General features: G+C 37.3%; 3 long non-coding RNA genes across 3 annotated transcripts; 2 read left to right on the top strand and 1 right to left on the bottom strand.

Annotated features, from left to right (window-relative positions):
• Positions 1 to 5259: 5259 nt before the first annotated feature.
• LOC137476969 (uncharacterized) lies at positions 5260 to 6162 on the bottom strand. Its single transcript, XR_011000756.1, has 2 exons — positions 5729 to 6162; positions 5260 to 5384 (listed from the first exon to the last, which is right to left on the bottom strand). It is a non-coding gene; the product is annotated as an uncharacterized lncRNA (long non-coding RNA).
• An 8187-nt stretch (positions 6163 to 14349) lies between these two features.
• Positions 14350 to 50391, top strand: LOC137476967 (uncharacterized). The gene is made up of 3 exons (XR_011000754.1): positions 14350 to 14449; positions 45984 to 46071; positions 47753 to 50391. It is a non-coding gene; the product is annotated as an uncharacterized lncRNA (long non-coding RNA).
• A 5767-nt stretch (positions 50392 to 56158) lies between these two features.
• On the top strand, positions 56159 to 59963 carry LOC137476968 (uncharacterized). The gene is made up of 2 exons (XR_011000755.1): positions 56159 to 56585; positions 59059 to 59963. It is a non-coding gene; the product is annotated as an uncharacterized lncRNA (long non-coding RNA).
• The last annotated feature ends 12126 nt before the right edge of the window (positions 59964 to 72089 follow it).

The raw sequence follows: 72089 nt of genomic DNA, 5'->3' as shown, positions 1-72089 counted from the left end.
GAAGTAATTGCATCTTAGTCTGGCCTGGGTGCAATGCTCACAGGTTCCTGGAAATGGTAGTTTACAGTAGGTTTGCTATTATTACGGGGTGGCAGCATGTCCTCTTCTATAGTGAATTTGGCATCTCACGGTAACAAGAGAAGTGAATGTGATGGGATTTCATCTGCCAGCCTGGCAGATGAATTCAATTAATCCTATTTCACTACAACTGATGCACTTGTAACTCAGAGATGAGGAACTGTTATCATCAGAAAATGAACAGCAGAAAATAGTGGGACACATTATAAGCAACATTAAATAAGGAATAGTAGTCTAGTCCTTTTTCAACAAAATTCTTAATTGTGCACATCACTGTAAGCATGTGAACAGTCCTGTTGATATCAGTGAAGTCAATCCTGCTCCTCATCTCACTGTTTTGTTCAATGGGATCCAAAAGGATAGCAGGCAACAAAGCTTGGTTTATGATATTTTGGAAGATAACAGTGGCTCTAAACCTTGCAATAATTAGCATTAACAACAGATTTCTCTTTCCATTGCAAAGATTGTTCCTAATCCAGCAAGGGATTAAAAATATCATTATTTTGCTGTCACATTTTTGCTAGGTCCTTTTCCATCTAGTTGACAACGGAGATAACAGACAAGGAGACTATCCATCTGGTTATATACAGTTTTCCTTTCCTTTAGAATCATCTGTGACAGCTTCCACTTGTGACAGGCAGGTTGGGTTAAAGCAGCCTTTGCTTCTCAAGTTCAGCCTCAGAATAGGAATGGTTCTATTTTCTTGACCTGCATTATTTTAGAGAACACTTGTAAGACTTAGGAGAAAATAAAAACTCAGCTCACCTTCCAGACTATAAAGGACACACAAGCAGAGTTCATACAGGACAGAAACTACTGAGAAGCAGCAGGCAGAGAAGCAAAAAAACAAACAAACAAAACCTCAAGTCAAAGAAGAAGCAGCCTCAGCAGGTCACTAAGAGGGGATGTTTTGCTTGCTTGAAGTAGTCAAGTCCTAGAGCAGTTCTCACTGTCCCAATTAATCTGCAGACAGCTGGTTACATCCCTGAGAAGTGAGAGGAGGCAGTTGCTGTAAAAGCAGCAGAGAAGCAGAATTTGAAGCACAAAAGTGGCAGTGTGCTCATTCAGGGATCACCTGCATGGTGGGCAGAAGACACAGGAAAACTTCCACAAAAGATTTATTCTATTTTGACAAGGGTGGTCCAACAATGATGTTTCTGAATATTTAATGGGTATGGGAGAAAATATTCCTGGAAGGGATTGTTAAAGAGGTTGTAGCGTTACGCGTTCCTAATTCCACTTTAACAAAATCTACTCTTTGTTTTGGCTGCTCAAGGTCAGCACATCCCTCCTCTGTGATGGAAAGGGCTGCACAGACTCCACGTGTACAATTGCACTTGTTTGGAGCCAAGGGACAACAGGTACAACTAAAGGTATCTCTTGCTTCAGAGTGCACTCTGCTGGGCCCTGGCCTCTTGTGCTTTGAGTCCTAGCATGAGTTCATTTTTCATGGGGAGCTGCTAACACAAAGTAGCCAGTATAAATGACCCAGAGTTTCACAATGTTCCTTACAGTTTATTTGTCTCAGATTTAAGAACAAAGAGTGGGGCTTGATTTCATTCTTCTGCATGGAGTTTTAGTTTATGGCTCTAATTTTTCTGACTTAAGAGTCTCTGTAGTGGAAGACTATTACCCTTAACACCTGTAGAATCAGTGAGGAGAAACCAAAGGCCATTTTCCCATCTAAAATTTGTATTTCTTTCAAAAGAGCACTGTCTTTTCCAAAAGGCCTACACAGGTTATGTTTTCATTCTGTACCTACTCTACTGAGTATATTTTTTTTTATTTACTGACAGTGCAGATGACGGAAGTTTTTGCACTAGTGTTTGTATACCAGGTAGGCTACAAAAAAGATTCTCACGGAGGTAGATCTAGTCTTCTAAACTCTAAAAGTTAATCTGTGGAGCTCAGAGTCAAATACAGAGCATGACCACCTAAAGGACTGCATGGGGTCATCCCAGTGTATTGAAGGTGGAGTTGAAAGTAATAATTACTCTCTTAGAACCTTAAGAAAGTTTAAAAAGTACAAACTAAGAGGACTGTACCTCTCAATTACCCACACACCACTCTCAAGAATGAGTTTGTAATATTCATGAGGTTTGAGTAAAGAAGATTTGAAGTAGATGCCTAAACTTATGCTGCTCAGCAGACAGCCTGAATTATTTGGCTATCACGGATGTGGGCAAGCTCTCCTCATCTTGCATCTTGCATATGTTTTAGTTTACCTCAGTAATTAAACATTCATTGGACAAGAAAGAGGTTAGGGGAGTCAAGTATGTGAGAAGAAAGTCAGATTATTGCTCCAGTGGTTTTTTAATTAGTTAAAACAAAGTTGGACAGTTTTAAAGGACACAGCTGAGGAGATCTAATAAGCTTGTTGACTCAGATATTCTACAGAAGACCCAGAAAGCTTGTGTTGAAATCTCCTGTCCATATTGAGCAGCCTGAGGACAGAGAATGGATTCTTTGCAAATGGATATCCTAAATCACTGTTACTTATGGAGACACAACTTGGGAGAAGCAGATTTCACTGGATTTGTAAAATCAAATCTAGTTGTAAAGCTTGTTGGGAAATGAGAAGTGTGTCCCATGCAGTTGCCAAATGCATCCTTTTGGCAGGCTGAGATCTTCACGTGGATGTAAATGGAGACTATCAGCAGTGCTTCCCTTCCTGTGCCCGTTTGTAAATCATATTGAAATTCAACACAGGTGTTGTTTGGAGTGTGTTGATAAAATGCCTTGGGAAGCCTGTACAGGAGTATTCTGATGAGGATTGTATTAAAAAGGGAAGGAAAGGACATCTTGATGCTCTTTATAGCACATAATACTGGGTATTTTTATGGATTTAAAACCTTCTAATGGCTTTTTCCTCTAAGGGATTCATCACCTGTTCAATCATTTACACTCTGGTTAACAGTGCTTCAGTATCATCTAAATGCTATAAAAATTGCTCTAGTTTAGTAAAGTATCTCACACTTTGATTTATCTTTGCAAGTCTCTTCTCACATATTTTTCCAGCCTACCAAGAAGGCATGCACTGAGGTTCCCAGAGTTGTTTCGAAGCACTAAATCTCCAGCACTGGATATTCTGAGAGAATAGGTAAAAAATCTGTCACATTTAGATTGCGGGATATGTGTGTTCATGAAAAAGAATGACATACAGAAGTGAGAAATGTGATTTTCTGCTGATGCAAAGATGAGGCATGAGAGCATAAGAGGAAACGGGACTGCTGTTACTGTAGGGGTAGTAACCTCAAAAAAGCCTAGTTATATTTTACCCACTGTAAAAGAGAAAATAGTTTAAAGTAAGTGACCCATTGCTACAGAAATGTCTTAGACTCCCATCACCCAGAACATTGTATTTCTTTAGCAATCAGCAGTTTTTATTATAAGATTTTTCCTGACTACTTTGCTCTTAAATATCTGTCAGACTCTGGAGGATGCAGGAAACTGAATGACCAAAGTGATGAGAGCACAAAGCAGTGAAGGAGGGCTGAAAAATAGTAATGGCCTTGTGAGTTTTTTTCTTCTAGATCATTGATTTTGTTGTAACTTGGAAGAGATAAAAATTGTTACTGAACACTTAGTTGCATTGACAAGATACCTTGAGCATTTTCAGTCTATTTCCATATATCAGAAATGAGATGCTCCTTTGTCAAAACCAACATTTCAGCTTGCACCATCTGCAGAAACTCTGATGGATCAGAACTGGATTCCCATCCTTGGAGGTAAGGCTTTGATGAGATGGGGTAAACAAGACTAAAAAAGCTGTGGGGCATCTATTCTGTTAAAATGGACAGTCCAATTCTATGCTTTATCTGGGAACTGTCATAAGAAAAGTAAAAATCAAATGCATCTTTAAAGATGATGTAAAACAAATTATCATTATTTGCTTAAAATCATCATGAAGATCTAAGGGGTGGTTTGAATTATTCAGCTTTATTCTTCACACATTTCTGTTTCTTAATGTGCTTGCTTAAGGATAACATTTTTTTTTTAATGAGACCACTTGGGACAAAAGGTGGTTGACACAGGGGAGCACATACCGTGACAGAGAAAATTCCTCATATATAATGCAGGGTATGAGTTCTTGAAGTAAAGACCAAAGTGATGAATATGAACACTTATTCTGTGTGGCTGAAATAGGATATTTCTACCAGCCATTTCAGAGCATTAGACAAGTAGAAAAGTGCTTTTTGACTGAAGTAATTCTGGACAAGGAATTTTCATTCTGTGGGGTTTGCATCTTCACCTCCACCATCGCACATTAATGCATAAATATGTATGGCCTGTGAGACTGCTGCTGGATATGTCTGATCCCATTGCATCCTGCTGTTTGACAGCACAAACCTGTGCCCTCTGCCCTGAGCTGCCTCCAGCCATTGTGAGCTGCTGGCAGCTCCTCGGGCTCTGCGGGGGCTCTGCTGGGAAGCCCCTGCGGCAGCGAAAGCCTGAGCGCCGGACCGAGGCTTTGAGGAAACACTGCCACAAATGGCTGAGCTTGTCCTCGTTCCAGAGAGGTCACTACACATTTTAATGGTCATCTCCCCAACACTGTTGCTTCCATCTGCTGATTCGTTCATGCTTCTCTACCCTTGGAAATCCATCTATTTTTAAAATTAACTGTTTTTCCTTACTTCACTGTTCACCCAGCTGACTTATCTCCTATGTTCCTTATTCTTCATTAAATGGCTATTTGTTTTCTTTTTCCCCAAGTTTCCCATTTCTCAGGTTCACCTATGAATTTAGCTGTCAGGCTTTCTTAAAATAATGCATATCCTTATGGATTTGTCATCAGGATCATTATTATTGCTATTATTACTGCTGTAGGTCAGATAATTTTGACCATTTTTGGTAAGAAATAACAACAAGGCTCATGCTTTTCCAGTCCCCTTTGTTTTGCTTGAAGGAAAAAAATCTATACCTGATATTTATTATTTCTCTACATAGCAGATACAACTGTAGAGTATTTTATTTTTCTTCTCACTTTTTTTCCTGAGATGAAAACTTAGCAAAGTCAGCATCTGTGAACTGTGTTTCAGTCTTTGAAAGGCCTTTAGGACCAGGTACCCCTAGGAAATAGAAGAAATCCTGCAGTTTAGGTCTGTTTTAAAATGCCTTCATCTCCATGTGATACTCCCTTCCTGAGTCCAGAGAAAGGAATCTATTTATTACTACACCTTGCTAATAGGAATACAAATATACTTGGAAAGGATTTAAGGCCCACTTTTGTCTTTCATAATTTTCTGGAGATGACTGCAACAATTATGTCAGAGGTGAAATTCAGCTGGACTCCTTTTGCAGTCCTGAGGAGGAGAGGGAGATCCTGGTCAGTATTGAGCTTGAGCACCTCATCAGCTCACAGCCCCCTCTGACCCAGCCACACTCTGATAAAATCATAGGTTCCACAGAGTTTGGGATGGGGTGTGTAGGAGAACCCATGGTGCATCACAGAGTTAAGGAGCTCTGCTATACTGTGGAGGAGTTGTGTTTAAGTATGGTCTTTGATTCTGAGCAGATTCTAGAGATATTTTCTGTAGCTTGGGACAGAGTTTCTCCCTTGTAAAGCCTGGGCAATCACATGCAGAAAAGACTTGATTGAAGGTCTTTCTCTGAACCTGGGAAAACACAAGTCTACTATCCCACACACCTGTAAATGCTTTGGTGGGTTACTCTGCTGCAAACCTTGCAGGTAGAGGAAAGCCAAAATTTTCTGCCTGCACAAAGTAAGAAAAAAACCCCTAAAAACTCTTACTTCAAACTTTAGCTGAATTTTGAGTTAATTTAGGGATTTGCATTATTAGACAAAGAAAGGACATTTTCCAGCCAGCACTAAGATTACTTTGCAAGTTTTGGCTTCTAGCACATTTAATTCAGTAACTCAGTCTTCAACTGTGTTATGAAAACTCAGAATTTCTTAAGAAAAAGAAATTAGGGAGGGATGACACTGCTGCTGAAAAGATGGGAGGACACCAGGGATTTGGCTTCAGGCACAATAAAAGCTAGATAGTGGGAAAGCTGTGAAATGTACCCAATTAACTGATATGTAAGAAAGCCTTTTCTCTTGCCTTTTACAGGTGAAGTAATTGCTTCTGAAGCAAGAAAATTTCCCCTTAATGTGGGTGTGGCTTTTAAATTCTCCTCCCATGATTTATTTCCCTTAACTTTGGGTAATGCTTCTGAAGAAAACTTTGTGACTCCTATTACTTAAAAATAAGGGCAAAAAAAAATCAAGAAACAACAGCTTCTTCTTTCCTCTAAGTGCTATTTACAGAAAAAGCTATGTTATCACAGCTGGTTTAGCTACTTGCTTAACTGTCCCAAGAAGAAATAGAGCATTCAGGTGAAATAAGAATGGGAAAGAGTTTTGTTCCATGCAAGGTAATGGTATAGGGTTTTGGAAAAGTTAAGACTTATCAAGTGAAAATGGGTGGAAAAGTAAAGAAGCTGAATAGTGAGGAAGAAGGTGGTAAATAGACTTTTGGATGTGGTAGTTGATATAAAAATGGCTTGTGACATGTGAAAACTTCATACTTTCAAAATCTTTAAATCCTTCTATGCAACATTATCATGAAGCCTTGAAGCTTAAAGGAAAGGAGAAGGAACAGATCCTAGAAGCACAAAAAGTCATCCTGAGGAGCCATAAGAGTAGAAAATAAATTTTAACTTTTCAAAAAGAACATCTAGGAAATATTACCCTGAGAGCAAAAAAAAATTAAAATGAAATCTACATTCATAAACTCCTAACTATTATCCTGTAAATGTAAAGATGAGTCTCAGCTGAGTTCCTATTGCAAACTCCCCAAAGCTTTTGTGCCTTGTTAATTACCTTGGCATCTTTGTATGCATTTGGAATACAGCACTTAATGAGCAGATCATATGAGCAGCTGCCTTTTATTTAAGGCATGTGGTTGCAGATCAGATCTTAATTATGTTTCTGTATGAAAGAAAAAACTACAAACAAGGTTATGCTTAAATAGCTTCTGTGGAGGACAAAAATGGGGGGTGGGAGTGGCATTCTGCAGCCTTTCTCAATGGAATTTCAGGTGATGTTGCTAACTCTTTTTGTTACTGTTTTCAGAACATGTGCGTGTTTTCCTAAGGCTCAAGATCCTGGAGTCAGGTGGGAGTATTCACTATTTCCATTTCTAAGTGTAGAATGGGGATCATGCTAGACTTGAGTTGGCAGGTGTGGTTCCTGTTTGCTGGGAAAGATTGGTCTTCTTTTTATTACATTTCCGAAGTGAAAGTTTAAACTTAATTGGTTTCTAGGAGTTTGATAAAATATATAGGAGCTCTTTGGATATGAGTAGAATGTGTTGAATAATTATAATCAGGCTCTTTATTGTCAACAATTTATACCAGCTGATGAAATATGAATTCTTCAGCTCCTCTCACTAATCAGTGACTTAGGCAAAAGTGCAACCATTTTAATGGTTATTTGTTTTTTAATAATTGATGTGTGTTTTTCAGTAACTTTCTAGAGTTGACATTTAGGAATAAAAAGATTGAGAGGGCAGGATCAACAAAGGAGAGATAAATGGATGAGTGAAAATCAGTCAGCAGAGGATTATTCCCCACCTCCAGGGAATATGTGATCTATATTAAAGTCTTTGACTCTCAAATACAGAGTAACAATTACATTTCAGTAAATAAACCCAAGCTAACTAAGAATGATTGAAATTCTCTCTTTCATAAAATTTAATGCTCCTCAGGCATTTTGCAGTTGTCATTCAAATCAAGTGACAGACAATGTGGCTTTTACTGAGTATTTAACTCTCAGGCTGTATCACTGCAGATAGTTGGTTTGGAATTTTTTAGTTAGTTTTCTTTTTTTTTCCACCTCTACTATTTTCATTTTGTGCTGCCTGTTGAGATGTTATGTTTTTAGTACAAAAATTACTATGATAGGTACAGGAAGAACCCCTATAGAGGAAATAAACTGAAACTGGAATGTAAAGGTTTAGTAGGTCCTGTGGCAACTTCGCTTGCTAGTTTAGAAAAATGGTTCTTTGTCGCACTCAAAAATGCACTTTTCTTTAGTATCTGCCTTTCTGGGAGGCAGATCACAGCTGTTCTCTTTAAACTGGGAGGTCTTTGCCAAATTTCATCAGCTGAGGATCTGGCTGATATTCTATCAGTACCTTTGTTGAGAAAAGACACCCTTATGCTGTCTCTGTGAGGTGGGAGGTGTTGCTGAAACCAGATCTCAGTGGTGCAATGTCAAATTCTCAAAATGTCAGATTTATTTCTGCATGTGATGGTATAATTTGGCTTCCTGCTGTGCAAATGAGAGGATTAATTTCCACAATATAGAAATTAACAGTGCAGTTGATATTTTTCTATTTCTCAGTACAAATTACAGCTGGGGATGACAGCAGCCAGCTTAGCCTCCTTTTCATCCTCCTTCCAAAGAGTCATTGGTCAAGACACTTGCCCCAATTAAATAACAGTGAATGCCAAATTGGTGTTATCTCCTCCTGCTCCATTTCAGTCTTTGGTTGTCTGGCTCTGAGGCTTCCATTGCTTTCAACAAGTTGTGACTCTGACTGCCCTTACCTGAGCAAAAGTAGAGAGGGTGCAGGGCTGCTCCACCTGAGGCTCTGAATCCTGTGTGTGATACACAGGACACTGAAGCCAGTGGGGGACATGGCTCCCTCTGCAAACTCTGCTGTGGGGATGATATTTGGGGTCAGTCACATTTTAAGCTATCTGGAAAAATACTGCAAAGCACTTGCCTTTGTTAGAGTCTTTGCAATTATTTTGGTAGATTTACCGGTGATTCAGCAATATAACGTGGAAAACATAAAAAATGCTTTGAGCTCCCATGGGCTGTGGGGTAAAATCTTCTTTTTATTGTGCAATGTGTCCTCAAATCATATCTGGAAGATCTTGCGCCATTCCACTACTGGGTCTTTTAGAAAATCCTGAAGTGAATATATAAGAATATATAGTTCAGTTTAGAAATTCAAACACTTCAAGAGGGCTGTGGAAAGAAAGGAGACTTGTGCTCTCCCACTTCTGTTCCTTCAGTCATATCAGCCCTGGAATTTGACTCAACTGAAAGTAGCAGTTTCTGCTGACATTAATTTTGACTCGCATGAGGCAGATTACAGGATCTGGATTATATGTTTTAGACTAGGAAAGTACATAAATGGATTACAAAAACCTGTATGTGACAGTAATTCTTCAAGGATACAGATAATCAACAACGTCTTTCTAGAACATAAGGGTATATTGAGGCATAATCTCAACACACTGGGGTGAGCTTGGGCTTCTCTACTGAACTAGAGGCATTTTTGCCAGGAGTTTCACGAAGTGCAAAACCCATCTGAATTTGACTTTTTAGCTCTTAATTTTTCCATGAAACTTCATAAGCTCTGCATTACACCTGTCTATAAACAATCAAACCCAAAAGAGGCGTGAGAATTAAAGTACTAATATAAGTTAGCATCCCACACCCTGATAGTGAAACCACCTGGGATTCAATCCTGTTTGATTAAATAATAACTGAATGCACCAGATGAAAGAAAATGTCCTTGTGTTTTGATTTCTTCCCTGGCTAAGTGTATCTATGATGATATATAAATAAAAAGGAGAGTGTGAATTTAAGCTCAGCTAGGAAATAGGACAGCAATTACAGGTAAGCTTTTACACTGATCTGTCAGACTATTTTTTTCTTTTCCAAGTAGGAGCTAAGTGAGGTAGTATAAACCTGTTAGACAGAGGAAGACAGTGGTTCTTAGGGATGACAAAGATCCCAGACACTTCTAATTTCCTAGCTCAGTTGGAGCAGGAACATGGACACTCAAGCTTTTGCAGATTCTCTCTTACTCCAAATTGTGACTCTCAGTTTCCAGACTTTCTGTATTTTTGTGAGAAGAAAGGTATTTCCTGGTAGGAGATGAGACCTTAAGCTGTCTTTTAACATTATTTCCAAGGGCCTCTTGACAGTTCCTATGCAGCCGCTGGTGCTGGGCATTGTGAAAAGCGGCAGGGCTGTGATGGCCTTGGGTCAGTCTGGGGTGGGAGGTGGCAGTTCCTCGGAAATCACAGCGTTTAGCAGGGTTACCAGGGACTAATTGCTACCAATATCAGACTCAATGCAGCTGGGAGTGGTAGTGAGTGACACTACACACTTGGAACTCAGAGTTCCCTGTTTGCTCCTGTTGGACTCACTGAATGTGTGAGAAAAGGGCAAAACAAGGATGAGTGTAAAAGTGATGGTAATATGTGTGTGATGTGTGTAGGTTTTTCAGTCTCTAACAATATAACACCCCCATCCAGGAATGCTATTTTTTTCAGTACATGCTTTCCCACTCAGTGCTTTCCATGGGCTGTTATAACTCATATGACTGAAGGACATCACGAGTTTGGTTTTTCTAGATGACTTTTAAAAATAAACAAATGTTAAAAACAATTTTTAACTACAGAAAATGTCAAATTTTCATGCTTGATATAATGACCTTGCATGCAATTTTCATCTTTTTGTGGAATCATTATGGACTTGTTGCAAGGAATAAAAACAGATATGCTTATATCTGACTTAATATATGTATATGGTATTTACACAGTAAAGTGTTCAGGAGTTACAGCCTTGAAAAGTGCCACCATGCTCAGGATTGCTATTACTGAATTCCTTCCTGTATGGTGATTATTAATGGGTGTAACCTGTGGAATGATTCAGAAATACTTTTGTGAATGAAGGAGATACATTTACTGTTAATAGAGTGGGGTCATATTGATCATTGGACAGTATCTAGGCAAACACCAATTTTTTAGTGAAAATATGTTCACTTTGAGAAGATAAGTTCATAAAACAGTTATGCTGAAGTTCTGATATTTGCTAATAATGATTTTTTAAAAATACAGTTGTTTTAAATGCATGGATCATCTGAACAAGAACTATCTTAAGCCAACAAACAGTTATTCAGTCTAAATTGTCATACCAGTCTTCATCTGCCATTGGTGGACAGAAGGAAACAGAGTGAGTCCATCCTAAGGTATGTCTTTGTCATGAATCAGTCTCCAGAGATGCCACTCTTTGTCACTGATTGTGAATTACTAAACTGCTGCACTTTCTCTGAACAGCTGAACTCAACTGAGACACATCTGCTGGTGAAGGAGCAGAAGTACTAATTAGTGCCATTGGTAGGGTGGGAAAAAATGAGCATCTCTATTAATTATTATTATTCAAAAGCAAAGTGACTTGGTTACAAAGAGCCAGTTGCATGAAAATAGTGCATCAGACTAAGGTGGGAAGCACTTTTGAATGAGGAGTTACTGAACCCAGGATGCCACGTACCCCAAAGTCAGTTCATACACAATGTATACCCATGGCTGTGCCCACTGAGAGCCCTGCAGAGTGATTACTGTGTGCATTGTCACTCTGAGTTACTGTCTGGTCATGACTTGTGCAATAACAGGGAAATGCTGCATGTAGCTTGGAAAGAGCATAACCACATTAGCAAGGGAGCCAAGGCAGTTCTGCTGTATAAATATTAATGATTCAGTGTCTCTGCACAGGTCTGTGCTGCAAAGAGCTCTTCTGTCTACACTTCTGGGTGATTTGGGATGGAGCATATTCTGTCTACACTTCTGGGTGATTTGGGATGGAGCATATTCTGACTTTTCCTTTCTAATTCAAGTAAGATATTAAGGAAAGTAAATAATTTTCTGGTAGAACTGTTTCAACTAGCTCTTTGTTCCTCTGGCTTCGTCACAGCAGTGTAGACAAGGCTCCAAGAAACACTTCTATTCTCTTTGGAGGCACTAGTGACTTGTGGCAGCATTAATGACACTGAAGGAAAAACTAGGATGCTCAACAAATACAGGCATTTGTCCTTGCCGTAAAAGAAAAATACAGTTCAGGTAGATGTATAAATGGCTTTACCACCTGAGGAACGTGACAAGCATATATAAAATGATGGGATGACATGGAGCTGCTTAGTGTGCCACTAAGAATTAACTGGCTCTTGCCCACCTCCTCCACCCTCCCTAACAAGTACATGAGATTAGAATTATTTCTGGGGATCCTACGGCAAGCTGAATTAAATTTGGATTGGTTGTTGAAGAGTTTTTTGGGTGCTTTTTTTAGTGGTGTTTCTTTTTCTTAATTGAGAGTTTTTCTACATAACTTGCTCCCCTCATCATTCAGCTCAACTACGTGTGCAGATTCAACCAACAACCTTGAGTGAAAAAGAGAGGAGAAACCTGAATTTGATGAAGTAGAACATCTTTCTGCTCCTTAAGTATATTTCTTCCTCCCCATCCAGCCAGCTTTACACTTCCCTAGCCAGTCGGTGTGCAAGCTCCCTTAGCTTTATGCTAAGCTCCTGCTTGTACCATATAAAGTTCAGATACCCCAGAGTATCCTTTTGCTTCTCTGTCATAAATAAACAGTGATTTAGCACAGCTCTCATTTTTAAGACTGTTTTGCCATATGTTCTGCTTCAGAGGGCAGGGTAGGCTTTCACACTGACTGTTATATATTTGTTTCTGAACCTGACACAATATGAAAAACCAGCCCTTTGAGGCATTACACCTTCTTCCAGAGTGAGGCCTTTCACTTCTTAAGGAAAATCAGAGCTACACAACTGGATTTTTCCACTCACATAGTCACAGAGCTGAGCAGGACTTCCTTCTGCAACTTTATTAATTTCATGGGAAACACACTTACCAGAATTCCTGCCCCTTTCTTTCTTAAGTCACAGCTCTGTAATATTTGCACCAAATGAAATATCTTCTAGCAGTCAGTAGGAATAGATCTCTTCCTTTTAAAGGGGTTACCCTCGTAGGCACACTGACTACATCATAAAAAGCCAGCAGAGAAAAAGTGAGAGACCCCACTAAGCAGGCAAAACCAGACGTTGTTTAGCTCATCTCAGTATAGGTATTTATGCAGTGATCTTTTACGGCAATGATTTACCATTTTCATACCAGTGTTCTCTGAAAAATGATCTAATTGGTAAAAGGTGTTTGAGATTCTATTTTTTTTCTTATCTCAGATGATTTTTGTAGTCAAAAACCTTTATACTAATGTTTTCTGCAAATCTCTAAGAGTTTTGATAGCACTTGAAGGTATTTTTCTTTCCTATTATAAACTGGGAAAAAATTTTGTTTGAATTGAAGAAAATATTTTATAAACCTAGCTTTTATTCAAGTGCATTTTACTTTTATTATACTTATTTTAGGAAATGCTTATAAGTAAGATTTTTTGGTTTGCTTTAGCAAGGCTTTTTATAATTGTTGATAAGAATATGACATCATTACTTATCAGCAGGATGAGGACTCTCACTAGCAGAACCTCTAGGAAATGGAGTCTCAAATATATATATACACATATATATGTCAATGTGAGCACATCAAAAATTTTTTGCCAAAAACCTAGAATTTTACAATATACTGTAGAGAATTAGGTCTGTCTCTTTGAAAAGATCTGTGAAGGCTCTGGAAAACTTTTAATTTAAAATATGGTGTGAGAGGCAAGACATCTAGCATGGTTCCTCTCTTAGTCTGAAAGGCATGAGAAATGCTTTTATTACATCTGTAGGATAACAGTGCTCTACTTTTCAATCATCAATAGTCTCTGGTGCCAGTATCAAAAATCAATTTCCTCTGGAGGACCAACTTGGGCAGTCCTGGAAGCAATGCTTTAAGCAGGGGGGGAGGTTTCATATATTTGCTTCTCAGCTTTGCATTTTGAATGTCATCTGCATTTTTATGCTCCCTTCCTAGAAAAGGAAGAATGAGTTTTGAAAGGAGTGATGCTTTTTTAATGAATATAGTAATTTAAAGTTAGAATTTATTTAGGTAAGTGTTCAACAATCCCCTGTGGGATGTATGCGGTTCCCACTATAAAGCAAAATAAATTCTGTGGGCAGGGTGGGCACTACATTTCTATTTATACATGTTTTAGTTTGAAATGCAATCTACAGGTTAAAGCAAATAAAGGCTAACAGAGTGTAGGATGTACTGTATGAGAACTGTGCTGCTAATGTTACAGATTAGGCCTTTAGTTTGTATAACACCTCTGCTCCTCTCTTTCTCATAAGAAGCAGCTTTAAACTTGGCAATACCATGTTGAGAATCACCAGGTGGAGTTATTGCACACATTTGAGAGATTAGTTTTCTGACTACATAAGCATTGTTAAAGACATGGTTACATCAGTTTTCATTTTGTGAATTAATTTCTGACTTTAGGGTGCATCATAAATCACAGCGGATGTTATTATCCTTTCTTATGCTCTCTGTTTAGAATCTTTTCTCCTAGTCCTTGGGGAGTAAACTGCTATATCTGGTCCTACTGTCTTAAGACAACTGTCTGCATGTTGTTCAGCTTCTCTGTTTTAGGATTGTGTATACAAGGCAAGTAAACACTTTGCACCAGATGTAAACATGAGCTGTGCATCAGACAAGTTTGTAAATGTGAGGAAATAACGTGAGTAAAGGTTGAGGTGTGTTACTGTTGGGTAAGCCTGAGTCATTCCTGTTGAGTGTGGAAAAGGGATGAATAGGGATGGCAGAAGTTGCTGTTTAGATGCTGCAGGAGATGAGACAAACAGAATCATGCAGGGACAAGGAAACAGAAAAAAGGCATGATGGTTGTGTGTAATGCAGGTGAGAAACATGCTGAGGACCTTGGGGTGTCGGGCAGACAGGCAGGGACAAAACACATTTACAGGGAGAGTTCTGACCTGGGTAGGGCTCATTCTGACCACAGTGGCAGCAGTGCAGGGTGGGTGGGAATGGCAGGTGTCTGTCACCATCAGGGGAGATGCAGGAGCTGCACGGATCCCAATTTAATGAGGGCGTATTGATTAATTTGGAATCTGTATGCACAGTTATAGCTATTTGGTCTTAATGTCAGTGAGATGATGTGAATACTTATCTTAAATGTTAAAATATTCTTTAGATTGTAATCACATGTTTCCTTTGCTCTTTGGAGTCAGTCCACTGAGATCTCTGACTCAGAGTGATCTTTCAAAGTCAAGTTGGCCTTTGAATGGCACTTAATATTTGCCCCTAAAAATCTAGACTAAATATTGATTAAATGGAGGCACTCAACATTGCACTCTAAACTGGGGTAACAGCTATAAAAACTTAAGTAATCATTTAAGAATTAGGGAGCAATTAAGAGGAATTAACTGATTGCCTTCTGAGGTATTGTGGGGTAATTAGGATGTCAGTCCACCTTGTAAATAAGAGCAATAACAAATAAATGAAGTCAAATCAAGAAGATCAAAGTATAAGTAATTTTCATTGAAGAGCTTAGCACTGGATATGCTACCTCTAAAGTTCAGGTGTGCTTTGCTTTACACCAGACAGACTGTCTCAGTGAAATAAAATGAGAGATGCTCATTTTCCCTATATCACACTGAGTTAGAGACATCTTGGGTGTTGCTGTTGAAATACAAGCTCATTACTGAACCTAGAACTTCAGTACCTAAGAGAGAATTCCGTATGGCACTTGACCTACCGGGTTGATGGACGCAAAAAAAAAAAAAAAAAAAAAAAAAAAAAAAGGAGAAAATGCCCTAAGAACCACTTGAGGACGTATTCCCACTCTGCTTTTTTATCATTCATGTTTGTTCATCTTTCTCCCCTTCTCTTTGTGCTTTTTCTCAGATGATGTTTTATTGTCCTTCTGTTATTAAAATGATATTGCAAGAGATTATCTATTGTGAAGCTGGAGAAAGAAATATTGCCACGGGCTTCTGTCAACTTTCTTAGGAGTTAAGGTTTTTGAAATAAAGATTAAGGACAGGGGGAGAAGAGGGTAATGGGGTAGAGGAAAAGCTAACTGGGAAAGATGACAGCCCTCTGTCTAGAAAGATTATCTGAGAATCCAGGGGAGATGCTAATCAAAAAAGTGATTATTGTCCCATTTGTAACATTAGTGTCTGTATATAATTAGGTGTGCAAGCTGGTAAATCTCTTAGAAGGGATGCTGTAGGATCTGAATCCTCACTGATGGTCTTTCCCATTATTGGTATAAAAGCAAGAAATGCTAATACCCCTGCCTGCTTACCTTTCAATAGATGTACATTTTCTAGCTGCAACTTGTTGCAAAAGTATGTGGAAAGGAGAAGAAACTTCTGATAATTCTGCTGAACAATTCACGGATGTAATTTTACCAGGAAATCCTTTGATTTCTTGCTTGGATGTGGAAGTGCAATAGAATGCCTATGGTCTCTCTGCACTTTATTAGAGGTTTTTCCTATAGTTATTTATCGCTTCTAAGGGAGAAAAAGGTTGCACTACACCATTTTCCATGTAGCTAACCTACATGCCTATATTCTCCTATTTTTCTCTGAAATTCCCTGGGAGTGAGAGGTGCTTTGCTAAATAGTGAAGAGGGACATGTGATGTATGAAGAGTGCTAAGAAATATGAATACTTGGCACTGTTTTCTACCTGGGACCCAATAGCTTGTTTTAGGTGTTTCTATATGTAACAAACCAAGTTAAACCTGTTGCTATTGAAGTTAAATTAGCAATGTAATAGTCTGCACAGAACCTGTAAATTGAAAAATGTTCAAAACTACTTCAATCTAGTAAACAACTATTGGTGAGATCCATACCTGGCTTTTGTGATCACACAGAAATTACTCCTAGTTTTCCTGAACAGTGTAAGGAGGCTTTCTTTTGTTGTCTTTTTATAACTGTACAGTGAAACAACCTTGAGAAACTGAAGGGGAATATCAAAAGATAATGAAGTGCCTTTACTTCTGTGCTGTACTCTCATGTCTTAAAAAAGTAGGCAGTCTCTGCTGAAAAAAAAAAAAAATATCAGTAGATCATTAAACTCAAGGCCAAAATGAGTAATCAGTGAATTTGGGTTGCCATTTCACATACATTAGGATGTTAATAGAGAGCAAAGAATATCAGCCTTGAGCCTTGAATTGTATGGAAGGGAATCTTTCCATTTTTCAGAGGGTTGACAGGATAGTACAAAAGGCAATAACAGTGAAAACTGACTTTTAGGCTTTCCCTCATCAGAAGGAAAAATTTTTGTTCTTCTGAAGAGGAAAGATTTGTACCTTAACTAAATGTGAATGACCAAAAATGGCCCTAGTCTTAGGGTAAAAATTGCATAATGAAAGGGAGCTCTTTGTAATATCCAGAAGTAGGTACCTGAGTAATGTTTAGAGAGCAATAAGATAGTTTTAGGAATCAGAATGCAATAAGATAAAACAGAATCATTCTGCTCTCTTCTGCTAAGAAAGAAAATTCTTTGTCTGGTCACTCCAATATGAAGAAAGGTTGGCATTCCTATCTTCAGTGGGGTGGGAATTGGAGCAGCTATAGGAGTACTCCATAGAGTGTAGAACTTCTCTACAACCCTTTCTATAAACTGTGTCTTCTTTTCTCCACTTAAAAGTTCTTCTTCTCTTCTTCTGTAAAAGTTCACTTGTCCTGTAAAAGCCTCCTTTTACAAGGCATCTGAAGCATCTTGAATCATCTGACGGAAACCAAATATCCCCAGTCTGAATTGGGACTCCAGCTCATGAGAGTGATCTCTGTCCTCATACTGGCAGGAATGTATTGCCCAGAATGACAGTGACATTCAGTCTGTGCTATGTATGAGGCACTTGTCAATACAAGCAGTGCAGAGTTTGTTCTGAGATGCCTGTGACTGATGTCGTGCAAACAATTATGTGAGTTTACATGCTTGAGTGGTCCATTAGTTCAATGAATACTCTGTTTACTTAAGAATCTGCAGGGTCTAGCCTATGAACAGTGAATTCTGATTTAGGATGTCCTCTGTATCACCTTACACAACCTGATTGACTCTCGACACGTGGTGAGATTATGTCCCTCTGGACAGGGAAAATGATACACCACTCATTTGAGCCCCATTCTTATAACACAGATGTATCTGATGTGGGTCCCTTGGCTCTGAACTCAGTCCTGAATGACTGAAGTTGGTCATAGTAGAGGGGAAGTACACCAGCAAGAATTATAAGGGCAATGAAAATATGCTCAAGAGAAAGCTTAAATGTCTGCCTTCTAAATTAATGTTTTGTCACTAAATAAACAACAAATGCCAAACCAGCTGGACCCATTTAAGAGCATCCCTCCCCAGCTAGAATCAGTAAAGGCATATGGTTGACAGACAGCCAAGCTAATTGTCTCTGGTGCTGTTCATATTCAGTTTCTGGCATGTCCTCTTCATGTAGTGCTTGCCTCAAGCTATTTATCCCTGGGCAAAATCACCCTAGACCCATCTGATTAATCTGCTGATTGATCTGGACCTTGTAGTGGACTCAAGGTTCATAGGGTTGGAGGTGTCTGTGTGACACATCATTGCATGATGTAGATGGATATCTGCACTGTGGTCCATTCCTTTCACCCTCTGTTATCCAGTCGAGCAGCCCTGCTGGTGAGGCTGGGGCTCTGGGGACAGCTGTTCATGGATGCAGTGGCAATGGCCTCAGCATGCAAGCTGTATTGCAAAGACATTAGAAATTATGTGGCCTCCAAAAGCCACTGTCCAAAACCCTGATGGGAACTGAATAAATGCTCCCTGCAGATTTATTCCATTAGTTACTAGGTGAAGACAAAGTTGTCAACAATGATATCTCCTTCCCAATTAAACTCACTATTACAGTTCATAAATCACAGCATGCCTTCCCTGTGGGGAAAGAAAACTTGCAGTTTCTGAAAATGCTCTTAAACACAGTGTGTAGGAAATAGTTATGCTTTTTTAACCAAGAACATTCCATCATATTTCCTTAATACCAAATCATGACCAAGGCTGTTAAAGAGACCAGGCACTTGTGTTACACTTTAATGCCAGGTGAAGGTCTGCTAAAATGTTTTTCTCTCACAGAAGACTGCTGATCATTTTGATTAGTATTGTCTTCTAGCCCTTTCCCACCAAATCACAGAGAACAGGACTACAGGGACATCTATTCCCTTGTTTCAGTGCAGAATCAACTCCACTTGTGTCTGTCTTTGTAAAGGCTTCCAGTGGCAGGGCTGCCTACACCTTTCCCTGGGAATTTATTCCAGTGCTGTGCTACTGTAATTCAGGAAGTTTGTATTTTTGACTGTGTTGATTCCTCCATGCTGCAGTATGAGCTTACTGCTTCTTATCTCAGACTCTTTCAGTCAGACTCGGAATTCATCATGGAAGATTGCAGCTTTTCAGTGTTTGCTTGAAATTTTTTTTCTTTGTTTTTCTTGTAAGAAAATGACATGAGTACTGTGGGCCTGCTTCCTTTACACGTTGGTACATGACAGGATGGTGCAGTTTTAAGGCAAGAGGAAGCACCCCTGGACTGGGTATGGGATGGATGGAATCCAGATTTGCTTTGCTGTGTCCCTGAAAAGGGAAGAGGACTGCCATAGTAATTAACAGCTGGTGATTGCTTCCCAGAATCTAGCAGTAGAAAATAAGTAACATTTTTGTCTGTAGGAATGATCTTATGAGGTCTGTTTCCCTTTCAAGCTGTTTAAGCACAAATGAGAGAGTAGGATCTGTAGTGAACTCTTGAAATCCTGTGTAGGCGGCAGAAGAGTGGATAGAGCACATTGGCATTACTGACAAGGACTTGATATATTAACTGAGTCAAAGAAGAACAAAGATATTCTTACTTGAAACACAAGTCTGTCTACAAATGACCCCACAATACTCTTTAAAAGAAAGAATCCTTTATGAAGCAGTCATTGTTCAGGGAACCAACGCTCCAAGATCAGAGCTGCCAACCTCTAGAAATGCCCTCTAAAGGATTAAATTGGAGACTGTTAGGGTAGGATTTTATCTTCTGATCTATGTGTGTGGTAAATTGTTTTGCTAAGGTACCTAAGCTTTAAAAATCTAATTAAATGCTACAGTCATCAAAGACTTGGGACAAGGATAGATGTTGACCCTTCTTTAAAAGAGATGTTAAGACAGGGATTGTTTACTACTGGGGAGTATCAAAGACAACAAATCAACATCTTTGTATTAACCTCACAGTCTGGCATTTTTCATGGAGGCAGGTCTGAAATCTGATGTAAGAGCTGAGATTGCTTTTCAGAAAATTGTTTTACCTTTTGTGTATAAGTACTGGTTTTCTAACATATTCTATTGTTCTTTATTTTTAAAATATTTAGTCTTTTGAAAATTAATTTTGAGCTCCAGCTATACAAATAGCCAGATACATTTGAGAGGGCTGTGACGAACAAGCAAATCTGGTTGAAGGTAGGAATGATGAGCTAAATCTGTTGCAATAAAGCTCTGATTAGTGAATGTGAATCTATTGAGGACATGCTTTAGGAATCATCAATATTTAAGTTTGAATGTATTCAACCAGTGCTTTCAGGTTTGAGGTGAACCTGTATTAGAGAGATATTGCTTGTTTTGGCCACATTTTCCTACTCTTCTCTCTACTTACTCTTCTTCCTTTCAGTGGTAGATAGGCTTGTGTACGTTTTGTTTGCCAGCTCCAAACCATGCTGTTTGTAGCTTGACTCCCTCCCTTCCAGTGTTTTTAGATGGTGTTTTCCAGCAGGAGCTCCAGGATTTTCTCTTGACTGTTTTCTGCTGTTATTTCTTCTCTTCCAGTACTGTGGCAGCATTTGCGTTGTCCAGACTGTTGGGACCATGCTGTGCTGGGCACTGTACTGCAAGCAGAGCAGGCAGGAGAGGAATCCTGCCTTGGGTAGCTCAAATAAAATACTGAAGGAAAGCCTGGCAAAGAGCATAGTGGCATAAATTTCAACAGTTGTACTCAGTACAACACTGGGACAACATTGTGATGAGTAGTAGAGATAGTGAGAATGTCAGTAGATTTGGAGCTGTCCTCATGGATCATGACCTTGTTGTGATTTCTTTGTAAAGCTGGTGAGTTCCATGTTTCACTGCCTATTTGCTAGCAGCCCTAATCCAGCTCTGTATCAATCCCAGCCGACTCATGGGTACCTGAAAGCTACTAATTGCTACAGTTTGGATTACCTGAGGATCTTAAAGGAGTTGTGTGCTCCTGAAGATGATTTAAAACCAACAAAATAAAATGCTAACCAAATTAAATTCAACAAAGATAAAAACAGTAATGGAGAGAGAGGCTGCTCAGTAGGGCATCTTGATTTGTATGTGCGTTATCAGTGTGTGCCTAATTACTTATGCCCTTAACTTTGTCCTTGAGAAAGTTACAAGAGCTGCCAGAAGACTGCTAGCTGGAAAAAAAGTTCACATTTCAGTCTGAGTCTCTGCAAAATGTTGCTTTTGAAAGGAGAGGGAAGAGAAAAAAAGCCCAACATATTTTAGGCAAAAAGGGTGAGAGCAGGTTCTCTTTCCAGCTGTAAAAGTATGTGTGCATATATATATATATATATGTGTGTGTGTGTGCATAGCTATAATTTGCAGCTCCTAAATAGTTCTGAGGAGAACATACAATAAATTTTAGCAGAATGCTAGGCACTCTGCAATGGCTTATACAGCAAATCCCTGACTGGTGCTGCACTAAGGATAATGACACACATTTGCATGCGTGAAAGTTGATTTTTTTACGTCCATAGCAGATTGCTTATGAGGGTAAAAGTAATTTTTGGGGGCAAAGTAAGATAATAGGGGAGAGGATGGAGCAGAAGACAGGGAACTTAGCCTTCTCAGTGAAGGATTACTTAGCCACTTGGCTTTACTCTCAGAGGTCAAAAGAACATTCCTTTTCAAACTTTAATAAAAGAAGTATAGTTTGATGTTTTCCTCATTCTGAGACTGCAAATGAATGTGACTTTTTCTACTGAAAATACCTTGAGGTGCTGAAATGTGTTCTATCAAGTGTTGTTTTGTGTCTGGTAATACTCACCAGAAGAGGATCTGAATTTCAATGCAATTTTAGAGGACTTGATCAATTTGCTTTAACATTGCCTCTAGAATTTGATGATAGATCAGTACAAATATGGGCTGGAGGATGCTATGGCAGATGCAACTGGAGATGAGTAGACTTGTAATTTTTGTAATTTTGAATATGGTCTTTAGTAGCATTCATAAGCGAGGACATAAGCTTCTGAAAAATATTTTAGGTAATATTAAGAAGATTTTCTTCTGTGGCCCTAAGAAAATTATTGGAGAGGGAGGAAATTTTTTGCCATCTTTAATATTGAGTAAAAGGGTAAACTAATTAAATTTAATAAGTGCCTTGAGGAATACAGCTTCTTTTTGTAAGAGTTGATTGCTTTTCTGTTTGTTGGGGTTTTTTGTTTTGGTGTTTGTTTGTTTGTTTTAAAGCAACAAATTCTGCCTAGTTTCCACCACTAAAGGAATTTCAGTTGAGTGGTTCTGATCTCCTGAGAAGAAAAAAAGGAGCCTTAAGAACAGGATAAACAAGCCAAGCACTTTGGATGTAGCCTTGAAAACAAATTTGAGAACAAAGAGTGAAAGAATGGCATTATTTGCTCTGAAGAAAGATCACAATCCGTAAAGAACTGAAAAATCCTATGTTTTAATACAAAAATGTGCAGTTTAAGGTGATGTTTGTCTTGAAGCATTTTATAACTGGGACAGCATGAAACAGGTCTTTCAAAAAAAACCCCTTGCAGCTGACCAAAAAAAAAAAAAATCAGCATTCAAGTTCCCCAATATTCAAGCCAGTTTCCCAGTGCAAGTTGCATGAAACTTCATCATGTCTGCTGAGCATCATTAATGCACACTCTGTAAATCCCTGGGAGGAACCTCATATTTCTAGAATTAGGGGCTGAACAATGAGAGAAGATGTAAAAGGTCCAAGTAGAATGGGGAAAACCACCTAAAAACAATTTGAATTTGAGGCCTGTCTGATTTGGAGGAGGAGGAATGATGCTGAACCTGAAATGTAATTATAAAAGCTGTTCAGAAAAAAAGCCCTCCAAAGTAACAAATTAATTTTGAGCTATCAGAAATGTAGTGAAAATTGGGACATATTTTCCATAAAACCCACAGACTACAAATATTCTGATCAGATCTCTCAGTAGTTAAAAAATAAGCTTCCATTATGTCTTTTTATCAGGTATTGAAGATGATGTCATATGTTAGGACGTATGTAATTTCTACAAGATTTGCAATGAGGGCATTTGATCAGAGATTTGGAGATGGACTCTTGTGGTCGATGTCTTCCTCAATTGCCTGGAGCAGTGTATGACTTCTGATGCAGTGCATGCCTGCTAAATGACTGGCCAGACTGTTGCTCCTATTGCCAAAGGCTGATGGCTCTGTGCAATGTTAAGATAAATATGTGGAACCTATCTATTGCCTCACTCTTTCATCAGCCCAAAGAAACCATCATATGCAGCCATTCTAAGATGTAACTGTGTTTTCTGCCAGGAAAGGACAAGGAATCTAAAATGAGACAAATAAAGGGTAAAGGAAAGTGTAGTGGCCCAAAGAGTCATGTTGGGTGGAGAGCCAGACACTTGGAAGTAAGGAAAGGAAAAGAGTGTTTCTCTGTTCCCAGACTCTGCAAGACTGGCTCTGATCTGGGATCTATGCTTGAAAAAACATGTAGGAATACAGTACACTATATAAATAAATTAATCTACAGGAATTTTGAATGCACCCAATCTTTAGGCTTTCTGACTCTATCAATCAGCTTTCCCAACCTCTTTCCTGCAGGAATTGGTGCACTCTGCAGCACTGCTATAACATGTTGTGTTTGGCATGAGAAGTAAGAATCTTGATGGGATCAATTTTGCAAATTGACTGACTTCTAAAAAACACTGTAAAGTGTAGTTCATAGAAACAAAATACCAATGAAAAGTCAAACCCAAGAACAGAGTCCTAGAGGCTCTGATGTGTCATTGATGCAAATGACTAGAAGATCCAAGGCTTAAAGAAATTAAAATGTCATGCTTCAGTTCAATTGGAGTGCTTAAAGGTATGTTTATTTCCCACTATTTATTCATGTAATCTTTAATATGCTAGCAAATGTCAAGGTAAGTGTTATTCTTGTTCATGAAAGCATTTTTTTTGATCAATGCTTTCATGATGTGCAAGGAGAAAACAATCTTCTCCATTATTTTCTATTCTGACAGACAAATTATCTTGCCTATAGCTTCAAAGAGATCTGGTGATAACCAAAGCATCTATTTTGCCATATATTTTAAATATTCATTAGAAGATCTGAGCAGTCAGTGATTGCTCATGAGACAAACCCTTAATAGAGCAATAATTACAGTGGGAAATACAAGATACCCAAGCACTTCTTAGTTTACTTCATCTGTCTTTTCAAAATGTTACACTCAGACCCTGGTAGCTGTATGCCAAACCCTCTTCATCATTTTCATTTTCTTTAATAGTTGAATGAAGATCAGGTCCTTCATAGGATAAATCACTGTTTGATATTCTCTTTACAAGTTAAAAAGTCCACACCCATTTTTTTTTTCAGTTAGGTCTCAATTTGGCTAGAAAAAAATGTATTTTGGCAGAAAATATAAAATAAACTATCTCAGGTTTCCCAAGAAAATAATAAATTTTATTTGTTTATGCAAAGCTTTTTATGTCATTTAAAGTGCATAAAGATTTGCTTTGTTTAGTAATCCTCATAAATAACCTGGTATCAAGTTTTGAAGACTTCTGCAGGAATTTTTCTTGAAATAAACTATTTGTATGCCATTAATTGGGACTTTTGCATCATTCTTCTAGTAGTCAACTGAGCTACCGATGGCATATTTATTTTTATCTCACTTTATATCACCATTACTTGGAAGAATTATCAGAACTGTTCTCACAAAGCTTTTGCTTACATAACAACTACCAATCATGCTCTTATGACAGTTTTGATTTGCCAAAGTCAAAGCAGTTACTATCATAAAAAGTGAGTGAAGGAATGAGGTCTCTGACTCATTGCATGATTATTGTTTTCTGGGAGGGAAAAAAAAAAAGGAAGAAAAGCCTGATTGATTCATAAATCAAAGTTGGATAGATGTAAACTTCCTAAATGCTGAACTACTCCCCACTTTTTTTTTCCTAAAAACCAGAAAATGCCAGAAAATGAGAGAAAAATTCAATAAGAAAAAGGGGATAGTTTTAAATTATGCTTAATATTTTAGGCCTTTTATGAATGCTACTAAGTTTCACAGAATTTGCTGGTGGACCTCTGTGAGCTACAGGGGAACAGCCTGAGTCACCATTGTTTGCACCACAGGCTTCAGGGGAATGTCTCACATATTTTCACTTCTCTCTGGGTGCAGTTACCACTGTGCAGGGTGCATTTAAAAAAAGATAGAATAGCAACATCTATTTTTAAGCCAACTAGCAAGAGAAGCATTTGGAGGGAAAGAAGTCTAAGGATAGCAATTTGAGTTCATCTGTGCTCTGGAAGCTAGAAATTTTGTTAAATAAATCACAAAGGTTTCAAATGGCCAAGCATCATAATCATCTCACCTCATATCTTGAAGTCAGACTCATCTTTTGCATTTTAATTGATAATTTACCATAACAACATCTATGTTCCACTTTCTTTGGTAAATCAGATATTTTTTCCTTTAATTTACAACTAACATCATCTGTTTTATTTTATTTTTTCCTTCTTTCCAGCTCTATCTCTAAATCACCTCTTTCTTCTCTGGATCAATTGAGATTTTATTTCAATGCTGGAGTTTTGAAAATTATTCCATGGATATTAAGCTCTGTTGAGATAGATTAGCTATTCTGAGCAGGTGGTTGTGAAATTTTAGCTCTGATCTATGAGTATTATTGCATTATAATATGGACAAAGCTTTTTTTAGATATATTTGATTTTTTGTCTATAATTCATTATAAACCTCCGTTCAGATCTCAAAAGCTAACGAGTTGTCAGATTAAATATTGTAAGTTATTATTGAAGGATTAGATAACAAAGCACAGAACATCACTGTGCCATTGTCTAAGGCTGTGTTATGTCTTGAATATTGAAGACACTTCTGGCCATCTCATCCCAAAGGATTTAACAGCATGAGTAAAAGTACAGAGAAGGGCAAAAAGGCAGATCAAAAAAATTGAATGGCTTACATAGACCAAATGCTGAGTACAAAATAGAAAAGAATTTTAGAGTATATTGTAGGAATGCATGAACTGTAATAGGAAAAATGTACACAGAATGTGTATTCACTATCTTACAACACAATAACTAGGAACCACAGCAATCAAAAGGTAACCAGATTAAGCAAACAAAGATTAACTTTTCACCGCAGAGACTGATTCAATTGTGGAACCCGTTGGTGTAGCAGATCTGGAGGACAAATAAAAAAATGGATTTGAAAGGAGAGAAAAGAAACTAATGGAACAAAACTCTTCAGAATGCATTTTCATTTGACTGTTGTGAAAAGTTTGACTCCCAAGAGGTGCTTTGTCTCTGGTAGGGAAACACTTCCTGCAGTATCTGGAGTTTTTCCTTAGTGCTGGAACGAAACAAAGGCAAACATGGAAATCGGTTAAGGTCAATGGCAAAGATAAAGTGATAATTTTAAGGTTGCAGTGATGACAGAGACTAAGAGTAAAAAAGTTTTTTCAACGATGTCTTTATTAAATTTTTTTAATGCAGATCAATCTTTCTTAAAAAAAAAACAAAAAACAAATAAACAAAAAACAAACCAAAACACCCCCCCAACCCCTAAAAAACCAACAAAAAAGCCCACCAAGAAGCAACCAAGTTTTTAAAGCATCAGCTCACTTAATCTTAAAAATGAAATTTGACACTGACTTTTTTTAACATGACTTTGGCTGCTTACTCAGATCACCAAGCTTTCCAGCATTTTTAGTACTGCAATCTGTATTGATTTCTCTCTGGCTTTTATAAGGTCACTAAAAGTGAGTATCACAATATCATAGCCTCCATGCATAATTCAGCATTTGTTGACACAGAAGGCAGCTAAATAAAGGCAATTTGATTGCTTTTAGAAGAAATTCAGGGACCTTATTTATAGAGTTGGTGGATAAAACTCCCATACTGTTTGTCTTAGATTAAGAAAAAATAAAGGGAAGATTATTTTAAAACAGTTTATCTGCTTAAAATATCACACTTACATCATAGTCTTTTCTGTTGTTTCCCACATCCTTTCTTGAAGATGATTAACAATCTGTTAAAATATTTTTTTGACTTGAGGAAAGATCCTTCATATTCATCAGTCTAGCACAAAAAGAACAAAATAATCTATACTTTTTAATGGAGATTTGACTGATGAGGGCATTCCTTCTTCAAATAGCTATTATGAGTGACAAAACCCTGAAAAAAAATTCTCTTTCAAAAAAATGAAAGAAAAAACCTCAGAACCTGTACATTGACTAGAGCAATTCTTCCATGTTGTAAATCAAATAACGAAATGATTCTGCTCTAAATCATTGAGTAATTTGGTCCTCTTTCAGCTGCATCTCTACTGCTAATTAAACTGGTTCAGTTGGACACTGAAGGCCTCTATGTCCAGAAAATATTAGTCCCAAAATTGAATCTCCATATAAATTGCCTGTTAAGAACCCCAAAAACCCCGAGCTGCCAGACTGCTCTGAGAAATTGCATGTAGTACATGCTAATTACAACAACCCAAACTCACAAGGGCATTCTCAGCCTTCAGGAGCGTGGGCAGTCAGGTTCCAGCAGCCAGGACATTTCCAGATCATGCCTGCAGTTGCCATTTGTTAAAGAAACAGATTATGATTTGACACAGAGGAAGGTATGGTAACAGAAACATACTGCAGTTTGAAATGTTTCATTAGAGACTCATTAAGTTTTCTGAATTAACACCACAAATAGTTCTAAAATGTCTATGATTTGGATGATCATCAAATTTGAGCAAGAGGCCGTAATCAAAATCATCTACAGGCTGGTCCTGTTCTAAAACTGGGAAGAATCCCTGTAAAAAGGCAGTAATATTGCAAAATATGAAGATATGCTGGGCAAGTGCTGATGTCCCATGCTCCCTGCCACAGAAATCTTATGTCTTGTTTTACTTTAGTATACTAAGACTTTAGTACAGTAGAAATGTTTTTTCTCCTACAAATCTGTGTTTTCAGCTCTTATTTTGAACTCTGGCTAAAAGAAACTTAAAAAATGGACAGTACCCTGCAACATAGTTACAAGGAAACAGTTGCTTTTTATTTTAATGAAACCTGTGAAATAAGAAAATTTTTAGTGCCCTTGGAAGGGAAGCTGTGAACTCTGTTCCCCAATATTTTTTTTACTTATTATTTCTTTCTGACCAATATTAACTAGCTATTACTTGGGCCCCTTAGGAACTCTGATTAAGGCAAACTCTTATGCAAAAATCAATCTTTCAATGGCAGGCTTTGTTAATCTTCCAAATCCAATTTCCATTTCTCACATTCCAGGTTTATGGATTATATGTCAAAATTCTCAAGTCATCTGTAGGGCTAACAGAATTACTCTGTGTCTAATAATTTAATTGTTTTCAAAAACAGATGTGCCACTTCCATTGAATGCTAAAATTTTGCTGGAAAGATCTAAGGAAATGGCAGCATGGACTCACATAATTATCCAAAAGCATTTAATAACCTGAACTTTCAAATGGAACTGCAGGGAGATGATGAGCATCAAGGGGCGACAGGGTAAGCAGACTGCATCATGTAAGTGAGCCAAGGTCCTGCTTTTGCAGCTTTGTCACAGGAGACTTTCAGTTCCATCACATTTTGAGATCAGCAACAGATACATTCTTATGAAGAAACTTTACCATAGCCTTAAGTGAAGTTAGGTTATTTTAAATGGATAGGAGTGGCACAAATACAGAGAAAATGCAGAGGGGAAATGGGTTGTCGGTAATTATATGAGCAAAAAATCAAGTGCCTGCAATTCTTTATACAATGCCAAAAGTATTTGAATTAATTAATTTAAATTAATTAAACTGAGACTTATAGGAATGATTGAAGTCACTGGCATAATTCACACCTGTGGGTAGAGCTTACTGGGGGAATGAGAAGAAAGAAGGAGAGTGTGCACCTGTGTGTGTCAAGCAATGATATGAAGATACTTAGAGATGATCTTCCTAGTGCAAGGTGGCCCTGGTGAAAAACTGGGTGCTAAGGAACTGCAGAAATCCTCTCAGCAATATTGTGGAGGGCATTTAATTTAAACCATCCAAACAAGATCAGGTGAAAGGTATTTTTAAAAGCAGCTGAAAAGTAAAGCACAGTCCAGGACTTGCTGCTAACAGGGGTTTTTGACACCTCGGTCTCTGCAGGGAATGGAGCACATCAACACTCAGCTAATTTTGTTACAGAAGGCAGACAAACTCTTAGAGGAAGGCTCTGTTGGTTTCATTCTAATCAAGTGGTAATAACCCACGGAGGATATCAGTGGAGAAGATAATTTGACTGATAGTAAGCACAGAGAATGCACAGGGTTCACCATAGAGGAAATAGGACAAGGAATAGCAAGGCCCAGCTCTATTATCCTCAGTAGGTAAGGCTTCCCCAGCAGCTACTACGCCAAAAAAATACGTGTTGTAATTTATTCTGACGATAGGAAACCTTCTGATTGATTCTCACACTGTTTTCTCAAAAACAAGATAAGGAAGGGTTTTCTGATGAAACTACCACAAGGTGGATGCAGAGGTGATTGCTAAAAACTTGCTTTCTCTTTGGAAAGCTATCAAGGACTCTGCTGTTCTTAAAAAAGTACAGGAATTAAATTGCAGGAAAGGAGGCTGAAATTTCAGTCCGGAAAAGTAAGTGACAGTAAGGATTGTGAAGCACTAGAAGAACTTACATAGAGAAGAGATGGACTGTTGTTTACTGTTAAAACACCCTAAGAATTGTGTAGAGAAACATAGCAGAAATTATTTGGGTAAGTGTCATGTCACTGTGGTTAACCAGAAGGGAGAGAAAGAGCACTTGAGAGGTTTTCCAAGCCTATGGTTGCATGATCCACTGATTTTTCAGGGACATGCAATAGTCTGTTAGGTGACTTTCCCATGGTTCCCAAACGTAAAATTTGGGGTTTTGTACTTGAGAGCATTTTCACACATTCACAATATAAATTGCTCTAAATGCTAATGTTACATTTTGTTTTTAGGCATCCTTGGAATGTATATAAAACAGGAGCACGAGATAAAAAAAAATAGAAAATACTAAATTGTAAACGGAATATGCAATCAATTCTCCCAGTCAGAGAGGGTTCAGAATTCATAACCCTATTCAATAATTCACAAATCAATTAAAATAACATTATTATTCTAGCTTTCCACTAAGCAGTAACGATATGTAAAGGTCACTTGCTATCTAGTTAGGGAAAAGGCAGCAATTAACATCAGAGTAAAACCAGAATATTCATTTTCTGTTACACAATGTAAGCGTGACATGATTTTCTACTTGGATGGAGCCCTCAGCAATAGCAGGGTTGAATTTTCACCTCACACAGAAATTAAGGAAGAATTTTTAAAATGTTGCACTGACACTAGAAATGTTGTAGTTCCTTTTACAAACACTGGGAGCCAAAGAGATCAAAGATGATTGGAAGCCTGATTTCTTTTACCTTAAACATCTTTTAGGAATAGTTCTAAAATATGAAAGGAGATACTTTTTTCTACTTGGTTCACTTACACCACTGTAAATAAGAATTCATGTCAGAACTGTGCTAAGAATTGAAGAATTAATGCTTTGTTTCTGGAATGAAGTTTCTTAATTTTATTAATTTAATTTTTTTAAAAAAATTTAACATTTAATATATTATATTTTCAGTTTTTTTAAAATTTTATTTATTTATTTTTTTATTATTCATTTATTATGTATTTATTATTGACATTTTTGCTTTTTAAGTTTTTTAATCTACTTTATTGGCTTCATACTTTATAATTTTTTATTTATTTTGCTCTTAGTTTTTAATTTTATTTCATTTATTAGATTTTTGTTTTATATTTATTTAGTTTAGTTTATTTTTTTACTTTTTATTTTTTATTTATATGTATTATCTTTTTCTTTTTCTTTTTTATTTTCTATTTATTTAAATATTATGTTTTGTGATTTATTTTATTTAGTTTTTAAATTTATTTTATTTTTATTCAGTTTATTTTTTATTATTTATATATTTTTATTTTGTTTTTTTTTTTTTTTATTTTTTAAATGTTATTTAATGTCTTTGTTTTTCTTTATTTTGTTATTTTTATAATTTATTTTATTTAATTTCATTTACTTATTTTCATTTTGCCTCTTTGTTACTGTGCTTCATTTCCCACTATTCATTTAAAGATTTTCAGCAGTTTCTGACAAGATTATGTCAAGTATTAGGTGGCTTTTTGTAGCTCTTAAAAAGAAAAGAGAAGAATGGCTGAATTTTTCTCCCAGTAATAAATGTTCTTTTCAACAAACCATAATATTAATGTTTATGCTTTGAAATGGCATAAAGTTGCTAATGCTGCATAGGAAGCAAGGGATAAATTTGATCTTTGTCTGCTAAAAATATGTCATTTAGGTAGTGTCACTTTCAGTCTTCCATCTTTCTGGTTTCAGTTTACTACCACAAAATGTTTTGAAAGCTGTTAACCAATTTGTATTGATACATTTGCCCTCAAAGATACTAAATTCCTTCTTATTTTAAGGAAATAAGAAAGGAGAATAAAGGATAATATTTATTAGTACTGTCTGGAGGACACAGAGACATGACCTCAGCTTTGTTTACTGGTACTGAGGAATCCACATCGGCAAGTTCATATAAAAGGCCACCAAAATTTTGGCTTTGTTTTCTATTAGAAAGTCTTAGGAAGATTCCAGTCTCTATAAAACTGCAAAATGTTGTGGTTTTTTTTCAATCCCTACTGTGTTCTGGGCAAAAAATATAATTTAGGTTTTTTCCTCCCTCACTGTAAGAAAGCAAACACAAAGAATCAGATGTTGGACAAGAGTTTTCTCTTTCATCTCTGATAAGATTTCTTTCAAAAACAAACCAGCAAATGCTTTCTTTGTGAGCTCCATAATTTTCCAAATACAGAGTTTAGAGACACTGAACTCTCTTGAAAATGTAGTGTCACATTTGTCTATTTCTTTTCTAGTGACACATTTAACAAATGTTAAGCATTTCTGTCATTCTCATGTTAGCATATGAAGTGTGAAAATTAATTTTACTTGCTAATTGTAAAGGTAATTGGTTTGGGGGTAGCAACTGTCACTCCATCAGGGAGAAGAAAACACAAACTCTCTTCTGTGAACCTGCAGGAGGAGGTAGCATGGATGTTGCCTGGAAAAATCCATCTGTAAATTAATTGAAAAGGACATAAAAGATGAGTCTTATGAACCCACCAGTTGAATTTGATGAAGGAGCAACATTTACTTCTAAAAATATTCCTCTTCTAGATTAATGACTCTACTAATGTGCATTGCTATTGCAGAAAATAACCTTAAGAGTGAACTAGATCCCACAGTGGGGTCTCCAGTGAATGGTGCTGCCAAACTAAGATCTGTCCTTCTTTTGTCTACTGCTGAAAGAAATCTGTTCATAAAATGTGTGGAAAAGTGAATGCATCAAGAACAGTGTAGTTTTTATGCAGTCAGTGCCTAGCACATCATACTTGGTGCATTACTGAGATGTCAGTTCTTTTGATTAGTTCACAAAATTGGTCTCAGTTGTGCTCTGTTATCTTCCTGGAAAACACAATGGCTTTGTGCCACATAGCTTCACCCACTGAGATGGAAAGAGCAAGCCTGCATTTTGTCTCCAGATGAATTTTCATAGCTCTCCTCTAGTAAAGGTTGCAAAAATATTATCATCAGGGTTATAGGTGGGCTGAAACTATTTTCAACTACTACACCTTGATCTCTTTTGCTGTTTACTTGCTGCTTCTTCATCTCCATCTTACATTTACACTGTAAACTATGTGGGTTAAAGATCACCTTTGTATTCTGCATTTTCACATCACCTAGCAGGAGTCCAGACCCAAAGCAGGAGTAATACAAAATGTTGTAATGAATCATGTATTATTAGATGTTCCCTCTTTTATGCTGTTGGAAGGTCCATCTCTCAGTAAATTATATGGCAGAAGATAAGATGGCAGAGATGAGAGAGGCAAAGAGGAGGCCCTAGGAAATGAATATAAGAACTTTTTAGATTGTTCTCTTGGAGCTCTAGACAGTGTATAAATGACTAAAATGGACAGGACAAATAAAGCCAGTTCTTTTAGAGAGGTTAACATACAGTGATGGAGAGCTCAGACCAAGTTTCACTGAAGGCACAGGTGCATCTTCCTGTTATTTTTGTTTGGCTCTAGGTCTAATCTTATTAGCTCCCACAAAAAACACCTCAATATGCTTTGCCACTTGTATTCTAGATAAGCCAAACATTTGTATCTGGCGGTTTTATTATTTTCCTGAGCCAAAATCCTGAGGAGGAGGGATCCTGTCCTCATTCATTGTCCATGAGGATTTTAGAATTTAACCCACTTTGCCCACTTTGGCCCATGTTTTTCCATTAGTATCTTCATAATTCCCTGAATCTTATTTTGTTTGTCTTTCGGGGCCACCAGCATCCAACATCCAACTTTGTAAAGATACAAAGGAAGTTCCTCTCCTCACTTTGGGTCTGTGGTTTGTTTTTTTTTTAGGGTTTTTTTTTTGTTGGTTTTTTTTTTTGTTTTTTTAATCACCTGTTTATTTCACAGTGACTTCAACTTAGGAATATTGAGTATTTGGCTATGAGTAATAACGTGGTACTAAGAATAAAAGCTTTATTGGTCATTTTAAGTGCATTCATTATAAAGGCTTTGCAGAGACACTAAATTCAATTATATATCCAAAACTAAACAAAAATAAAGATCTTTCAACTAAATTTTAAAAGTATAACTGGAATACAGAACTATTTGGTTATTTTGCTACATCTGATCATGAAAAGCAGAGGACAAATGCAGGAGGAGTTAACAAAATGATCACAAAGGAAAATCATAGAAATATATATTCATATTTCCCTACATGTTAAATATTATATAAAAGATATTGAACCTTGACATAAAAGTGCTCAAAATAAATTTGTTTGCAAAATAATAGATTGGGCTGATCATGCATTCCTTGGTATCATTAAAATAATTTTAGATTAAATACTGGTTTATGTGTCTATGTTTCAAGGGGAAGCTTTCTGTTGAAAAAATTAATATACATAAAATACATTACCTGGAAGGCAGTAATCAGCACAATAAATTCACCATTTCTAAGCTTCCTCTTTAGATATAAATCCTTGTTATTTTCATGCTATTTACTACAGGAAGTATTAAAAGAATACTTACCCACACTTATCTATGTAATTAAAATATTACATTACTTACAGAATAAAAGCCATAATATATATCTATAAGGTTCATAAACTTACAGGCAGGCTAATAATTTATTAGCAATCTGCTTGATATTTTACACAACAGATTAGAAGATTCCATCAGGGATTGACCTGGTGAAATATCCTTTGAATTTTTATAAATGCAAAAACTTTGCCAGGAGGAGCTACATCTGGAATATGGTCAGGAAATATAAGGTGAGAGGGAATTCAGAGCCATGGGGACAAAAAGGACTTTGTGAGACAAGAACAGAAGCCAAAATTCCTGACTGCTCCCTCTAAAGTGCTGTCCATTAAATTACATTAGTGTAATTGCATTATTCTCAGGTTTTGAACTTTCTGTTATTTTAGCTCTGTGTCCAGTTATGTGTCCAGATGCTGCCTTTTTAAAGTACTTTTAGCCAAAATGCTTTTTTAGAGGGCTTTTTATAGAATGAAAGGTTGTTGTTTAAAGAAAAAAGAAGAAAAAAAAAAAAGGTGCAGGTCATTAAGTAACAGGAGATATCAGAACCATCACAAGGGCATTTTTTCCAATCTGATAGAATTATACTCATCTTTTTCAAGCAGGTGAGGTTTTTTGAGTAATTATGAAGATGTGATCTTGAAACTAAGTGGCTTTTCTGAGGTGTACACAGAGGGTGGTGCAGTAGTCATATAGGAAGTCACTAATGCCACTTTCAAATCTCAAGATAAATTTCAGCACACAGAAGTTTGTTTGAGGATGTTGGGAATAATCTAATCTACTCTTTCAAATTTAATTTAGTTTTAAAAGAGGTTTTGCTGTACTTAAGCTGTGTCCCTGCCACAGTCACATGCTGAGAGTGTTGCACATCACATTAGATTGAAGTCAGTTAGCAGTGTTGTAAGGACTCCTTTCTTTCCTTTGTCTTTTATTCTCTTTTAAAATGAAGCATCATTGCAATTTCATGATTAAAGCCCTGTGTCTTGGAGCATGGTGAGAGACCCTGGCTGGCTTCCAGCTGTGATTAAGGCCTAAAGGTCTATGTGGAATCACAACATCTTTGACCCTTTAATCAGAACTGATTGGGAAGTGATGGCTTGCTTGCTGTTTGGTACTCTGTTACCTGCCATGTGGAACCTATAAAAGGGAGATACTGCTCTGTCAGCAGCCATAGGAAAATTCAGCCTTTGGAAGACTTTGTGCACAAGATCCTTCAAATTGACAGGAAATTTTGAATACTTTATCTTTCAGTTATGCAATTTGAGAGGAGACTTGAGTTTTAGAAAGTCCTTAGAATCATGTTGATGGAAAGGTGAATATTTCCCAGAAATCTTTTAGATGTAAGGACTTGAGATATTGTAAAATTCTTCAGGTGTTTGGTGTGGCTCACATAACCCTCTCCAAAGTTCTGCACAGGCTGAAGATGAGAGAAGCGAGCAATGGCAACAGTTTAGAATTCACTGCTCTACCAGTAGTTTGAAGGGACAATACAAATAATAGAAAGATGGAGAAATAAGTGATGACCAATAAATATCCAGTTCATCAGTTGGTGTCTTGTATATCTGCATATGTCTGCAGCCTCTTTGATGAAAGGCTATTAAAATGTTAGCTGGAGAGCCCTCTTATTTATTTGGTGAGTGGATTTATGGAGAACCTTGATAGTTCAGCCAAGAAATTGGTAATCATGGAAAGTGGAGCTCACAGGAAGGGCTTCTAGTTATCAAAAGGGGAAGTGATTACACTGAAATAGGAGAATACCTCCCTATTCTTTTAAGCATTTTTGTAAGTAGAAGCTGTCTTCTAGTTATTCAAGACTTCTGAGGGTCTTCGTCTGATACCTAGCCAGAACAAGAATATGGAAACATGAACTGTTCTACCCCTGAACAGCATTTTTATCCTCTTCAACTTTGGCTTGAACACTGGGAGAGATAGGAAGGAACACTTTTGCCCATGTTAAGAGTGTGTGTGAGTGCATGTGTGTATGTACATATATATCTATGTATATATGGGCCTATCTCAGTGATTTAATTCTGGCTTTGCTCTCTGAATATGACAGCCCAGAAAACCAGATGGAAAAGTGACAATATTTGGTCTGTTCCTGTGGTCATGTTGGTGACCATGGTTAGTCAAATGAGTAGAAAGATTCTCATCTGCTTTATTAAGGGTAGGCCAATGGTAATCTGATGGAGTGTCAAAAGAAACAAAGAATTATGCCTATTTAATGGACTCTGCACTCTTCTATTGGACAGTCATTAGAGGACAATTTTCATAATATACATAGTCCAGGGCTATCTCATTTTGCTTTAAATGTCATACAGGCTTGGGTATGTATGCTTAATAAAGTATATTATAGCCAGGGAAGTTAATATCCTTAATGTAGTGAGTAATGTTAGTGAGTCTATGACTTAAGATCCTACAGTTCAATTAGAACAGACAATGAGTCAGAAACAAACCATTTTTAACCACATAAAACTTACCAAGGAGATGAGTAGTAGTCGGCATGGATGTATCATGAAGAAATCATGCACACATGATAAGATGTAAACACAATGTGATAAACATAATTGTATTCTATGGCGTGCCTTGTGGATAGAGTGACAAATATGTTTTTACAGCAATAAGGTTTCTGAGTCTTACATGATATTCTGATATTCAAAACAAAGATGTATTGACTGAATAAAATTACTCTTATGTGGTGGATATTACGCAGTTGGGATACCATATGGAAAGAGTAGATAAGAGTTGCTAAATCTCAACAGCTTTGTGGGATCTGCAGGGGTGACTTCTGGATATAGGATTCTTTGGAATTATATTTTCAGACTATGTCTAACTGGAAGATCATTCAAATATGTTGGGAGAAAAACATTTAGAAATCTTAAATGTATTTTGAAGTTTTAAACTGATCAAGTGTATCATATTAGATGATCAAACGGATTGTATAATTTCTAAAGTGTTTGTTTCCTATTATTTCCTTATAGAGGAGGAAATAACGGGAAACACACACAGCTAATGGAGCTCAATATTGAAATCAGTAAGAACCTTATTGCTGAATGTCAATATACAAAGGGCCAAAGCTAAAAGTCAACCCAACAACTTTGAATTAAGATTCTGTATCTTCCTTGGATATTCATGTACCTTTTCTTATATTCAGCATGATTTTTATTCCTTGGACAAATTTCCATAGCTTTCTAACTCTCTGTGTCAAGAAATTTCTCATAGGAGTAGTTTTAGCTTAATGTTGTTTATTCTGCCTCCTTATTTGGGTTAGCTGAACACTAGAGACTGGTTTCCCACAAAGGTATGTGAAGGCTATGAGATTTTCCCAGGACAATGTGAGACAGTAGGAAAGTAAGAGAGTTTTTGTCCTGCTTTTAAATGTGTAATGTCTCAAGAAATACTTTTAGGGCTTAATGCTGATCAGAATGTTTCCAGCAAATTCAGCTTTTCTCCATTGCTTTTCTATAATTTTCTTTACTTTGTCTATGACATAATAAAGTACAATTTACTTAAGGGAACTTAATCAGCCCACCTACCTATGACAGATGTAAAACTTAAGTTAAAAAAAGCAAATAAGGGAAATGTAATTGTGTTTAAAAGCTGGAAATTAGCTACTTGAAATAACTCCAAATGCATACAGAATGCAGACCATCTGTAATTGTACTAACTTTATTTTCTTAAATGCTACTGGAAGTAAAGACAAATATGCAGAGTCAAATAAGTTCTTCAAAATAATTCCCAGACAATAGTGTTGTGTCTTTATTTACAGCTACTTTTACCTCAGTGTAATCCCATAGACTTCATATGATATTAGGTGATAGTACATCATATATTTTTCATCTTTTATGAGGTGGATATTTTCACAGATATTCTCTTCCTTCTGCATGCAGAAGACTGTTGTGATTCATCCTACTTTGGTGCTGAGTGAGGATATTTTAGCTGCAAACAAATATTACTTGAACTTATTGTTCTGAAGACTAACTTGAATGGATGGATTCCATAAATTCTAGAGACTGCATGAAATACCCTGATACATCTTCATCAAATTCAATTTTTCACTGGAAGAATAGTGGTCTTAATGCATGTTGTTGCATGCTGTTAATATTCTCAGATCATTTTCAGGGCCCTGTGTTTGTACTTGTTTCCCAATTCTTGACATGGCTTCAATACATTGGAATGAAAAGTGAAAATTATTCATATGGGGAAATGTAAAAGGAGTGATAGTACAAAGTCCACAAAAATTGAGCTTTGTGGGTTTGGTTTTTACTCTCATCTCTCCCCTTCTGTTTTCTCCTTTTTTTTTTTCTTTTTTTTTTCTTTTGTTTTAATAAGAAAACTTCAAAGAGTCGTGTATGCAATTTTTTTTTTTTGTTCTATGTGCACTTTTATGGATTTAAAAACAGACTCATAGTGTAAAGATATGTGACCACTTCCACAGGAGCCATTTTCTGTTTTTTATGGTATTATCTCCAAGATTGTCAGGCATATTTCAAGTTGATAAAATGATATTCAAGTGACCAGCAGATAATTATCTGCAGTGGTAGATGCAGAGCTTCCTGACTCTTAAGCACATTCAGGAAATAGGAAATTATTCTATTCTGTGACAGGGACTGTGTTCTAACTAAGGTATTTTGAATGGATTCTCATACTTCTATAAATTACAAATTATAAATTTAGTGACAATAGAGTAAAGGATGTTTAAGTGTGACTCAATCTCTTTTTAAATGATAAACATTAACTTAGGTTACAAAAATTGGCCAGAGAATGTTCATTTATTTCTACCTGCAGACATTCAGCCTGAAAAGTTCATCAGCTGTATTGAGGTAAAGATGAAATTAATAAGAGATTGACAAAAATGTTCAAAAAATTCAAGTACTGTGTAATTTTAAAACCATAGAAGGGATGCAAAATAACTTCCCAAACACATAAGGACCAGATTTACCACAAGCCAAGAGAATACAGTACATTTTCAAAGGTCAACAGAGTATCAAAAAGTCTGAGGCTACATCTGAGTAGCTGAACAATTTCTTTGCATTGCTGTTTTTGTAAAATTGTTGGTTAAAGGAGTTATTATTTAAAGTAAAAATCTGGAGGACTTTTATTATAACTAATTTGTCATCTAAAGAGGTTACACAGCAGTTGTACACTAACAATTGCAAAAATAAGGTTCTTTTCTCTTTTGAGATTTCTGAGCTTAACTATGATTTGTAAGGACTGCCTAAAATGACCTAAAAGTAATGGGGAATGGAAAGTGGTGTCTATATTTAAAAATGGCTCCAGGAAATTACCAACAAGTAAATGTGACTCTAATTCTGCATTAAGTGTTGTTTACTGTAGCAAATAAGAAAATTGTTAGAGATGTGGATTAACATATCAAAAGTGATAAAGAAGTTATTCAAAACTCCTACATTGTTGAGAGGAATGTAGAAGAGGTGAAGTAGAGAGTACTCATTAGACCTGGAGAACTGGTAGATGCTCAAAAGGCAGCCAATCAGTCATCTAGAGAAACTCAGTTAAAACCAGCAAGTAATATTGCTAATATTCAGAGAAGCCTCTTGCTCTTTGAGAACATAATGATGAGTACATTTCAAGTCACTTTGGAAAGTGACCCGTCATTATCACTCTTTTCAGCAAGAAAAATTGAAACATGAAAAGGGAAAGGTGCCTGACAAAGGTCACACAGGAGGAATATGGCTACAATACAAAACATGTCTCCTAAGCTCCCTCTCAGGGCTTGCCCTGACACTAATGGGAGTCAGAGCTTTGACTGCCAGTGGTGATGGGTGAATCAGCGTTCCCATTCCTCTCCAGTAAAAGTGTCTGAGAGATATGTGACTGAGGGTCTGGTAATTGCATGGCTGATACTGAAAGGTTTTACACAAAGTAGAAGACAGGAAAAAGCCTTCATTATTTCAATTAGGAGACTAGGCCATGCATAATGAATTCAGGCAGGAAAGCTGTTCCAGTCAGAGTTAGCTTAGGTTCAGAGAAGGGTGAATCAGAGCTTTTTCTGAGGGCTAATTCTGAGAAGGGATGAAATATATAACACAGCATAAGTAAGGGAACTGTGCAGATGGTGAAGAACTATTATTTATTAACTACTTGAATGTCTTCGTTTCTTGTCAGTGTCCTGTTTGGAAGGGCAAAGTAGGGCTTTTTTTTTTTAATGGGGTGAGTAATGACTTAACAATTTTCCTGAGAAAATTAAACTATGATTCACTAGAACTCACTCGTACTGAAGAGTATGAAAAGTGTCCATATTCCATAAGCTTTATTCATAACTGAGGGAAATCTATTCTGACACTGGAGGGTCCTTTGATATAGCAAATAGCGATGAAGTAACTGAAAACAGGAGAAAAAAAATAAAAATCAAGTAAGATCAAATAAAATGTACCACTTCTTTTTATCTTGTGACAGTCCAAGTACCATCAGAGCAGAGGTAAGTCCTGGGGGAGTATCAAAGAATGCAAGCTATCACAAGCCTTTCTAAAAAACTGTGGCCTTATTTGATTGTGAATTGGTGGATTTTTATATCAGGTTTTTGACAAAACAGGGTAAGTTTCTGCTGTGGCTTGAGTGTATTTTATTGGGCTCATGCAGGAGTTCATGACTTGTCTGGTATATATCTCCTTGAAGCAAAAGCATTTTTCAGGGATGGTAATAGGTTTAGAAGGTTATCCTGAAGAAAACAAGCATACTGAGGACCTGTCTTCTATGCCATTCTTTCCCTCCACAATTTTTGTGTAAATCCAGACACTTTCTCATGCAACATTTTTCTTCTCATATCCATTTTGGAGCTACTGGTCTGTTTGGATTGCAAGCAGCTCAGAAACATTTTTCTGAGTATGTCCTTACTGACAGATATTAAATAACTTATTTGGCATCTCTTGGGTGTAGACAGCCAGAAGCCTTCTCAGAGGCACCTGACACATCCAGAGACTCTGCAAAGAAGCTGGATCATGTCTGGGCAGCAGGAGAATGTGTGGAGTGGTCAGATCAGTCTGTCCCATCAGAGCAATCTGTCCTCTTGTTCTACAACACTCTGTGTAAATATGGTTCTTTATTTCAAAGAAATGCTAAACCGGTGACAGTCCATCTGGGCACAGCTGTTTTCTTTAGCACACATCAGTCTTCACTGCACTTATTAACAGTTCCACTAGAAAGCGTGGAAATATTGTACGAAAAGAAGTTTTTCCTCACAATGCCAGCCTTATCTTTCCATTTTTTCCCTCTCTTTGGTAGTTTCAAAGCATGCAATGCTTATAGAATAAACATGTTCAACAACAGGTTCTGAAAACTGTTAGACCCATATTTTAAAACTGACATGTATGTCTAAATTGTCTTCTCATTCTGAAACATTTCTTATTTAATTAAGACTTCTGGCTTTCCTTTAACAGTCTAACATCCAGACTTTCACAAAGACATCTGAAGCTGAAAAGACAACATGCATTAAAAATATTTAAACTCTCTTAAAATATGGAAACACTAGAGGTTTCCAAGAATCTATGTTGCTGCATGAGTGAATCACGAAAAGGAAAGACCAGAAGTTTACAGACTTGTCACAACATTCTGTGAGGTGTTTTAAGGAAAGCAAATTTTTACAAAAGCCATAATGAAAAAAAATGGATTCAGTAACACTAGTTAATTAAACAAATAAACAGAGCATAATTTATTATTTTCAGACTAGCTAAGAGTAGGTTTCCAGGAGTTTTTTTATTTCTCATGTGCTCTTTCCTTCTGAGTGAGGTATCTAATTAAGTCTGTGTTTAGCAAGTAGATATTTGTTCCTCAGTTAGGCACCTTGTAATTTTGCCATTAATAGAAGGAGCAATGTGCCAAGTACTGCCTTTTCTACCCTCTGTGCTCTTGCTCCAGCAGTCCCTGTTTTGGCTGGGGGGGTCCTGCTAGAAAACCATCAATTCCTCAGCCTCTTGTGCTCTCCTCAGCCCCGCAGCTGAGATTTGGATGCTCCTTGCTAACCCAGCCTGGGATTTATCTATTTTCCCTGACTCTGCCAGGCAACCAGGATAAGAGTTTGTCATGCTTCATCCCTCATTAGTAAATAGTTATTTATTTGCCTCGAGTCTTCACACTAATGCCTGTGGTTGTCCTCTAAAGCTTGCTGTAACGTTGCTGGAGCTTGCCAGCTCCCAGCCAGTCACGCTTTAGGGACAGGGGCTGGCAATCCATCACGGCGCTTCACGCGTCGCATTGCAGCTTGGCTGACACGAGCTGACACAACCCCACACTTGGCAGCACAACACAGCAGCTTAAAACGTGGCAGTGGGTCAGAGCAGCCCTCTGAAAACTCCTTACTCATTGCAGACCCCTATTCACCTCTTTTCCTCTATAAGACAGAAACACCCTCAGTTCAAAAAGAGGAAAAAGAAGAGAAAGCCTGTGGTGCATTACAACAATTTCTATGCTTTAGCAATGCAGATTTCTGATTTTGGATATTTACATGAAAATTTGGTGTTACTAATCCTTTTAAAAAATGCTTCTACTAAGCTAAAAGCTTAAAGGGATAAGTCAGGTGGAAAATGCGCTGAAGACAAAACAGGTGACTGAAACCTGGCTGAAGTTTCTGTCCTGTCACAGCTCTCTGATCCAGGGTTGGTCTCTTAGGCTAGGCTTTCAAAGATGTTTGGCTGCCAAGCCCTAATTTGGAAATTCCTAACACCATTAATTAACTTTAGCCTCCGACTAAGTTTAGTTTCCCCTTGTCTGAATTGCCTTTTTTTAGAAATTCACTGTTTTCTCCCTACTGCATTAAAAAAAAAAAAAAAAAAAAAAAAAAAGAGTTGGTAGTATTACAGGAATAACTTAGAAAGATGGATAGAAAGATAGAAAGTATCACTTTTATTTTTCTGTATTTCAGTAAAGACTCCAGACTTATAATGTACTATGAACATTCTGCTAAATTGCCTTCAAAGTTCCTGTATTTTTCTAAGGGTATAATTTTGGAATTCTGGTACTATTGTTTTGGCATCCTACATTTACTCTGTGCCTTTCCTCACAGTGTATCATGTAGCTACCATGCCATCTGTGTTTTATCTTAATTTCAGGCATGGTCTATTAATTGAAACTTGAATTGGATGGTAGACTGCAGTTATTTCTTTTTTTAATGTGTGGTAGTGCTGTATATAGATAGGAAAATCTCATTCTATTGCAGATAGTTTTTCTATTTCTCTTCAGTTTTGGCCACCATAAACTTCAGGTTTTTAAGTATTATCTTTTCTTTCACAGCACATGAAGGTCATTCAGTCCTTCCTATCTCTAATCCCCCAGCAACCCTATTTTCCCTCATTTTTACTACCTCCCATATGCATAGTCATGACTATTTAAGAAAAGAAAAAGATATATCCTGGTTGACAGCTGTGACAAATGTTCATTCATTACTTTCATGCATAATTAAATTATTTTCTTAATTGTATCCAATTAATATTTAACTTTTTAAAATTCAAATTAAGATACTTGACTTGCAATAAGAGAAGTTTCTCAGAATTATGAAGGACTGAAACCACATTTCTTGTGTTTCCCATTGAAACTAAAAGGGAAAGTTCAGACAGTATACCTTAAACAAAACCAAGGAGAATCCATGAGGAAAATATGCTTTGGTATTCAAAGTGCACTTTGAGCCAAGTCCTACCATTTTTCAATTTATGCATAGATAGACACCTCGATGAAGCTACTGATAAGAGGAGCAAAAATCATACCTAATAACTGAATGCATCTAAAATTTGGGGTCACATCTGTCTGCCTTGCTACATCTGGCAGAGTGTAATAATTAGGTTTTCTCACAAAGATGAGAATTACAAAAAATGTATTTGTTGAGATTATTATCCCTTCAAGAGACTTCAGATCCATTTTTAATTGATGTAAATAACAGCTCTGCTGAAGCCAGTTGAACCCTGCTGTTAGCTGCCTGCAGGGAATCTGTCCTTCCATTCCCAGGTCAGACTTGACAAGAGTTGCGTGACCCACAGTTGTTTTTACTTTGACATTCTCCAAAACATTTGTTGTAATTTTATCTTGGTGGGAAGGTTTCTTTACTCTGTTTTGATTTCAAACTTTTTAAAACAAAAAGTAGTTGAAGTAGAAATAAAGTTTAAAACACATTTGTTTACATATATAATTAAGTGTTTCACTAAGAGCATCAGAATTCTTTTGTTTTGGTCTAAAATATTTCCCTAAAATTAACACTCTCTAATTCTGTTCAAAGGCACAAAATGCCTGTCTACGTCTAATACATTTATAGAGAATGAAAGCATCTGTTTTCAACCAATAAAGTTTCTTCACTTTGGGTAAGTAAAATGCTAGAGAAGAAGGAATTAATATGTCTTTTTATGGCTTTTTGCACGTAGTTGCATTTCATTTTGAATACAAACTTAAATGCAGCATAGCTGCTGTTTGTCCCTTAGCTTTCCACACCCTGGGGGACTGTGTCAGGTGACTTAATGCTGTTTGCAGAAAGCAGCTACAGTAGATTGAACAAGAGAAGGATTTTGCCCTCATTCATTTGCTTTTAAAGAATAGTGTCCAGGGTGAAGGATGAGTGTTTACTAATGTGTAGGCAAGAAGGTCAAGAAAAGGTTTCTGTTTGTTTTCATAGAATCAAGCCCAGCAATACTTTTGTACAAATCTGTTGTGCCAAATCCAGCTCTATAATGCTAGGATTGATCAGAGAAAAGAAGGAAAAAAACCCAATGGGAACTGAATTTGCAATGTTATCCTATGGGAAGGAATGCCTTCTTGACCCCAAGTTTATGTCCCGAAGAATAAAACCTGATAGAAGCTGTCAGTTTTATCTAAAGCTGCAGAGCTGTAAGGATTATTTCAGCTGAGGATCTTAATATTGGTCTCTGCCTTCACACAAGAAATGACACTTATGTAAGGAGATACCAAGAGCTTTAAGAATTAAAATGAACTTAAACCTCGGGCTCCGTGGGGTACAGATGCACTTTCTGTCTGGATTCCCACACACACTGATACATTTTCCATTGCTTCTTTAACTTCCATCAAAAACCAAGTGAAAACTCAAAGGCCAGATGCAGCAGCAGGGTTGTCTTTCCTGTATGCTGTCCCATATCTGATGGGAGAGGGTAACAGGGAGGGGATAGCTGTGGCTTCAAAGTAAAATTCTCAATTTCCATCATGAGGGTTTGTGCCCTGCACCCCCAATGCCTCTGCTACCCCGAGGGGAGCTGTGTTTTTTCAAAAGAACAAAGTCAAGGCTTTGGAACTTGCAAAGTATGGGGAATAATTTTGTCTAAAATGATGGCAGCAGAGTCCTTTTTCTTACCTTAAACATGGGTAATAAACTAGGAGGTTCACAAAATGTGCGACTAAGGACACAGAAAAAGGTGGATGGCAAAGAGGAGCGCAGAAATTATGTTGGATGAGAAGGTGAAAACTTCACATCCGTTGCATGATCAGGATGTGTGCTGGCCAAAACTTCTTCTCTATGCCTCTCCCTCAGCATGTCTCAGGAAGGACCAGCCAGAAAGGGGAAATCTGCAGCAAACTGGAGGTGGAGATTTATGGGTCAAAGACAATTTAAGATAGCATTTCCCTGTAGCTCATTGCTGGAGACCTAGGCTTCGGCTCTCAGTTACAGAAAAAAAAATTTGGGAGACACTAAAAACTATCCCAGATAAACAGGGGAAATTATGGACTGTTTAAATATCTCTCATTTCTTGTATATTTTCCACCGGGAACCAGGAAATAGGAGAGGTTTCTTAAGGAGAATGGCTGAATGCCCTAAGAAAAAAAGAAAAAAAATTAAAAAGATAAAAAAATCTGTTGTCAATCCTAGATCTCTCTAGGCAATTTAGGTACCTGCAATAAGATACTTTCCTAATCACCATCATAGCTGTTTTCTTGACTAGATGAAACTTTTTTTATCAATACAAAATGCCAGCTTTAATAACTTTTGCGGTTTGCTATGACTGTGAAAGTTCTTTCTGATATACTTTTAGCAGCTTTAGAGATCACTGTCTTTCCAAAACTAGGCTTTTCAAATGAAAGTAATGATTTTTGTTCAGTTTTGAGGAGTCATCCATAAGATATCCAGCAGTGGTCTGTTCAGTAATACTGTTCTCATTTAAAACTTTATAATGAAGGGTCTCAGCAGGCTCTAGAACATCTCTGTGGTCAGCCCATGGTCTTCCAATGTTGGCTTAGAGTACATGAGCAGGTCAAGCTGCAGTGTTCATCGTTCCTTATTTCTATTATTAAGATCTTTAAAACTCAGCTCAATCATCTTTAGGCATCTAGGAATCTTGTCTTGCAATAAATACACACTCAACATTAAATATTGGTCTAAATTTCCTAATCTTACCTTTTAACTACAAATTGGTGATATTCATTTTCACAGTGTCTTCTTAAAGATTTAAATGAGATCTACTGAGAAATGTATTTTATGATAACAAAATTAGAGCTGAACAACAGAATTACATTTTAGGGGGGTTATATAATGCAGGAAGTATTAGATGATACTTGTGGTGTAATTAGGTTAAAATTATGTATGCAGTTTGTGTGAGATTTTTTCCTTTAAATTGATTCAGTTTGCATGGAATATTAAAGCAATGAGCTGTCATGCACTATAAGAAAATAACATGGCTAGACACACAGTGCAGCAGAGTATTTCATAAACCCTTCCTGGAATATTTTTTAATAGTCCAATATTTAAAAAGATTAGTTAGAAGAATGCTCAGAAGTTATGAATTGTAAGCAAAGACATTTATTAAGCTCTTGACACCTTAGATACAAAAATTCCTATTGTCTGCAAATCCTAGAATAGCAGCAGAAGTTTGCTGATGTTGTAGTATCTAAATGAAATCTTAGAAAGTTGGAAGGATTTTAGAAACACTTCAGCGTCATAATAAGAAAATGCAGGAGAGAAATACATGTTATAGATTAAAAAAATCACTCTGTTTGTACCTTTTAGGTGAGCCTGCCTATATGTCACTTATGGATAAATCAGATAAATCAGAAAAATATATTTCATCTTTACTCTTTTTACCCTGTTGAAAAAACCTCCAGAGCAAACTGCACAAATAAGGGCTCCAAAAAACCAAAATTATGTATACAAAGGGTTTGGTTCTTTCTCACCAGTATAAAATTTGCTCATAGAACCAAGTTAAAATAACAAACTCATGGGAATTACAAATAAATGAAGAAGCATTTCAGAATCTATCTTATCTCTAATTAATCATGTAATGTCAGAACAAAGATCAGATTTTTTCATTGTTCCCAGCTCTCTCTTTCATGAAAAACAAAATATTTCTTGGGATCACTGGTTCAAATACCCACCAGTTTATAATTAGATTTTTCTCCTCCAATCCCCTCATGCCAGATTATTCCAGCAACTTTAGCCTATCTTTATCAAACTTTCTTGAGAGATTTTGTTTGTGTTCTTTATTTTTACTAGCTGTGCAGTAGAACTGCTGCAATAATCTGGGTTTCATATTTTGTTTTTATAGTCATCCAAACTCTGTCATATGTTTTTTAAAGGACCCCTGGAGCTGCTGCTGGACAGACATAGGAAAGCAATTTGGTATCCATGTGTGCCTGAGTAGAGCCATGATAGGAATCTTGCCTCCTCTTGGACTTGCAGTGAAAATGGAGAGGGAGAGATGAAGCAGGACATAGTCACCACCTGTGGATCCAGTGGCATCTCATTTGTCCTTCTTCACCCTGGACTTCTTGCTGGTGGAGGTCCCAGAGTCTTCTGGGCTGCCACCTTTACGCGGTCCAAATTCTGGGTATCCACAGGGTGGTCACAGGTGCCATTCCCATAAGCTGGGGTGATGTGCTGGGAGTCGCTTCCTTTCCCGCAGTTTGCCAGAGTGGAAATGTTCGTCTGGATGTGTGAACCTGAATGTGCTAACCCGATCTTACCTCTGCTAGGCCTGGAATTAATGCTTTCCTGTTGCAAATTCCTCCCTTCTGTGCTTATCTGAATTAGCCCTGTGGTTGCTTATAATTTCTGGCAAGCTCCTCTTGTGGTCTTGACACTGTTTGAGAAAGGCAACTGTGTTCTTTAAGTCCTTTCAAATAGCCATTCCTGGAAGTTTTGTTACATGTGGCAAATAAACTATAAGGAAACTTCTTTCAGATTTCAGGGAGGGCAAATTAAGATGGATGAAATTACTTCTAAACTAAGCATATTATATGCACATGTTAGCTACCACAGCTTGCTTAGTGCCAGGATATCAAATCACATCGCCTAACTTCATTCCGGTTCTGGCATTAGAGGTCTTTGTTAAAAGACAACAATCTTTTCAGCTTTTGCAACATGAGGGTATTTTTATCAAACAGTTTGTGAATATTCAGGCATATGAATGAGACTGTGAATGGAACAGGGCATGTGTTATTAGTGGAACCATATGTACAGAAATGATTTCTTAAGAATGCTCCAACAGTGTAGAAGACAGCTAGAAATTAGGGCCTGGTTAGCAGTCTTAGCTAAACAGGGTATATCATATTTTGCATTATGTGCCCTTGTTTTATCAACGTGTAATGTACTGTTTGGCATATCACATCAGAGAGCTTCCTCATCTGATGCAGAAAGTGACTGTGACAGCTGTTTTTATTGCAAATCTCTCCTCCAGTGTCCCCTCTGCTATAAAATTGGGAAACAAATGAGAGAACTTGATGAATAGCAGATTCAGTTTATTGGCAGTTACATTTATTTTTCTATCTTTATATAAAACATGAAGTATCAATATATCAATCTTTATGTATGTGACTGTAACCATATTTTTCCAGCCTGTGCACAGTGCTTGTATTCTAGGCTCATAAGGTGTGTGGGAAAAGGCCCTCTGAGTGTTTGAATAACTCTTAGCACAATAGACCTTAAAGGATGATTTGTGCCTTTGGGCACTGCAGCCGTGTAAGTACGGAACATCTGAAATATATTCTGGAATAGGGAACTGAAAATTAAATGGGAAATGCTCATTATGTTGCATGTGTTATGATCAGCCTAATTTGTCAGTACTGAAGTGGTTTGTCTTCAGAGGGACATTAGGTAATATCTGGACGAACCCAAAGCAGCTTTGGCTCAGATTTACAATGTTATTCAGGCACTTCCCTCACACTGATTTCCAAAGGCAATGGGAATAGATTGACTAGACTCTAGTGGCCACCACCATTTATTCCTTTTACTGAGGGGATGCTTTGGAGCAGATAGGTTGCACAAATCTTGATCAGTCTTAGACAGGTGACAAACACTGTGACAATGAGCAGGGAAACAGAGATAGCTCTAATCACAAACAGATGCCAAACTGACTCTTTTGGCCTATTGAAATCTGTACTTGGACATTGATTGCACACTTAAGCATTGAGAAACCATTGACACTCTTCTTAATTCAACTGAAATCTTAAGATTTAGATCTTAATATAAGAGCTATGCATGTTCTTGAGTGGATAGAACAGGATGGGGGTGGGTAAAGGGGAATGCTGGATCTAAACCTGGCAGCTGGGTTAGTTATACATGCCCCGAGTACAGGCAAGGCTGGAAAGTAGGCTGTAGCAGGACACTGGTGCTTGTTGGAGACATTTTCAATAGCCTAGTTTAAACACGGGACTGAACTGCCTCTATAAACCTAAGTACATCATTCATCACGTGGGTCTTCTGCATATCTTTTGAATGCTGAAGACATCCTTGCAGGCTATAAATAATTATTGATATTTCACATAAGACACACTAACTATACTCCAGGACTTAGGTGTTATTGATTTAGCTATTACTTTTCACATTTCTTCTTCACCCTTAGAAGATTTGCTGTTCACTGCATTTTATAATTATTGCACTCCAGAATTTTAAATGCTCCCAGAAACTCCTCTGCCTTTCAGCTAATAAAACAACAGACTGGTGCATTAGATAGGATATTTGCTTTTGTTTATAACCTCAGGTTTATGTCTCACTTTTTTCATATCTGGATGTACAACAAAGTGAATCATTATACATAGATACAATCTCACTGGCCATAAGTCTCTAGGGACGAAGATCCCATCTTGACCAGAACCTTGTGCTAGGTTTTATTTTACAACACTGACCTGAGAAGCTGCAAAGAAATAATGTAGCATCAGCTACCATAAAATAAATCACCACCTTTCTCCTGCCATTGTCCCACATTGAATTCAGTATTGTCTCTACCAGGGAATGTGCCCTACCTGCAGTTACACATACCACACCACTGAGTGTCCAAGAAAGTGAAATTGCAAGCACTTTATATAAACAGCAACTTCAATCATTGAAAGTAACAAGCTTTCAGTAGTGTTTATGAAGAACAGGAAGGAGTTCTTCACTTCTTAAGAGACAAGCAGGTAAAGCAGGTGTGTATTTTCACCGGTGCAGTGTAACTATGTATGGGTTTCTCAATGCACATACAATATAGATGTGCTTACTGCAAAGATGAAGAAAGAGTAAATGTTAAATTGCTACTTTTTCATTGTGGTCTACAGATCCATTTTATTATACTAAAACGGTTTATCTTCACACTGATCCAATGTTTTATTTCTATAAAACGGGAATACTAGCATTTACCAGCATATGGTGTTGGAGATACAGGTAGTCAGTACAAAATCAGCTGGAAGTAACATAAATAGGACAGGACATGAGGCACGTGGATACTCATTTGTGCTTCTCGGTTGCACATGACCAAGAACAATGTTCAGTGTTTTGAACACTAGTCTGTGCTCACACATGGCAAGGATGTAGAGTGAAAAAACAAATTATGGAATTGGAGCGCTGTGTGACCTTGTTTTTTTCTTCTTTAATTCCTCTGCCTTTCACAAGGAATATTGGCATTTTCCTCAAACTTTAAGTGAATTTTGAGGTCTTGGATGAAAGGAGTGCTAGAAAAACTTTACACTGGGTAAAAGGGATAGTTTGGAGCTAATCTTGAGGACATTTAAAGTCAGCTTTCTTCATGTTCTTTTAATAATAAGAACACTGGTTCATTTTTGGAGCCATAAATTGTCATAAAACTCATGTGTTTTGCCAGTCCATATTTGTGACTCCGCAAAATACTACATCTAATATAGTATATATCTTGTATAACACGAAATAGTTGATAGGCAGACAATAGAATTGTTCCAATGTTTTATTTTCTCCCAGTTTGCTCTTTTACTCTTTGCTTTTGTGTTTGGTTTTGAGCAATTTTTGGGACCTCTGATTTGACACAGGCAGAAAAAAATAATTGGCCTTTTTTCCCACTAGTCTCCAAGACAGGGTCCAAGTGCTTCATAGAAACATAAAAATATCATTTAACAATAAGCATTTTCCTCCCTTTCTCCCTATCTTCATTGTGGTACTCCAGAGGATATTGGCATCTGAAAAGTGCTCAGTGCTAAATTAACTGGGTCACCCTGTGACTGCACAGATGTTACCTTTTAATGGCTTCCATGGCTTCTGGCATTTACTGCCTTAGCAGGCTGGGAGGAGGAGGGGAGGAAAATCATATGCAGTAATTATATAGCTTATTTGCATGAATAGTGTCTTTTTAAACAAAAACACAATTTGGTGTCTTTTCCTTTAACAAAATATTAACAAATTACTTGCAAGCCAAAAACCATCAAGTATCTTTCAGTTCCCATACCAGAAAGCTGAACTTATTTTCCCCCCGGTTTCTGGCAGAAACGTTATAAATTCCTGGGAAAATATGGCTACTCCTAGATTTTTAATATTAAATGCTTTTAACAAGCAGATCTAATTATTATTAATATCTTCTTCATGAGGAGAAGTGGAGGGCCAGGCACAGATCTCTGCTCTCTGGTGATCACCTATAGGACACAAGGGAACAGCCTGAAATTGTGTTAGAGGAAGTTTGGGCTGGATATTAGGAAAAGGTTCTTCACCCAGAAGGTGGCTGGGCAGTAGAACAGGCTCCCCAGGGAAGTGGTCACAGCACCAAGCCTGACAGAGCTCAAGAAGCATTTGGACAACACTGTCTGGCACATGGTGTGGCTCTTGGGGTGTCCTTTGCAGGGCCAGGAGTTGGATTCAATGATCCCTGTGGGTCCCTGCCAGCTGAGGAGATTCTCTGATTCTAAATACGTTTTCACAAGCAGGGTAAATAAGCATAATCCCCATTAAAATCAGAGGAACTGTGATGGTTGTCAGTAGCCAAAAATTTGCCTTGGAAAATATGAGCACATGGTATTTAAGCAAGTTAATTTTTTGGCTTATTTTTTCCCTCCACTGACATAGTCTCTTCTCAGAGTCCATTTATTCAAGCTGGGATCAGCAGATAATTCCTCCTGAGCTGCTAAAGATAACTTTATGTTATACAACTCACGTTAGTGGTATTATTTTAATAACCTAATGATTAGTTAATTCCACTCTTAATCTGTTCCATATGCAACAGGTTAGTCTACTTTGACTTTAAGCAACATAATTTGAATTTCAGTCTCCAAATTTTAGTTTCAGTTATCACTAATCAGTATCAGTTTTAATAACTCCTGTTTCTAAAGAGTATCATAATCATGTTTTCTGTCCCGATTTGATGTCCACTTTCTATGTTTATAAGTATCTAAATAATTACAATTTGTACACAATATATAATATAACCTCAAGTGCATATACTGGCCCATTTATTTTGGTAATTACTTACATTTTCCAAGCTGAGTCATTCAGTTACTCTTATTTGTAAAACAGGAGGTCTGAGGAAGAGATGAGATATGAATTTGAACCCACATTTTTCAATGTACTAGGTTCGTAACTATGAAAGCATCTTTTTAAAAGGATAGTGTAAGAAACATACTTGGAAATCTAAGCACATCTACATAAAAGTATGAGAAAGAATACTTTTTCACCTTCCAGGAAAAACAGGTTGCAAGAGCTTTCTTAGTGTCCCCTAAACATCACAAATGTATTTTCCTGGTTTGAGAGCAAGAAGCATGAGATAAGACAAATGTGTAATTACTTCTTGACCCACTCTTCTGGGTTATACATTTTCATGAGGTGCCATGATTCATTATTTGCGTTGATATGTACAGAAGGATGGGGCTGCTTAGTTGATATTCATTTATTCAACAGTCTGTAATCTATATTTAATGGAGTACCAGACTGTGGCATAATAAACCGTTTAAAAAGATAGCTGCTGCTTACACAGGGGTTATTGCTTGCATAACCTGTACTTACTTTTCATTACAAAACTAAAAGAGCAAAGCATAATTCACACAAGAAAATGAAGTTAACATTTAATGGCTTGAAAAATGATAGTGTACCATAATGCTGTGCAGCACTCTGAACACTTATAAAACAAAACAAGGGAGCAAAAAAAAAAAAATAAATACAAATAAAAAGGCATTAACAGTGCACTGTGAAATATGGGCACCAAAGCAAAACAATGCATTCTAGTTTGCCACCTGCTTAGCAGGACCACTCAAAGATTGCTAATTAATCTGAAACAAGTTACTGAGCACAAAAAAAGACCTACAATGGCACAAATGCTCAAATATTTTTGTTACTGTTGTTATTTTTGTTTTTTTTTCTTACATTTGTCCCATTTCTGTTCCTTATGTTTTCCTCCATGGAAATAGAAGTTGTATATAAAGTGCTGTTTGCTCTGCATATAGCCATGAAAGCTAATGACAAACATGATTGCCTCCAGAAAGACACCTTACTGTAGGTCAGATACCATCCAGATTTAAGATGAAAAGTCTGATTTAGAAACTGATAGCAGAATGAGAGAGATGTGCCCTGGTAATCACAGTCTGTGAGGAAAACCTCAAGGCAGTTGTTGGGATGATGGTATTAAGCCCCAAATTTTGGGACGTCTACAAGTCTAACACCTTTGACTACTTCTGTAATAACAGAGGTTTCCAATTCATCTCTTGCTGGACTTCCCAATGAGCTTAGCTTCTAAAAACAAATGCTGTTTCAGTCAGTATCTGTAGTCCTGCAGAATTCTGAAGTTCCTCAGACTGGGAATTATGACTTTTGTTCTTGGTGAAAACTTGACTGGAACATGTTCTTGCATGCACAGGAAGTTACTGAGTGGCAGCAGCAGCAGAGTGTGGGTTCAGCAAGTTCAGCTATTCTTCCTTTGGGAAGTCATGGAGTCCCTAGCACCACCCTCCACTGAGACACGACTGGAGGGACCTAAAAACCAAACCAACAGATGGAAATGTCAGTAGAAAAGCTCATCTGTGGCCATCTCCTGCTGGCATATGAAGGTGAGTTCACCTACAATTATTTGACGGGAAATTTTCACCTCCAGGCAGTAGAAAATTGTTTCCTGTTGAGTGTGGTGACTGCTGTTTCAGACAACAAACACCCACATAGTCTTCTTAGATTAATGTCAAGAGAGAAAAAAAAGCCAGTTAAAATAAATAAAAAAAAGAAAACACTCTCAAGGGTGTTAGAAATATAATTAAATTGGTGGCTAAAGGATTTCAAGTGCCAATTAGGGGTCATTGTAGGGCTGAAGAAATCGGAGATGTTTTTTTTTAATCTATACATTTAAGAAGCTTTTTCTGCTTGTAATATGCTATCACATTGTATAATTCAGTGAGTAAACGTGATATACATAGAAAATTAATGATCATGCCTTGTTGCCTTTTTAAGCTCCCTTTTTCTCTGTATGTCTGCTGAAGAACTTTTCTATTTTAGTGTCTTTGCTTGCTCTCTTCTGGGACTTGCATAAACACCACAGAAAGCTGACACCTGGGAATCCTTGCAGTTGCCTTAAGGGCAATTAGCTATAAAAGATAGGGCTAAAAGCTAATTGCTCTGGTTTAGTTCTCAAAGTGCAGGTGAAGTTTCCTGAGAAATGAAAGTTGAAGGGGAGAAAGGCCAGTTAAAAATTCCTCTCTTCAGTTTAACTGGAGCTTTTAGGACTGAAAACTTCTGCCGGTTCAGCAGTAAATCTCATGTTCTAGTGTCTGCTGGGATGAGGTCCTGAGTTTTCACTTTTTCGTTTACATTCTTGGGGATATTTTGTGCCTTTCCTTCCCTTGTCATGGAGCTGGCAGAGGAAGAAAGGGGAAACAGCATCGAAAAATGTGATGGGACTGGAAAGAAGAAAAGGTCTGGACTGTCAATGTTTCTAGAGCTTGCGTGGCTGCAAAGTATGCTGGGATTTGAGCTGGGAGTATGATGACAACTGGAGGAACCAGTGAAAGAAATTTGTGAGGTTCTTCATTTAACTTGGTAACTAAAGAAAACGCACTGTCTTCCCAGATACTTTTTACATTAGATATGTAATACAAAATGGATGTTTAGGAAAGATTTGAAGCTGGTTCTATGTATGTGAGTTTGGGTGTGGGAGGAATGCAATGGAAAATTATAAAATAGCTGTTGTATTCTGAGCAGTTGACTCACTGGGACTAGGAGAGGAAATGCCTTCTCATATCAAAATCTCTGGGATCTCAATTTTCTTGTCATGACTAAATATTTTTAAAATGTTCAGTTTGCAACAAACACAAAAAATGTTTGTTTCAGTGTGTCTAAAAACATCCTGTTTCTACCACTTTATGTTTTTCTTTGGCTCTACTATTTGAAAACAAAACTGAGACAATAGGTTTTCTTCTATTTATTTTGAAATGTCAAGAATGTTGTATGAATAATGAGTGAAGGAAGGAAATCACAAAATCTGGATTCAGAAATCTGCCTAAATTACCCAGTTCTACAAATTGGGCTGATAATGCAACACATCTTCAAAAAGCTTCCAGCTGGCTCTAGTTCCATGAATTAGACCTAGATTTACTGACAATCATTTATTGGCAATGTTGTACAAACTGTAGTTTGCTCCCTCATACTTCAGAAAGATGTCCTGGGGTAAAGTGTATACCCCAGAAATGGCAGGGTGCCTATGTTTTCCATCTCCCTCTCCACCAAGGAGATGGTTGTGTTTTGTACCCTGGTATTTATCCAGCTGCAGAAGATCAGCCAAAAACAGTCCATTCCATGCACCTTTTTCTGTGCTTTTGTTTCTTACTTTCTGATTAAGAGAAGTTATTTGACCTCTCCTGCCACCGTGTCCTTTGAGATTGATATGAGGTAGTGCTTAGCAGTTTGGACAGGAGGGGAAAATTAGGAAGGGACGAGACCAGTCCTGTTCTCATGACCTAACCAGATCTGTTAATTTCCTTTGCTAAGACTGAGGCAATCTAGCTGTCATAGACCCTATTTTACATTTGCTAAATTTATATTCTTGCTGTAATGAAAGATAAGACAGAGTTTAGCAGTAAGGCTACATAAGAATGGTTAATAATTGGGGAGGTTTGGACCTAGACACAGTAAATCGACTTGATTAGTGTCTGCAAACCACATCCTACTAAAAAAGGGAGAGAGGAGAGGTCTTGACATGCCCTGGAGAAGGATGCTCTGAGACAGGTAGATGTATGACTCGCTAGAGAAAGTAGAAATTCGTGGATTTGTGATATGTGTTGTGGAAGGATATAGTATTAATTTTTTATGTTCAAATGCAAGTGTGAATGAGTATAATTGTGGCAAGGTTGTCACACTGCTTGAATGAAAATCCAGAAATAGTTTGTCTGTTGAGACTAGTAAATTGCTGGTTCCAACCTTTCCAGAACAGTCAAGAGGAACTCAAAGATGAGATATTGTTTTATCTTCAATTTAATGTAAAAAAAAAAAAACAAACACCTTCTTCTATTCTTAGCATTTTCATATTTTCAAGCAAATCAAGATTACTTTGATATGTGTGAGCAAGAAAACTCTCAACTGAAATTCATTTTAGGCTGGTAGTTAGAGCATGCATTCAGGAAGAAGGGTTCAAACCCATGCAGGGGAAGGGCAAGTTAGAGTGTAGGGCTCCCCTGCTGCACACAGCAGCTGTAGCCCCAAGATAATGGTGCCCAAGAAAGGCACCACCACTGTCTTCTTTCTCTTCCACACCCAAGTGGTTACCTAAAAACTATGTTGGTTCCCAAAGGCCTGTTAGCTGAATAAAAGTGAAGACAGCAGCTTCTGTTTTAGATATAGGTTTAACTCTGTGGTTCCTCATCTTAAATACTCTGGCAATACTAAAAATGGGCACAGAAATCATCAGAGATATTTAAAATTTATGAAGATAAGTGCCTTAATGATCAGAAGTGGCAGAATTTTCATCGGTCTCCCTTTAAGATTGTGTTGTTTTGCTCTTTTTTCATGTATTTGAGTGTATTTTCTTGCTAAGTGCACTTTTCTAAGATAAAGCTGAATAAGGCTGGCAAATTCAGCTCCTCATGTTCAACACTAGGAAAGACCAATTGCCTGCAGAGGCAGCCAGATGCAGCAGGGAAGGGACCAAGCTTTCCTGGCTTGCTAGGCTGATCCTGAAGCCTTTGATGACAAGATCTGTCTGCTGCTCCAGGAGCAGGTGGGGGCTGAAAATGAACCAAAGAAACAAGTAGCAGGGGAAAAACATCAGGGCATGAAAAGGAAATTCTTGCTACTTTGAAAACACCATTTCACTAAATAATTGAGTTCCCTCTCCACATGCATGCTTGTTCCATATGCTCGAAGTTTAAACTAAGTATTTGCTTCTTTTTATTACTTCTCTGTTATCAGTACAAACATGTAATCTTGGGCTTACTGCTAAGTGCGTATCTGTCTTCAGTTTTTATGCTCTGTAATTCCCAAGGAAATCAGCTCCAGATATCTTGTACTGAAAAACTGTGCTCACTCTGCAGGCTAGAGGAGTTTTAAAACTGTAGGCAGTGATGGTAATCCTTTGTGTAGTTACACTGGTGTAAAGCCTGAGTAATTTTAATGTAGCAAAGAGAAGCATTAGGGTTGCTATTCTCAGGAGGATGCTTACTAATTATTTCTAGATAAGGTGGTGGGAATAATCAGTGCTAGATATTGGAACGAGCATTCAATATAATTTGTGTCCACATAATAATACCAACATCTACTTCTGTTCAACTTCTATTATCATTTTTCTTTTTTACTTTTAAATTGAGATGGTACATGAAAGCTTACTAAAAATACATGAAGTTAACTGTACATGGATCTTTTTGAACACTGCAGATCTGTATCAGGCAATGAGGTTTATAACATGAATGGAATTGTGTGGCAGACCCCACTGGCAGTTGGATCACTGTGTAGAGGGGGTGTTTGAACTGAACTCAGTGGCACTGAGAGCTTGGATAGAAGAGAGAGAAGGCTGACCCACCCACTGCTCTTCAAGGCAAACTGGGAAGGAGATGCAGTTTGGGCTGATGGAGAGGTGCTTGGTTTCCCATGTTGATCTAAAGCTGTATCTTAGTTCTGATCAGTTAAGAATTATTCCTAATACACATTAAAAATCAAAGTTCTGCTCCCAATGAAACCACTGTGTTTCCAGGCTGGTAACCTTTCCACAGGGAGCCTAGTGAAGTACAGGCTCCATATCAGGAATATATTTCTCATAACATCCACCGAAGGATATGAGATTAAAGTTGTCCTAAGTGTAAATACCTTATTCTAAGTTGTCTTCTGAAATTATTAGGCTTTCTTACATTTTTCTTTTAGTTTGAGGAAATTCCTCAAATCCTGTTCTCTTCCTGGAAACTGCCAACTCCCAACAGCACCTTGCACGCTAATATCTTTTTCTTTTAGAATAATTTTAGCCTATCAGTTGTCAGCTGTAGAAACCTACCCTGGCAAGGTGCCTATTTTGTGCTTTTTCTTTTAAAAGTCTGGTTTTCAGTACAGGTTTGGGCTTTGTCAACCCAACCCCAATCCACTTTTTCAGCTGGCATTATAATGCACCTTTAGAGATAGCCAGGTGCTGACACTGAGGAACACTCTGATATTAGAGCTGTTTTGTTGTTACAACAGTAGTGACCTCATGGCATTTCACCTGTAATTTCTTTTACAGAAGCCCTGGTATCTTCAAGTTCAAGCATTGTGTAATTTTATCAGGCCTTCAGGTGATGCTCCCACTCAGCCATCAGGGATCATCTGGAGATCTTCCCTTTCATTCCCTGCAGTCACCATGAGATGGCAGTTGTCACTTGCTGGACTTGTTTCACTCCATTTGAACCACAACGACTCAAAGCTTATTGATCCTTGGAGACGCTGAGCTTTTCAGCCCCGCTGTTCGCTGTTCGCAGCATGCAAGTGTGAAACTTTACAAGTGACTTTTAAAGGCAGCCAAGGAATGTGTGAGACAGATTGTTAGGGGGAAAAAAGCAAACCAAAAACAAAACAACAACTCAACATTATTTAATTTGATGGTGCAGAGCTTTATGCCAAAATAAGGCATGTGTTTGCTGTTAGCAATCAAAGAGGTTTAGCAATGAAAAGTGACATTTTGTTTATGGGATTTTACAAGCAGGGGCTCCCTAGGGAAATTAATTTGGCCCTCTGGAATGCTGCCCTCCTCCATGTCACTTTCCCTGCAGTCCCAGCATTTTTTTTACCACCAAGCTTTATATCACTTTTTGGTAGATAGAACCCAGAGGGAGGGATGTGGGTGCAGTAGGTAGCTTCCCTTACTCCACATTGCATTGTAAACCCATGGCAGGTCTCCAGCATTTTCACATTGCTCCCTAATAAATCATCAGACCCAGATCCTGGACTGCAGCTAATAAGCTACCATCTAGAGAGCTGGGTTTTATTTTGTCCTTTCAATAAAATCCCAGAGCACAAACCCAAGCTTTTTAAAATAGTGGTCCCCAAACATAGCCTGAAGGCAGTCTAAATAATTTAGATCCTTCTTCATCTCTGTATTCTGTGGGAAAAAAAAAAGAAGCCTGGAAATTCTCAACTTATTTCTTAATAACAGATTTCTCCAATTTGTGTCTCCATTCTCTCTAGCTATATTCCCACCCCATTTTCAGCTGCACAAATTATTCTCATCTTTTCATGAACTGAATGGTCTATATTTTTTTTCAATGTGTGTTTTCAAGCAGTTGCTCCTCTCCATCCCATAGGTAGTCAAATGATATACACAAGTACATTGCTTCTTAGTGATTTTTTTCCTTTGTGGAAATCAGTAGAACCTTATATTTACAGCTTGCAAATTTTACCTTCTAATTTTCAATGTAGCTTTATTTCTTTGTTTCTAAAACCATGAGAGGGTACTATAGTTATAAAACATTAACATCATCAATAATTTTAAAATAATCAATAAAAGACATCTTGGCTGATTATATCCTGGGTTTCAAGAAAAGGAAAGAGATAAAAACATGCAAAATTGCTGTGTTTTCAGCCATTTTCTTGCAATGCCAAGGCTTTGAGCCATGGAAGTGATCTTTCACTGTCAGATATCCTGATCTACAGGATTGATAATGGAGGATGAAATTGTATTTTCCAATACTTAGTTTACTCCTCTTTGAAATGAGTCCCCAATTTATCCAGGCTAGAAGGGACTGAGATGTATATATCTGGGCTCTTCTATAACAGGATATTAAATTTCACCCTTGTAACAGACAATTTCAGAGCATAAAGTAAGAATTGGTTGAGGAAAGGCATCACATTCTGGCTTTGAAGAGGTGATAAAGGCTCTACACTTTCCTCAAGAGTTTCTCAGTCAATCTCTTTGTCAAGCAAATTTCTCAGTCTTGTATATGTGATTCAGTTTCCAGACTCTGGTTACGCCTTTCACCAAAAGATTAAAGGGTTCTGTGTGCACCATACTTCCTCTCTTTGAACATACCTATTTCAACCAAGTGGTCTTTCACTCTTCTTTTCTAATCAATTAAGCAGATTGAGCTCTCTGAATCCCAAAGTCAAGCATTTTTTCCCCCAGTCTTAGAAGAAATTTCTGAGAGTCACTTTATATCTTTCTGGTATAATGCTTCTCTACTGATTTATCCTTGGTCTTCAGCATCCTAAAAAAAAAGAAAAAAAAAAAAAAGTAGAGGTATTTTGCAACGCCTGGTATCTAGAAATCTAATGAGCTGTAAATGTTTGAAGTTCTAAATAAATGTAAGAGGTCGTTTAGTGACCAAACTTTTCCAGCCAGAGGCTATAAGGTAAAATCTCTCATCCTCCCTAGGAGTCTGTAAAGGGAGACAATGGTAAACAAAGTTCTCAAACTACCAAAATCAGTCATATTAGAAGGGGAAGACTAATTTTTCCCCCTTTCTATTTAAAAATGATGTCATAGTCTTTTAAAAAAAAAAAAAAAAAAAGGAGAAATGGGAATCCATTCCAGAATAACCAGGGTCTCATGTTTGTCTTTCTCTGGTGAGCTCCCTAGTCAACGTGACAGGGTGAAATATATTTTTCCAATGTCTCTTAATGACTGTCCATGATATCATGTGTCTGTTTCTCTCTTTATGGGGCGCAGCCTGTCCTCCTCAAGGTTATTTGATCCACCAGTGTTTCCTTCCCAATTCAGAAAAAGGTGGAAAGAGCAGTACAGAGGAGGACAAGACTGGGAGATTGGTAGCTCTAGGGCAGTACAGACTGATTACCAGTAAGAATGTTAGAGAACTGTGTGCTGTTCAAGAATTTTTAAAACTCTGGATAGAAGAAAAGTAGGGGGAAAAAAAGAAAGTAAGTAAGGTTTTGGATGGGAAGAGTATTATCCTGTCTCTCATGAACTTTTCCTTTGTAGGCGTCTCTGCCCTGATTGGGAGTTAGAAATTAGAATCATGGGCAGAAAACAAAGACGGATAAAGAACTAGGGAAGAAGAGAAACAGAAATCCAACAAATCAAAAGATCTTCACTCTGGCAATTTTTCTAGAATATCTTTGTGAATACCTGATGAAAAAAATAGCAGCATAATGTGGAATATGAGAATTTGTTTCCTGCTAAGAGGAGAAGGTGGATGTTTTACTGAGAAGTCTTTTTTTTTCCTAAATCCGCCTTTAGCAATCCAAAACTTTGTAACAGCGAAGAGCATTACATGTTTATATACATATTTATTTTGTATGTGTGTATACAGGATTTTGAAATAGCTTTAAGGACATTTTATCTTCTTCTCCCTCCTCTCTTTCCATCTCTTTCCCACCTGTTTGGTTTAGCAGTTCTGTTTCACTTCCAGCAATTATATATTATGCATGCACAATTCAGCAAAGCTAACAAGAGTTCTGCAGCACACTATCTTTATACATAAGTACTCCTCTTGAAAGCATAAAATCAGATTGCAATTGTTTAATAACAACTGCTTTTGTAATAACAAAAGAAATTAGACTCTCTGAGACGTATTTTAATGGGGACATAAGCCCTGTAGGTACTTTGTTGGTTTTTTATTAATCTCATGATTCTTTGGTTATACACAGAAAAATATTTAAAAGAATTATTTGTTTTGCCTGGAAATTGTCCTTTCCTATGTGTTCAATGCTCAGTATAAGTTCCCATTTTTGTTAATGTTGCACTTGCTTGATTTATACTACTGGGTTTGCTTATATAGGTAGGCATATTTCTGAAAAACCTACAAACCAAAGTCTTAAAACACTAGAGCTTTGCTAATATTTTAATGCAATAAAAACGTACTGGTTTTAGAGAGGATATTTTTCAGAACTTGTAACAGGAATTAGACTGTTTGGATTTTTTTTTTTTGTAACTCCCAAATCTCTAATTTTGGTATATTAAATGTACTGGAAAGACAGTTGTTCCCTTAAATTGAGAATTTCTGGACATGTGTGACTGCTAAATGTGAAATGGATTTTATATGAAAATAATAAAAAGAAAATCTCAACTATGATGAGCATTTAGGTACCAATAAAACATTTACAGAAGAATGTTGGTGTTAGTGGTTGGTGGCTCAGAAATTCATTGACAGATGGAAAGGAGTAAACACATTTTGTCCTTCAAGGTATGCAAACCTAACATTTGCCTTCCAGGAGGCATTTCTGACTTAGAGGACAATTCCTGGTTTTGGGGGAAAACAGAAAAGAAAAGAAAGAAAAACCCATTCTAAATTCCAAACAATTAGAAATCTCTTCCTTTTTTTTTTTTTTTTTTTTTGGATCACTGTTCGAGCTTTAAAGGTGGAATGAAAGAGGAAGGAAGAGGAGCACATCTGGACAGGCAATAACAGTAAAGAGTCCAAAATCTCTTACCACATTCCTGTATAAAATAGAAGCCAAGCAGTGAGATGGGAGAAGATGAGAAGAATAATTACAGTGAAAATATAATCTTTTATCTGTTAACAGTCCAACAACACAGACAAGACATAAAGACATTTTGAAAATCTTGAAGTGCAATTTTTCATTTCTACTGATTTTTTTTCCTTTTTAAAACCTGAGCAACTTAGCAAAAAAAAAAAAAAAAAAAAAAAAAAATTCACTTAATATCTCCAAGTTGCAGAATCTGCACTTTAAGTTGATTTTTTTTCATTTTCGTAACTTAAACTGTTTTTCATCTGAAGCCCAATTTCTACAACATCAGCAAAGCACAGGGAAAAGAAAATCCTACTTTGACAGCGTGTCTGTTTCTTCATTTTGTATTTGGAACAGCTCTGATCTACGAGTAGGCTCTGACTTTGTGAGCAGCGGAGATGGGACCTGGGGTAACACACGCTCCATCTCTGTGCTGGCTGATGACAGCAGAGCTGGTGAATGACAGAGCTGGAGCCGGGAGGGAATCAAACACACGGCAGCAGCTGCTGCCACGGGCTCTTCGCTGCCAGTGCCTGCAGGGGACTTCAAAAGCTGGAGTTCTCCAGGGATTCCTTGAACTTGTCTTTGTTTTTCCTTTTGTTATTGGTGTTGCTCTTTCCCCATTCTTGACTCTCTGCTTGGCTTTTCTGTATTGCTGCATCTTCTCATCTCTGCTGAGACAAATTGGGAAGCTGTGAATGTCTCCTGGTCTCGTGTCTTCAGAGGATATGAATTTTTAGTCATTATTATCATCCATAATCATAATTATTTCTATGCATTTATGTAGTGCTGTGGGTCTGGTTAATAGTTTTAGAAAACAAGGGAAAGGAAAGTCCTAGCCTAAAGGATTTTACAGTCTATTTGTGAGACAATCAGCATCACAGTCAGCAGAGTCTGGGAGCTGAGGGGAGCACTGGGATAATGAAGCCAGAGGAAAAGAAAGTATCATTTAGAGTGTGTTTTCCTCTTAACTTGTGTGTTTATTGACTTGCCTTACCTTGCAACAAAAAACTTTTGTGAGTTTGTCTGGTCAGGCGTGAAATTGGTAGCAGAAATGTATAAAGATAAACAAACACAAAAGCCAAGAAACCCCCAGACAGACTTCATGCACTTACATTCAACTCATTCAGCCTGAGTTGAATGTAAGTGCATGAAGTCAGGGCCACCAGCACTTTTTTTGAAGGTATTCTTTGGATTTGTAAATTTAGGAACTCAGAAATTACCAGTCCGGTGTGGAAGTGAGCCCATCTCAGGCATTACCACAGACCTCTTTAGTTAATAAATTTGTGGTTATCTGTCCTAAAAATAGGTCTGGTCTCTAACAGCTTCAGACACAGAGGTCACTGCAAACTTTTAAATTGCAAAACACGTATTTTTTGAAGGTACCAACCATCCATTCTCTCTTGTGAAACAAATGGCTATAGGAAAGGGAATTAAACCACTTAGGCTATCATTTTCTTGGCTGATAGGCGCAGGATAGTGTCAGCAGACATGCTGCTGGCACCTGTAATCCACTTAAAGTGAGAGTAACAAAATTTTTGCAAATGAATGAGTCACTGGAATAAATGCAGGCATCCAGGGGCTGCTGTAAAATAGATGGAATGGAAACAAACACTGTATTTGCACTGATCCTTACATGGGAACCTCCTGGTTTTACCAAAGGGACAAGCTGGTCTAGACAGGGATAAGAGCTGCAGAAACATAATGCAATCCAGGAGCAAGAAAAAGTGTCTTCTTTCCTAATATGTTGGTCAGAAAATTGAGGAAAGGTGATTTTTTTTTTTTTGATTCTGTCTGAAGATCACCTGCAAATTTCAGCTGAGGAAGGAGATGGTGGCTCTGGCTGCTTATTGGAGCTGGGTGCCATGAACAGATTAAACACACTTCCATCTGTTTCTGGATGCAGTTCAGCATAATTTAAGGCAGAGAATGATCTTCTGTGTCATTCCTTCCCCACCACACACATGCACACTAAGACCAATAGAGATTTGCAAAGGTTTTGATTTGCTACAATTTGTGATGGGACTTAGACATTTTCCCAAGTAATGAATTATTTGACTCCCACTTCAGGTTAAAATTGTGAAGTACTCAGCCTTTTCACAGTGATCATCCTGACGATCTTCTTTTTTCTTTACTGAGAAGGCAAAGAAGAGCTTACAGAGCTGTTGTGTACAGCAAGGCAAAGCAGCTTACAGAGCATTTGTGTAAAATTTATTCTGATTTTTTTCCACAAAATCTTTTAAGAATGCTCCTTTTTAAAAGAATGTTAGGAGAAAAAGGTTTATCTCTGGGTTAAAAAAAAACCCTTGCATATTTGCTGAGTTATCAAGATGCCCTCTATGTTCATGTTCTCATTCTTTAAATTATATTTCTTCTGACAAACTCATTTTCAGTCACAGTAATGAGCAGATAAACTAGGGGTAGCAGTGGATAGCTGCAGAGTGAATAGAATAATTCAGAAGGGAAACTTTTTTCCCTGAAGAGCATGTCAACTCCTAAAAAATTATGCATCTAGCCTTGAGATATGCAAGCCATATGCATAAATAAATAAGCTTTTGAATGCACACTGTAGGTTTTGGCAGTGCTGGAGATACCGAGTGTGGGGGGGAACCTGAAAAAAAATTCAATTTTTCCTGACTATTGAAGATGTACGATTATTGGGTGTAGTAATTAGACAATGAAGCTGTCCGTAATAAATCTATCTTATGGTTCTTGGAACTTTGGGAGCCATGAACATGAGGATTGTGGCAAACTCTTTATAGTCTTCTGCTGAGCATATTATCAGCTTATGAAATTTTGAAGAGGAACATGTCCATCCCATAACTTCACCATCAGAGGCAGAAGAGACAGAAGTTAATGACATTAAGAGATACATTGCCTTTTCAACAAACTAGGTATGATACCTACCCAAATCTTCTAGTAGTGGTGACTTAAGCAGAAAAGCTCAGAAGTCTCTTCACCACCTGACTCACTGCAAGGAACTGTTTTGGTGCTTTAATTTAGAGATGTGTTTATCTGCTTTGTGGGATCTTGAAGTATTCTGAAATAGTTCTGGGACAAGATGGCAAGAATATCTGTGTGGGCTTTTGGATGGTGAAGTACTATTGCACTTTCCAAATTCGGGGTAATTTCTGTTCGGATGAATGTGTATGGCTGGTGGCTGAGCTGCTGTGGTGCTGGTGAGCTTCTTGCAATTATGTAAGGCATTATCCGGGTTTTGGTACTATTAGTGGGTTTTTGCAGGATGACATGTCCTGTAGGATTTACTGGTTGGCTGTCCAGATGAGGCACTGGTTTAGGAGAGCAGTGACCTCTCCCCCTTTGTTTACCTTACTTGGTGTCCAAAATTATGAAATAATGCTTAGTTTACAGCTGCAGGATGTCATGGTTTGGCAGGTAGCTCTGGTGGGAACCCAGAGAATATGTGTTAAAGGCAAGGATTCTCCTGCCTTTAAACACCACCTGAAGGGGTGTTTTGGAGAAATTCATGGAAGAAGCTATCTCTTTTTCTGAAATACTGATTTATTAACTGGAATACAGTATTTTTCTAATAAAAATAGAGCAGAAGAAAACCCATTGAAAAAATCATCCAGATCTTCAGAGATGGCCTAATAATTATTTACTGTAATACTAACACAATCAGATCCTTAAAACTGGTTCATGGTAACACTAGAAATAAGATTTGCAGTGGTTTTTTTTTTTTTGCCTTGAAAATGAAGTCTGTAGGAACAAAGTCTTTTACTGAATTTTACAGTCACTGATGATAAATGAAACAACATGTTAATTTCATAGTTCCTTTAATACTGAGATGTTTTCAAGAGTTGAATAGAAAACCCTTCTTTTCCTGTGAGAGTCATGTACTTTTGATTTTCTTGTTCCATTTTTTCTGTTTTCAGTCCAGTCTTTGTAAACCGGAACCATTTTTCTCCTTATAGATGAGGGAGACAGGTTTTATCCTTTAGGACTCGCTTGTCAGCATTGGTTTTGAAGGTAAAATTATTTTTAAATTCAAATTTCCATTTAATGAAATAAAATTAACTTCTAAACATATAATCACTACCTTCTATAAAATATTTCATTCATGTTTTACCGAATGTATAGCCTGCAAGTTAGATGCCAAAGCTCAGCAAACCTGCATGCTACCTAAACCTTTAGAGTGTGCAACTTCTGGCCTGGGTCTCAGTCCGTGGCATATCACTTCCTTCTCTCCTTTGAAATGCATCAAAAATGCCTTTTTTCAATAAGAGATTGCCCAGTAGACTGCCTGAAGCCAGTGTTTGTATATAGACATCAGGCTGTCCTTTATAATTGCCAAAACCTGAGGGTCTAATATACCAATTTTCAAAACTTTCTTTTTAGAACAATAATGATTTATTCATATAATCTTTGGCCAAAATGTTTTCTATGAAAAATAATTTGGATATATAGTGGTTGAAATTTTTGTATTGACTGCCTTCCAAATGTAACATTGCATTTTTTTTTAAGTACTAAAATAAATTTGATGATTATTTCTTTAAATGAAGGTAATTATTGCACTCTTTTGATTTGTTTTTCATTTTAGAGATCTAGAAAGAAAATAATAATTTTCATTTTTTTATTAGACTAAAATTTTAACTCCCTCTCTTACTCCCATCTCGTCCCTTCCTCATCTGTTTTTGGTGGGCTTTTTTTACTTGGGTTTTTTCTGTTTTGTTTTTAGTTTTTTTTGTTCTTTTAAATTTTAATTTTTATTTTTGTTTTTCTTGTTTAACAGGAGAATTTTTTTTAGTCATCCAGATATGGTAGGTAATGGATTGTATGTGGTAGCTGTTAGATGATGGATTTTTCAGATCTGCTTTGTGCTAAAACTACCAGTACTTTTTGTTAGCCTGAATCCTATCACCTGTTGTTTTGCCTTTTGGCCTGGAACTCTTCAGAACTGTGTGCTTACATGTTTGATGCTGCAATATATCCATTCCCAAGTTGGCTGAGAGTCCTATGACTCTAATGCATGCCTAAAATTATCTTAATATTATCCTCTTATTCATCCTTGCCCATGGTATCTGCACAGAATTATGTGATATACTTACCTTTGAAAGAGCAACATCTCTTGAGTGTCTTTTTTCCATGGTGCTCCTAATTTGACTGGGTTTGGAGTTTTGAGTTTCACTGAAATCTCCTCTGACTTGGACCTGAGAGTTTATAGAATTGCTCCTATATATGCTTTACATAAATCAGAATAAGCATTTTGTCACATTATTTATGATCTTTCTAATGCTTTGCCTCCAACCTCTGTACACCTGCTATAAACTTTAAGCAAATGTCCATATTTTTATTTATAAGCTGGAAACTATCTCTCAATACACTTATTTTTTTCCTTATCCTGTTTTTCACTTCACACACTGACTTCTGAGACAACTGGTCTTTTTCTAAGTGTTGCTTCTTAGCTGAACTCTTTAGGATATTTTTTTCTGCATGACAAATTGTTCTCTTTTCATATACATTTCCAATTTGTACATACTTCCTTACTTATCTTGAAATCTTTAAACTAATTTTGCTTCTTGAATCACACCGGTAACATCAGTGTGACACTGGGCACTGACACTAGAAAGGGACAGAAAAACAATCATAGATTCTCCTAATCACTCTCCTGTTTCTTGTCTTTGGTTTGGACACATCACCAATGCAGTTTTATTCCTGAAGACCTGGGGCACTGTGTTGGCCAACAGAGAGTACATGCTGAATACAGTAAGAATAAAGCTGAAATTTCTTTTCTACCAACCTGTAGAACCCCAAGCATTAATTTTAGGTAGTGAGAAGGGAAGAGAAATGGAAAACTGAGACATTGTGCAGAGGGACTGAATGTCCTAGGACACAAAGCTTGTGATGTCCCATGCTTTACACACCTGAAGTCTGCTGCTTTGTGGAAATGGTGCAAAAAGTACCTGGGTGTCAGTTTTAATGTAATGAACATGGTGGTTTACGCCTATTGAGATCTCATTCAGCAGCACTTGTTTCCACTGTGTGGTGGGGAAGGTATTTAGGCATCTGTTTTGGTAGAGAACTCAACCACCTCCATTGCTTTTATTGGGACAACTTCTATTCCTTCAAGCTTGATGTATAAGAATCTGTATTTGGAAAAAAAAACTAAATTCACCCTTAATCTGGACTCAATTTTCTCAACAGCTTTTGAGGGTGATTTCTGAGGATTAGGTATAACTATCCAAAGGATTTAGATTGACAGTAAGAGACTCTGGATTGAATTGAAAACAGGGAAAAATATAAAAAGATAAATTTATGATCTTATAATTCTGTTGAGTCCCAGCAAGCTAGAGCACATAAAATTTTAAGTGCTAACATAGGGATTTTAAAATCAATGGAGTGTTTAATAGAATTCTGTACAATGCATGCAAAATTGGAGAAATGTGGCAACAGGCAAATTTGGAATGACTGAAACCTTGAATGTGGCTTGGTTACATAATTAAAACTAGACAAACAAAGGAAAATGTCAATAATCCAACCAAGAAGTCACACAAATATAGATTGGTGTCTCGCTGTCAAGGAAAAAAGATTAACTAATCAAAACAAACCCACAGCTTGGAAAGCAGATGACATTTCAGGAACCGGTAAGAATAAAAAGGATTTTAAGTAAGAATCATATACGAATTGCTCAAATTATGCACTGAACTCCCCAGTATATGATTAAGTTGAGGGAGCACCAGGGATGACCATCCTGATACATTATATGTCTGCCCTCAGGGGTGTCCAGCACTAAATGTAGTATTTTCCCTCCTAAGAGACCTGGAGCAGGGGATTAAAAAAAAAAAGGTGAAAAATTCAGATATGATGCTGTTACAGCAGAGGAATTATTTTTTTTGGGTGACCTTGTCTGTGATATGGTTGGGAGGTCTGAGGCTGAGAGGTTGGCAAAGATGTCTTAAATTCAAGATATTTATGTTTTGGCAAAACAAGAACAAATCCAGCAATAGCCATACTGATAATAGACCAATCCTTTCCATCACAGAACTTATCTTTCCTACAGAAAGAAACATTATTCACCTCTTGCTGTAGCTCATGCCCTGATGTGCCTTTCCTAGATGACCAAATGGGTTGGTTTTCCTCTGGACCCTGCCTGGCCCCTAATACAACAGCAGACAGAAAAGTGGAATTTGTCATGGACAATTAGGTCCAGCTGAGGGACTGTCTTGTCCGGAGACAAGACAGAAACTGCCTCAGTTTCTGATTCAGCTACTCTTGTTATGGGATCACAGCTAATGTTCCCAGTTTTTTCCATCTTCCTCTTATACAGCAGAGATTGATTCTCACTGTGGTTCAGCAGACCCTCATCCAGGCTGGGGCACCTCATTGGGATAGCAGTTACACTGCTAGCCTGCTCTGTGACTGCAGTGACATAAGTGTGGCTGATCTTAAGAGTTTTAGGAATTAAAATGTAGTCTGCAAATAAGAGGTTTGAAGAATAGCTATTTTCACAGATTATGGGGTACTTTAAAATTAAGTGCTTGGATTAAAGGAGTCTTGGTTTTATTTTAGAAGTCAAAGACTTGTCATACCTTTTTAGCAAAATGTGATTAATACAAAATTTCACAGTCAATTCCTAATATTAATATGAAAAACCAGGCAGAATAACCAGACTGGATAAAAATCCAGTAATCTGGATTTTTCACTTCATCATCTATTAATTCCTCTGAATGAGAGGCATCAGATGCAATTTTCAGGTAACATCACATGAGCTGGTACTTAAGAGTTCTCTTTTCTGACTGAACAGCAGTAGGTCTGCTAAGATTTAGTCCAATTCAATTAATTTATTTCACCAGAAGACTCCTGGCTCTAGCAAATGGCCCCAGAGTATTCTGGTTATGTTGGAATTTGGGTCTCAAAGCACAGCCTTAGTATGAATTCTTTGATGCCATATGAAGGCTGTGTTTACATGATGACAGTCTCTTCTGTAAGCCCACCAAGGATATCTGTGTGGTCCTGGCTGTTTTTATGGTCCTTTCAGAAAGCTGAGATCTTTAGCTTCTGCCATGTTTGTAGAAAACTCCCAACATATCAGAAGAGATGGGGAAAGATTTGTACCCCACCCCTACCACAGACCACTCCAAACACTTGCTAATACAGTCACTCCTCTTCCTTAACCCAGGTAAAAGGTCTGTACGCTGTCCATGCTCATAAATTTATTTCAAACACGCAGTTTAAACTCCTAAAACAAACCAATTTTCTCTCCTGTCTAAAAATAACATTGTTATACATCATGGCCAGCACTTCTTTTTCCCTCAAACATGAAAATAATTAAGAGCTTCATCCTTTCCCTCCGTCTCCCTGCCCAGCTCTATGATATCTCAATCCATTTTTGCATTGCTATTACCAATTTTAATTCATCCATATTAATCCTGTGGTGACCTTCAATGATTTCAGTGCAGTCAGTCCATGAGATGAGCCTGTAAAGCTCAGATGATTTGTAGGACAGGTGTTTTTTCATTGCTGGTGTTCTTGAAGAAAAATAGTATTTTGCCCAAAGAAGGATGAAAATACATTTTCCTGACAGGCAGAGAGGGAACATTTTTGTTATGATTGAAAAAAATCTCAAAAGTTGTGGGGATAAAAAATGATGAAATTTGGATGCAAAAATATTGAGAAGAGGTTAGGGGAACTTGCTGCACAAGCAAAGTGCTAATACTCTGGGCCTGTTTGTGCCAGCATGGATATTTAACAGGGATTTTGCATGGTATATGTTTCTGATCTCACTCCCATACATATTGCAACATTAACACATCAGAGCTTGTCCTATAGGCCTCGGAATCACCTGCCATGATTTCACTGCACACAAGAACAGGGGTGAATACTCATATGGGG

Source organism: Anomalospiza imberbis, chromosome 7 (genome assembly GCF_031753505.1).
Source record: "Anomalospiza imberbis isolate Cuckoo-Finch-1a 21T00152 chromosome 7, ASM3175350v1, whole genome shotgun sequence".
Classification (NCBI taxonomy): Eukaryota; Metazoa; Chordata; class Aves; order Passeriformes; family Viduidae; genus Anomalospiza; species Anomalospiza imberbis.
This window is presented reverse-complemented; position numbering and strand designations above follow the sequence as displayed.